We start from the raw sequence: 61586 nt of genomic DNA on the forward strand, positions 1-61586 counted from the left end.
GACGAAAATCCTCCAGCTGTACCTGTGCCACACTCTCTCCCTCGCTCCCTCTCTCTCCTTGCCTGGCTGTTACATTATTCAGGACGACAAATTGGCTCGATTTAGTTTTTAGTTAAAAGCAAATTATGACGCTCTAACGGCGGCGCAGTTAAGACCCGCGAAAAGCACTCGTGGGGTAAACAGGCAGCAAGAGGCAGTTTTCATTGCCTTTTTATGGCCCAGCGCCAAGCGAGCGCCCGCCAGGCCGATGTTAAAGTGAATGACGCTTTAATTGCCACAGCCTGCCACGTGATGGCCGTTGAGCAGCTGCCCGTCAAGCACCCCCTCGTGGTGTGTCAATCAGCTTACTGCAAAAGTCAAAAAGTGCCTTTTGCTCAATGGACGCATGACCGTAGGATCAAGGGTTAAGAACATACTTGGACGGCAAGAGCTCATTATTGGCTCCATTTTGCATTCAAGCTGCTTTCACCTGTTCTGCGCTGGCCTTCGATTGGGCTACAGCCGAGCGGATTGTAATCGCCTTTGACGGCAGCCAAAGTCCGTTATGCAGTGTCGAGTTATTGATGCCATCTAATAGGGAATTCAATCCAATTGCTGGCTGGGCCACCTAAGGTCAAGGTCGAGTTCAGTCCGTAACCTGTCTCTGCTCAGCTGAAAAGCTTTTTTTTATTTCACCAAAAATGGATCTTTAATGTAAAACATAAAGACTTGCTACAGGCGTTTAATTTTACTACAAATTTACGAGCTTTACTATTCTCACAAATCTGGAGGAGTGCTCAAGATAAGCTTACATTATATTTAATTTATTTTCCAATAGGATCCATACGCATATCTTCGATTTATTGTGTTGCATATACTACTTTAAAGCTTACATAAATAAGTATTTACTCTCCTTTTTTTTCTTAAATTTCCAAGTTTTATTTTTATGCTCTGATAACCTTAGTTAAATTCACGAAGTTGTTTTTTAGCTCCTTTCAATCCTTTGATTTAACGGCTGTCAGTCAGATTGTGAGTGTTTCTCCAGAGTATTTGCATTTTGTGTCCATTTAACATCATTTTGCTTGAGCACAGCTAAATATTAATTTGTGTTTGCATCAATGCATATATTTAAAAGCCTTGTATATTCAACATTGACTTGCAGTGTGCTGCTTACATGCTTAGTAGTTGCATTGGGGTAATATTGAAATTATTTGCTTGATATGGTCCAATAAGGGGAGCTCGAACATCTAAATACTCATCATAAGCAAAGCACACACCACATATTTGCCAGTGGCATTTGTCCGTAGTTATCCAGCAGTTTGTCAAATGTCCTAAAGTCGGCAGCGCTACGGGAGGGCTGACAGGCACATAAGCCCACACACAGGGACAGTTTGGCTTACTGTAAATATCAGGACATGACTTGCCCCAAAGTTAATGCCAAATTCATGCTGCTGCCAACACACAGCCCCTAGCCCCGCCCGTTTCATGTGAGTGTATGTGTGTCATGCATTTTAAAGGGACTGATAATCCTGAAGCTGATTTTGGATTTGTCATTAAACGCCCAGCGGGGCGACAACAATGAAGTCCACAGCTTGCAGCAGATAAGACACTGCCACAGCAACCGCCACTCAGTCGGTGCAACTGCCACTCAGAGCCAGTGCAACAGACGGCGGACGGGGACAGCTGCTAAACTGACAACAAAGCCAAAACTAATACCGTCGCTTGTCTCGCCAAACAGTCGCTTGTCCTGTCACTCTTTTCCCCGTCTCTTCCCTACCTCCCTCCCTCCCTCTCTTTCTCAATCTCTATCTCCATCTCTCCCTATTTCACTTTTGTAGAACATGTTGCGTGATTATCTGGCTATCGGGCTGATTTACATTTAACCTAGTTGGGTTTATATACTCTTGCAGAGGGTATTTTGATCATGTCACGAAAAGTGTGACGTTTGAGCAAACTTTTCCACACCCCATTTACACCCAGTTGATTTTTCGCAAACAGTTTAATCACATTTCAAATGACATTCTACCTAGATATTTGAAAATAAGCTCGATTCAATAAAAAACAAAACAAAATTTTCCATAATCATTAAAACATGTATTAATCCAATTTCCGCCCAAGCTGATGGATTGAACAAAACACGTGAAATACGTCTCAGGAGTATTTTTTGTATGAATTTTATAAATGAGTTTGTCTGAATCATAGAAATAACATTTTGTTTGTTAAAAGTAATTAAAATTAGGCAATTTAATTAATTAAAATTATACAGACACAAATCGTGAAAAATTTGTTTGGTTATGCAATTTGACTAATAAAATTTATAGCTTTAAAATCAAGTATCATAAGAGCTTTTAACCAAAACATAGACAAGAAAAAAACCAAAATCTTTACTAAATTATTGTAAAAAAACTTATTGAGAGTTATTGTCAATAGTTAGACTTCGATATTTATTTCGTTATTCAAAAGAATTACATGATATCCAGTGCATTGAGTATTCGGTGACTCGAAGCTGTTCTTCCATATCCTTGTTAGACTTTTCTGGACGCTTTGCTTCTTTTTACTGGGTTGATTTGCTGGGTGTGTCCAGTGTGGCGCGTTCCTCGGCAGTTGTGTTCCGCACCTCTCGTAAATCCATTTTGTGATATTTAATTGAATTATGGCGCCTTAGAGTAGTCCAGTTGTCTGGCTGTCTGGTCATCCCATTGCCCTGTTATTTGATTTACGAGCAGCCAAATGAGTTTTGTCGGCGCACTCACTGGATTAGGGCTAAGGATATGGCTTCGATTTACGAGAGTGGCCACGAGCCATAAAACTTCATTTTGGGGGCGTGCTTTATGCTTGGTAATTAATAATAATCATTGCCCGTTTGCCTTTGTCTTGCGTCTCTTTGCAGGACTCCAAGCTGCGCCAGATTGTGACGATGGGACCGCAGGACACGCTCGAAGAGAAAACCGTCACCATTTGCCATGGCTCTGATTTTGTCAACATGACATTTGTCAACTTCTGCTGCACACGACGGGACATTGCCCAGGTAAGCTGAAAGGGGTATGCCGGCCGGAAGGCGGAGGGGTGCCGGTGCTGGTCGTTCATTCCTGGCAATGCTCCAATGCCAACAGCTGCTCATTATGGCCAATTGACAACTTGACGACAATTGAAATGCGAGCATTGAAGGGGCATCAAAAGCTATTTGGGACCGAAAAAGTGGGTCACACAAACAGACACACACATACCTAAAAAATCATTTGGGAATTGGGAAGTGGGTCGCGCGCGCAAAATTGTTAATAAGCAGGCATATTCCGAATTCCAAATTCGTTTGCAATTCGAGACAGTTTCAAAATTAGCTAAGTTAAAAATATTATTATTTTTATTTAATTTCTTTTATTAGTTTACAATGTACAATATACAATGGTATGTTCTTAAACTATTTATATTATTATAAAAACTTTAAAAGAGAAACAGCAAAAATCATAAAATCATAGTTACCCCAACAATAAACAATGACGTTTTAAATAAAATGACAGTTTCTTTTATAATTTTGGGTTTATAAAACCCTCAATTATATAGAAATGTTGTGATTTGACACATGAATCGGTAAAGTTTTGTTATTGTGAAAGGGAAACTGGATCGTATATCTTTCATTGAACTAATTACTAAATATCTTCATATATTTATAATATTTGTTGGCTGGCTCGAGGTCCGGGTTTGTTAAAATAAACAGTGAAAACAATTTTATTTAATATTTTGCCAAAAATAAATATATAACAAAATATTAAATAAAATGATTTTCACTGTTTATTTTATTATTTATTTTAAATATGGAAAGGTTGCCAAAACCATCACTTAAAGTATTTATAAAACTACGTTATATTCAAATCAAATCAAAATTCTTAAACACTTCCATCTTAAATTCCTAAACATTTAAAATCTGTAGTGTATTTGATTTTGTATAATACATTCATAAAAACAAAACCAAATCGATTTTACAGTATAAGAAATTTGGAACAGGCCCCTAAATAATTCTCAGTCCAAGCACCTTAATCTATCCACCCAGACGCACACACACGCAGTGCTAGTCATTAGGATACGTTGGGACACACCTGTCGCCAGTTGCTGGGGCTATTTTTAGCCGTTTGTCGAATGCGCGTAAAAATATAAGTGACTGTCGAACACATTTTATTGATTTAACATAAGGGCTGGTGTGCCACGCCTTTACAATGTCTGACTGGACACAGTCCAAATACGTTTCAGAATCGAAGTCCCATATAAACCCACAATGCCCCGCCCCGCACACAGAGGTGACCTTGCTCTTGCTGGAGCTGCCAGCCTTCTGCTGGTCGGTCAAAATCAATGTTCTATATTTTATCACGGGCTCGTCTATCCGGGGCACAGTCAGAGCCGGACACGGACACGGACTCGGACCCGGACGACGGAGCTAGCAGCGCGGCATGTGCGTGCATTCATGTTATTGTTATTATTTTTGGCACGCGTCGCAAGCGCTCCTATAAACAACATCGAATGCCAAAATTTCATAAACTTTTTCGGAATTTCGGGGCACACAAATATAATCCGCACAAAATAAATAAACATGCAGCTTTTGGCATACATGTTGCGGTAACTGGAAGCGGAGGGCAGAGATGGCGTTTTGTTTAATTATTTGAAAAGCGTCTAACAAAGGCAATGCACATAAATGTGCTTTGTAGACATGTCTGCCAGGAAATGCAATTAGAATCATTCAACACATAAAGCAAACTATCCAATTGTGGAACTATACAAACTCAGTTCATAACCAATAACATGTTAGGCCAAAACTGAAAACATGTAAGCCAATAAATATAGTAAAAGGAACTTTAGAACATTATGGCCCGTTTCGATTCGAAAGATCAATCATTTTTACCAGATATATAAAACAAAATTTTCTAAGTGCTTCAAGTTGTTTTAAATTGATTTATTCAAAGTCGAAATTATCGACTTCTTACCATACATCAAATGCAAATCGCAGATAAAAAAAAAGCTGAAGCAAACCATTTTTCTTCCATAAATGATCTGAAATAAAATAATTATTTTTGGACATTTAATGTTGTCAATGCAAACTTTTAAAGAAATTTTTCATTACTTTGCATATGGAAAATATTATAATTTCGATAAACTATAATAATGAATATCAAAAATTGCATTTTTCTTTTTCTAGAACCCAGGTTCATTAATCGATTCTTAAGGCGAGTCAAATCGGTTCAAATCGTGAATGAACTAAAAGTACTAAAACTTTGTTTTTGCTTTGCAGCCAAATTTGTGAATTTGTATAATGCCCATCTTCTATACATTCTATCTGCTCTTTCCAAGTACGTCCGAACGCTGTCCTCTTTCCTAAAATAAATTCAATTATAAGCGTAAGGCACATCGAGAAACCTTTCATTGGCAATCTTTCACTTCTAACTGACTGAACTCCTTGAACTATTGAGCTCTCTTTTGAGTTTTATTGAATTCAATTGATTTATTTGCTTGGCTCATGTTACACTTCCATACACTACTCTGTATGCTGACCTTAGCCCGTTTGCTTGTATTGTGTTCTTCCAGATCTGGACGGATGGCCTCATCAAGCTGGCCTATAGCCTGTCCCAGCTGAATGGCTCGGCGATTATGTTCCTGCAGAAGGCGCACACAAAACTCTGTCTGCAGGTGGACAAAAGCGGACGCATCCCAGTGAAAAAGTAATTGCCACAGTAGCATAGCCCGTGCCTCAAAAACCTAAACCCCAAACCGGACCAGACCGTGACCCCGACCCTGACCCCGCCAAGGGCCAGGTTTGAGGTTGGGCTTGTGATTGGGGTTTTTGGCTTTTGTGCATTGTGTGTTGAAGTATTTGACAATATTTGCTAAGTGCTGCCTAGAAAATTGAAATTTACGCCAATTTCTTTTCACATTTTCCTCCTGCACTCGCTCCCCCCACCCCCTCGCCTCGCTGGCTCACTCTCCGTCTCTCCCGCAACAACTCAATGTGGGCGAAACGTGGCTCATGCATCACTGACGTCGACGACATCATCAAAAACACGAACCGCATTGTCTGGCTGGACAACGAACCCCCTTAACCCGCCTTTTCATCCTGGAACGTCGGTGCCGTCGTCTGTTGTCGTCCTGGTCGTGACCACTTTAGCATCATTAAACTTTTTGCGCAAAATAAAGAGGATCGGAAACGTGTCGAGAAGGCGCTGGACGTGACCGGCTTGCCATCGGGAAAGGTCGATAGCATATCGGTGTCGAAATTTCAATTTGAGGACTTTTATAATTTGTACAAATATCTGACGCAGCGCTCCGAGGTGGAGCGTCTCTTCGACAGCATGTGAGTACATTTAGCTAATCACTTGAATGGAGATTTGCAGCTAATCCCTGCTTATATTTATTGCAGCGTGGGTAACTCGAAGCGCAAATGCATGACCATAGCACAGCTGGTGGAGTTTCTCAACAAGACGCAACGCGATCCACGCCTCAACGAGATACTCTATCCTTATGCGAATAATGCACGCGCCAAGGAGCTCATACAGCAATACGAGCCCAACAAGTTCAATGCACAAAAGGGCCAGCTTAGTTTGGATGGCTTTTTGAGGTAAGACCCAACCACCTATCCCGCGCTCGGCCTACCACAAAACCCTTAAATGAGGCGCTGCACGTCCTTAGGCCCTGCGCCTGAGCCTGACAGCTTATCGTGTGCTCGGCAAACGCCTGTTAGAGTCACTTGACGGCACTCCAGGCCCCACAAGAGCGTACCGCTTGCATATGACGCGGGGGCCAAGACGTCATCTTCATCATCGTCACCATCATCATCATCAGCCAACCGCACACTTCACTGTTGCTGGGTCTCAGGCAGCAGCAAGCGCTAAGGACGCGTGGCCCCGTGTCCTTCACATATCACTTGCAACATATGCAAAAAATTCAACAACAATAACAAAATATATGCATGTTTGTTTGCGTGTTAAACCACTCGATTAATAGGTTTGAGAAAAAAATATAAATACGTTTTAAAAGCTTTAAGCAAAGTAATGGTATTTATGCAAGCCCTAAAAAATTTATAATAGCACATTACATAAACTAATAGCTTTATAAGCTCGTGCAACATTGAACAAATTAATTAATTCAATCTCACAAGAAAATTAAAGCTCATCCGTTAATCTCTTTGTATACTTTTTAAACTTTAACAACTAATTTCAGTGGTTACAGCTTCTTAAGCACATGAAAGATTTCGGTAATATCAACTGATATTATCACTAAGCCCATTAAAATATAATGCTTGACTTAAGCCTAACCCCACAAAAGCTTAACTCGGAATCTTTAATAATCTTAAATGATAGTCTTCTCGAAAACTCGATTAACATAAGTTCATAGTTTACAAAGTTTGGATTTTTAGTATCACAAATTTGTTCCTTCAAAAGCACAGTAAAGCTTTAAGCTAAAACAAACGTATTGATAACATACACAAAAGCTTGAGACTTGAAAGCTCAATAGAGAACAGTTGAAAGCACACAGAAAAGGACATAAGAGAGAGTTTATTTTGATTAATGATAGAGAGTTAATGAGAGTGATAATGAAATGAAACTGTGATAATGAAATAATTTAATTCTTACTCTCTCTCCGCTTACCATTAAAACTAGCAGCCAGGTGGCTTTTAGCTTTAATGAAATTGAAAGTGTAACTAACAATTCAACTTACACACTCTCTCGCTTGCTCCGTTTCCCATTTCTTTTTAGGTATCTCATGAGCGATGATAATCCCATAATGGCGCCCAACAAGCTTGATCTCTGCGATGATATGGACCAGCCGATGTCGCACTACTTCATCAACTCCTCGCACAATACCTACCTAACGGGCCATCAGCTGACTGGCAAATCGTCCGTGGAGATATACAGGCAGTGTCTGCTAGCCGGCTGCAGGTGAGTGATGAGGGGCACCATTTTGGGCGTTGTGGGAGCTTTTAATTACGCAATTAAATGGACATACACGTGCGTGCGTGTGTGTGTGTGTGTGTGTGTGTGTGGTCGTGGTCAGTTGCCTACATTTTGGATGCTGACCGTGACTTTGTTGCAATCCCCCGTTACATATGTATGTGTGTATTAGCCTTCACCCATACAATGTGTCAGGTGTGTGTGTGTGTGCCATTTTTGCCGCTGCGTTGCTTTTAAGTACAACGGAAATTGCATGCTCGCCATTTTTACTGCAGCCATCATCAACATGGCTGCCGCTGACGCCGCTGCTTCAGTCGCCGTCGCCGTCACCGTCGCCGTCACCGTCGCCGTCTGCGTAGCCATCACAGTCGCAGCTGCTGCTTGCGCTTGGCGTTGATGATACACACATCACAAAATTTATTGACGCAAAAGTTGTTGCAAGGACATGGCAAACGTTGATATACCCTCTCAGAGGGTATCATAATTTTGGCATGAAATGTGTAACGCATAGAAGGAGATATGTCCGACCCCATAGAGTATATATGTATATTCTTGATCAGAAGTCGACTGTATATAGCCATGTTCGTCTGAAAAACCGCTGCTAGATATTTTAAAGAAGCATGGAATCTATTGGTCAACAATTTTTTTTTGTTTTTTAAGATATCTTTGCTTTAACCAAATTGGGCAATCAAGATTTTCAATATTCTTTCAACATATCCGGAAAAACCCCCATTAAAAAGACTACTAAGTAGATTACATGGTTCCCATAGGGATAATCGGTTGCTAATAAAGAATCGGTATAAATCAATTCTAAGCCATGTATCTAAAAGTGTATTTGGGCTTCGGCGTGCCGCAGAACGCAACTCTTGTTACTGTTGCCGCTGCTGCGGCTGCTGCTTTGACTGATAAACACAATTTTTATGCGCCGCCATTTTGTGGATTTTCGCCAGTTAATTTTATCGCCTTTGATAATTTGTTATTGTTCTCTTTTGTGTGCAGATGCGTCGAGCTGGACTTTTGGAACGGACGCACCGAGGAGCCGGTCATTGTGCACGGCTACACGTTTGTGCCCGAAATCTTTGCCAAGGACGTGCTGGAGGCCATCGCGGAGAGCGCATTTAAAACATCCGAATTCCCTGTGATACTGAGCTTCGAGAATCACTGCAATCCCAGGCAACAGGTAAGTCGAGCGAGCGCAAGTAAAAAAGGATAACTGTGTAATGGAAAAGAGCTGTAAAAGTATTTCGCCCGCATTTCGACAGCTGTGCTGCCTGCCGGTCAAAAAGTAACTTGTCCTAAACTAACAGTTGCCGAAAGCCACCTCATATTCCCGTCTAGAGCTGGGCGCGAGCTAAAGCAATACGATAGAAGTAGAAAAGGGCTCGACTAAACACGACTGAGCACTACTCAACAGTATTTATACTAATTCAATCAGGACTTTAAAGTAGGTACCACAAATTGGCCTTATTCAAGTCCCAAGTCTACTCTGCACGACTTTAGCACGAGTTAACATAGCTTATCGCCATTAAGCACGAGTCTACAACACCTAACACGATAAAGCCCGACTTTAAATACGCCTAATTAAGGCCTGGCGGAACTCAACACGACTTAAACAATACAGAACGTGTCTTCTTTAAACTCAACACGAGTTAAAACACGACTCAACACGACTTTTTCGACGGAAACTTCACGCATTAACACGAAAACTATTTCTGATTTCGTGTATTTAGCTAAAATCAAAACACGCTCCTCTCTCTTACCGCTCGCTCGCATTAGGCAAACAATCCGTCAGAAGGCAAACCGAAAAACTTACACGTTCACGTGTGTATCCCAGCCTTCCCCAGCCAGCCCCGCACCTAAACAGCCCAGCTGCCGTGTGGTTGAGTAAATCTCAGAAGCTACTCGAGGGGTAATTGCCTGATGCTTCAGCTCCACGAGATAATAACAAAGGCAAACTTTTTTTAGGGCAGGGAAGAGAGGTGCACAGGCACAGGCAGAGGGACAGATGCAGACACAGGCATAGGCATCTGGTTAAAGTTTTACCATTAAAAGTAGTTATATAAACTAAATTTACCATGGGGAACAGGTAACTAACAGAGGGGCGAACCATGTGCTTGCCAATGTAAAAGTTAGCAAGCTAGTTACTCAGTCTGCTGCCTGCGGGCTGTTCATCAAATTTCAGTTAGCAGCCAGTTGGCAAAACTAACTGTATCCGTTTTGTTCATTTCCAGGCCAAGATTGCCAACTATTGCCGCGAAATCTTTGGCGATATGCTGCTGGATAAGCCGCTCGATTCGCATCCGCTGGAGCCCAATACGGATTTGCCGCCGCCATCGATGCTGCGGCGTAAGATCATTATCAAGAACAAGAAGAAGCATCATCATCATCATCACCATCATCACAAGAAGCCGACCTCGTCAATGGGCCAGGGCACACCTGGTGGCAGCAATAAACTAACAACGGCCAACTCAGGTGAGCCTTCTTCACAGTTTAGCTCTCTTTCAGGTGCCACACGGCGTATGCGTAATTTGATGTGCGTTTTTTTTTTGTTATTATATTGCGTTTGTCATGGCAGGCATTGTTGTTGTTATTGTTATTGTTGTTTATGTAACTATTATTATTATTATCCCTGCTGTTGCTGCTATATATGCTACAGCATTGAGCCAGTTGTTTGCCCCTCGCTGCCCTGCTGTATGCCACAGCCTGACGCCAGGCAAATGTAAATGAGCTCCACACACGCAGCTGTTGTTTGTTGTTCTTCAACTTTAAATACAAACTCAGGGCAGGATTAACTTGCATATCGAGTTTTTAACTAATTTCCTAAAGTACACACAATGGCATATTACATTTTCAAATTTCTGATTTAAATTTTGAAGGCCAATTTAATGAGTAGATAAACTATCTATGTATTTTACCCTAGAATCTTTATATTTGTGCAAAACAACGTTCAAAGCAAAGTTATATAAAACTCAAATTTTACTCATCATTTTCAAACGATCCTTTCTATATCAGATATATGCTTGACTTTTCTTATAGATTGATTACATTTTAGAAATCTTTCTGTTTTGTATACATAAATGTATAAGTAAAAGGATTTGTACAAAAATTTGATACTGAACCTATCGAAGCTTTCATATTTGATAATTTACCTTAATCTATATAATTTTAAAACGAAAATGGAAGCAATCTTTTAATTCAATCTGCCTGGCCACGAATATTTATCAAGCCCAAAGCATTCTCAAAAGAATGGCCAATTTTATTTAAATGTACTCTTTTCGATGTACTCTTTTCTTAACTTGTAATTAACTCCAAGGAATTTGGTAGAAAGATTTTATGGGACCGAAATCTCTTATCTGGCATACATAAATTTAGACAAGACCAATTTACCCCTTTTATCCACTTGCAATGGAAATTATGAGGTCATAAATTCCTCGATGCCTTCACATATTTTGTATCAATATCGATTGCCATTAGTTTAACTATAAGAGGATATTTTGCATGGAAATTAGTTTTGATTTTCAAATAGTTTTCTATAATGGCCAGAATTATGCATGTCGTTTAGTTCGAGAGTCGATTCTTTGGCTCAAATCAATATTCTTAGCTCCCGGCCATATGCTGAGGAGCTTGATGTGCCGCTTGCTGCCGTGTCGTGTGCAGTGCACTCATCTAAAGTTTTATTAGTATTTTGCATATAAAATGTATTTAGTTGTCTGGTTCGTGTCCTGGCTAATGGGCCACAGCCGGGTCTTTGGCTGTGTGCTGTGCGCTGCGAAGTCCTGCAGGATCCATTTGCATGCACAACTGCACAATTTACCCATGGCTGACATTCTATGCCATTTTGCGGCACTTTGCCCCTCGCAACAGTCAGTTGACATTTTGCTCATGAATTGCAAAAGCCAATTTATAAATGCAAATGACTTTTGCCACTGGCTGCAGTCGCAGTTGCCGCTGCAGTCCCAGCTGCCCGTCTACTGGGAGCCACTCTGCCAGCTCCCCCGTTTGAGGAGTGCTCCTTAGCTGAACAGTTTTATGACCATTGCCAGCGAATATGTCTGGCACTCATATTTGTATTTAATCCCAGCGCAACTGGCCAATTGGCGCAGCCAACGCCTCCGCTCAGTTGTCTCAGGGCCTCAATTTTCAACTTAATAAGCGTACCTAATGCGCTTCATTTATTTTATTATACACATATTGCAGTAAGGGGCAAACAATTTTTAAAACGCATTTCGCTTAACATGCTGCAAAATAATTCGCATGCCATATACCCTTTAATCATACAAATTGGCGAAAGGGGGGAATTCATTTGAGTTTAAGAAATGAGAATTTTTTTCTTGATCACATAATAAAACATTCCCTTAACTAAAATCTTAGCATCCAAACTAAATATATTAAATAATTGTTCTCCGTATAGAAAACTCGACAATTAAGTCTTTTTACAAGCATTTATATTTAGGTATGCGCCCCACTAGTAGATACACGACAATATGTCGCATTACATCGCCAACAGACCCTATTTTTAAAGATATCGGAACAAATCAGCTCAGCTTAACGATATATTAACAATGATAAATCGAAATAAATTGTTCAGCTTAATTATAATCTTTTGGTTAATAGGATAGTGCCAAAATATTGACGATAATCATAACGCTTTCTGTTGCCTTCTTTAAATATATCGGTAAAAATAGTTGATTTAATGGTTAATAGCAATATTTATTGTCTGGAAGATACCTATACGATAGCCACAACCTTTTATGCTTACAAGGACAATAGAAAAATACATTGAAATCCTTGGCAATTGTTATGTTTAAACAACTCTTTGCCATCGCCAAATGCTCGCTTGGGAAGTGACAAATGAGATGCTCAAGTCTTTATACTATCCTTCAACTCCAACAATAACAACAGTATTTGCAGGCTCTAATATATGGGATATTTAAAATTGAATTGTAGAGTATCATCAAGTCGGGCATACTTAAAGCATGCATTTTTATTGCTTTCTGGTGTTGCATAATATATCTCGTATTTATTCAATACATTTTTTACAGTTGATGCGGCTGCCAAGGCGGCAACGGCAGCGGCAGCAGCTGCCAATGCTCAACAAGTGGCTGCCGCAGCGCAGGACGAGGGAGGAGGAGCAGCAGCAGCAGGACGCACAATGACAGGCGCCGCAAATGGCGACATTGTCAGCGGAGCTGGCGGAGGACATGGGCCGCCATTGCAAGTAAGTTTATATGTTTATAAGTGTGTGTGGGCGGGCGGCTGTGTGTATGTGTAGGCGTGGTCATGGCATGCCTGTAATTGCATTTAATGGCAGCACACGCACACGTTCCTCTATTTGCGATGTTTGTTGCCTCTCGACTCCGCAGGACCCGGTTGATTTGTCCCACTGTTTGTTTGTCCCAACCCTTGACCCTGCCTCCTCCCACCGCCCGCCCTCTGCCCCCTGCTCCCCAACATTCCACGCCAGCCAAGGGTTTGCTGTGTGCGGAGGTATTTGGTTGTTGTTCTTGATGTTGATTGTCATCGTTGCTGTGTTTACGCTGTGAGTTTACATACGTCGTAATGACAACAACCACACACACATACACACACACACAAAACGACTCCCACACACACACACACACATGTGCGAAAGCTGAATAAACGCATGAATTGTAGAGCTGTTTGATGGCCAGTGACAGTCAACGAACCGTAAACCAGAAAAAGAGTTTCCCTCACAATTCCTGACCCTGTTCAAGATGAGCATCACGTTGCCAGCAAAAAACTCTTTTCAAACGAGTGCATCAACTTGTTGGGATTAAACTTTTATTGTTGATACAACATTTCTAAAAGAGCTTATCTCTTTGAAAAAATATATTTCTTTATGTAAAGGGCAATTTATTGGGTCTCAGCAGTTTTATGTGCCTGTATGTTAATTGTGTAACGAATTTTTTTTCGGATTAGCTTAGGACGTCTCTCAACACTTGAATTAATTTATATTTACTTTCTTATTTGTTCGTCTCATAGCTTGATACTTCATCAACATTTTATCGGAACAATCTTCCAAAATTGTATTTTATTCTATAGAATGAATCAACATGAATTCAATTTTTTCAAGCTTCTCTGTAAAATGTTTATCGACTTTTTACGACGACTCGCAGACTCAGACTCTGTCTGTACTAATCACATTATCTGTTTTTCTGAAAACTATTCGTTTCGAGTAGATAAATCGCTGTGGACTTCACAAGCTAAATTAGTTGTTTTATCTGGTTACAACCATTTACTAATTTTCCTGTTAAAGTTAGCAAGCAATTTAATAGGTTGTTAAAATTAGATTCAGATTTCCTACTTCTAACTAATCTGTTTTTCAAGTTAAAGCTTGCAGTTTATTTAAGTGCCAATAAAATATCAGTATAAAAGTAAATTGTACAGAAAAATAAAACCTCTTTAATTCTGGTAAGGCATTGTACAAATGGCACGGCCAAGCAATGTTTACCAGCTGCCAGAACTGTTTGAGAATTACAAAGAAATTCAAGAAAGTAGCAGTAGCCTATCTGGGCCATATAAAATGTGCTTAAACAGGTTGAGAATTGGAATATAATAAGCTTGCCTACAGCTTTGCATTCACTTTTTATTTGATTTATATTTATATATTATATAAGGGAGCTGCCAACTTAAAGTACTATCCAAATATGGTATAGCCTGAAGCTGTTGTCTATTACTCCTCGCAACTCGGGCAATATTCCCATTATTTCCAATAGGTTCAATTATTTATGTTTGTCCTTTCTGTTACTCTCGCGATAAACCCAAGACAATATGCCATCCGCTTTGTAATGGACTTCATATCCTTGCTGATTGCTTGGTTTAATGGCTCTGTGGCCCTCATGAGCTTTATGCATATTAATTTAATTGCACCGTTTGCTATTGGGGCACACATCATTATTCATGATTTTACGTGCGGGCGTGGGTGTTGTGGCCAGGTCACATTGTCGACCGGGCAACCCTGGCAACCGACCGCCAGTCAACAAGTTTGGGGACCACAATTTTGCAAATTTAAGCTAATGGCAGCGGATGTCAGCTCTTCCGGCCAAAAGCCCAAAACCGGCCAAGCACACACACACACAAACATATACCTCAGCACAGTTTGGGCAGCATTGTGCGCGTTGCATTTTGGGCTCATTAGCCGCACGAGTTGTGGTCGGAGGGCGGGGCGGGTGTGTAGCCAGTTGAGTTGTGTTAAGGGCAGCTTGTCACAGTTTGCTTTGAAAGCCAAATCGATTCAATACGATGCGAATCGAGACGGAAAATGTAAAATGCAAAAAGCTGAACAAACGAGCAGATAGCAGAGTGGGCGGGTGGTTCGCATATATAGATACTCTTGTGGCTCGGCTGTCGTTGTGAGCCTTGTGCAGTGCACAATACAATGTCGACTTGCATGCCCATTGTACGGAGTCCTGCTCCGGCCACTCATTCAGCTCCTTCCGCGGGAAACACAATCTGCGTCATTTTCTTGCCATTATGCGCTGCTCGCATTATCGACACACAACCCATCGACTACGCTATCCGTCGCTCCATCGCTCCATTGGTCCATTGGTCCATTGGTCTATGGGTCCATTGGTTCATGGGTCCATCTGTCCGCCTGTTTGGCTGTCGGATCTGTTGCAGCGATAACAACGCAACATTTTAAAAGCTTTCATATTGGCAGCTGCGCCGCGCAGCCTGAACCCCGCCCGTGACCTCCGCTTTGGAGAATGGCCATTCAATAATAAAAATTTACAACACGTCACATAATGTCTGACAATAATTTATGGCAACATATACATAGTATAACGATTACCCCCTACTCAATTATTTACATTTAATTGCAGTTTTTTTTATCTGTTTTATGAAAATGAAACTTTTAAGCCGTCCAATATGTCATTTTGTTGTTGTAGTATTTATGTCGACTTTTTTATTAATTTATTTTAATTATTCAAATTAAAAACTTTTTTGATAAAAACAGAAAGTTTTATTAAGTCAATTAAATTAATTTCATTCGGTATTTGCATAATTTGTGTATGCTAAAAAGTCGATGAGCTAATTCGAACTTTCAACAAACTTTTATTTTATTTCATCAATTTTTAAATTTAAAAACTATATCTTATATAACCAGAAAATTTCAAAAAGCTAATAAAAGTAATATTTTTTCAATTTTTGTATTTATTTTCAAATAAGTTTGTCCACATCTATAAGTTGATTCAAATATCAACAATAATTTAACTAATTAATTTTTAAAAACTTTAAAATCTCTTGAAAATGCATAAAGTATTATTTTTTCATTGATATAAGCCCGAATCACAGTAAATAAATCAATACAAACTTATTAGTACAAATCTAGAGAATTTTTTGAAATACTCAAAATACTTTGTTAACATTCTATAAATTGATAGATATTTCTTGAAAATCTAGGAATATTGAAAAAAGTTGAGAGAAAGGTTGGAGCCTGGAATTCCCATACATTTTTGTACCATGAAACGAGCACTTAACCTAACCAGTTGCCCAAAAGACAGCCCCACCATATTTATTTAGAAAATAGGCCACTTAGAAAATAGAATCGCAATCTAAGCCAAGCCTATCCGATCCAGAAGAAGTTGCTTCATTGTTTTATCCAAATAGATAAATTCCTTTTCCCATCCATTTCGCAGACATGATGAAATTGTTTCTTGTTCGTAAATCAGTTCTAGTTAATGCATATTATTTAAAGACCAGATCTAAAGAGCTCTATTTTATTTGACAGCAAATACGCCAGAGCTCGAAGGATAGTACCGGCTCCTCGGACTCGGACAGCTCCAGCGACGATGAATCCCTGCCCAATGCACCACCCAGTCTGCCCAGCGGCAATGAGCCGCCGCCGGAGAAGGCACAAAAGGAAACGGAGGCGGGCGCCGAGATCTCAGCGCTGGTCAACTACGTGCAGCCCATACACTTCAGCTCCTTTGAGAATGCGGAGAGTAAGTGCCAAGGACCCCCTAGCCCACCCCTCATTGCTAATGTCTCCGACCTTCGACTCTGCAGAGAAGAATCGCTGCTACGAGATGTCCTCGTTCGATGAGAAGCAGGCGACAACTTTGCTCAAGGAGCGACCCATTGAGTTTGTCAACTACAACAAGCATCAGCTGTCCCGGGTTTATCCGGCGGGCACACGTTTCGACAGCTCCAATTTTATGCCGCAACTGTTCTGGAATGCTGGCTGCCAGCTGGTGGCGCTGAACTTCCAGACCCTAGACCTGGCCATGCAACTGAATCTGGGCATCTTCGAGTACAACGCACGCTCGGGATATCTGCTGAAGCCGGAGTTTATGCGACGCTCGGATCGGCGACTCGATCCATTCGCCGAGAGCACCGTGGATGGCATCATTGCCGGCACCGTTTCGATCACCGTGCTCTCGGGCCAGTTCCTGACCGACAAGCGGGTCAACACTTTTGTCGAGGTGGACATGTACGGCCTGCCGGCGGACACGGTGCGCAAGAAGTTCCGCACCAAGACGGTGCGCGACAACGGCATGAATCCCGTCTACGAAGAAGATCCGTTCGTGTTCAAGAAGGTGGTGCTGCCGGAACTGGCCAGCATACGCATTGCGGCCTACGAGGAGGGCGGCAAGCTAATTGGCCATCGGGTGCTGCCCGTAATCGGTCTCTGTCCGGGCTATCGTCATGTCAATCTGCGCTCCGAGGTGGGCCAGCCCATTGCGCTGGCCTCGCTCTTTCTGTGCGTTGTCGTCAAGGACTATGTGCCCGACGATCTCTCCAATTTCGCCGAAGCACTGGCCAATCCCATCAAATACCAGAGTGAGCTGGAGAAGCGCGACATACAGCTCTCAGTGCTCACTGATGAAACGGACGCTCTGGCCAATGCCGACGAGGATCTGTCCAAGTCATGTAAGTGGTTGTAGTTGGGCCCAACTAGTTGGCTGAAGGACCCTTCTCCAAGGATATCGGTAGCATTCGAGTTGTGTTTTAATTTAATTTCTTTTCTTTCTACTTTTCTTTTGTATGTCATAAAACTTTCGGTTAAACTTTTGGATTTTGGATTTGGTTATACGCACACGCACCCACCAACAACCCCAACAAACAAAATACACCACCAACACCAACTCCTCAAAACACCACCACACAAAACGGTTGACGGACACACAAACTGCACCCCAAAACCCCCGCTACTCCACCGACCCACCAACCCGTTCCCTTTACTCGTTCGAACTCGCTCTCTCTTTCTCTCTCTCTCTCTCTCTCTCTCTCTCTCTCTCTCTCTCTTCCTTCTATCTCTCTCTCTCGCCTCGCCTCGATCTCTCTCTCTCTCTCGCTCTCTGCTCGATTGTCTCTGATCCTTCAGTCGTTTTCGTCCAAGTAGGTGGCCAAAAGAAGGAGCTGCGCCCGGTGGAATCGCTAGCCACCTCGCCGAAGCATCGGGCGAGCATTTCGATAATTGCCGCCACCAGCGTGGAGCTGCCCACGGATCGCAGCGATGGAGCACGCAACGATGACAGCGTCTCCATTATGGCATCGGGCATACAGCATCAGCACTCGCTGGACCAGTCGGTCAGCACGTCGATTAGGCAGGTGGAGTCGTCGCAGTTCGATGTGGACCCTTTGCTGGCCGAGCCGCTGGACAAGATACTCGAGCACAAGTCGGTGCGTGAGAAGCGGCTCGAGATGGAGAAGAAGCTCGAGTCGCTGCGCAAGAAGCACGACAAGGAGAAGCTCAAGATCGCTGGCCAGAAGCTCAGCCCCCTCGATGGAGGCAAGAAGCCGAAGTTCACCATAACCAACAAGCTAGTGAAGCGCCTGAGCAACAGGAGCCTGTAAGTGTCCGGCGGGCGACTGTGCTTTTCGGGGATGTGGTCACTGCCAGATGACGCCATTGAAATTAGTAATTGTCTCTCTCCCTACAGCGAGCCGGGCGTCGAGGTGCCGGCCTGCCCCCTCGACCTGGGCGACAGCAGCGAGGAGAGCGCCGGCGCCGGCGAAATCGGCGACGAGGCCGCCTCCAGCAGCCTGGATGGCACCCAGGAGTCGCGTCTGCGCTACGCCTGCCGCGAGTACACCACACAGTATCGGGAGCTGCAGGAGAAGTACCACGAGGCCATCTACACCGCCGCCGAGAAGGTGCTCAAGAACTCGCAGACCAGTCAAATGAAACAGCTAAAGGCCTCCCTGGACAAGGTCACCGGCGAGGTGATGCATCAGCTGCAGGAAGCGCGTCGCAACGAGGTCAAGAATCTCGCCACAGTGCACAGAGATCGCGACGAGCTGGTCAGGTAACTCGAAAAGACTCTCTCCCCAAAAAGTTCCTACTTATTGTGATATATACTCCCTTTCTCCCTCTCACAAAGAATGAAGCGCGAAGTGGCCAGCTCCGTCGTGGAGCGCGGCGTGGCGGAACGCGTGCGCCTCAAGCAGACCTTCGAAAAACGCACGGATGAACTGCAGAAGCAGCACGATGCGGTGCGCAATGCCCTCGCCGAGCATCGCTCCAAGGTGGGTGACGATCCTTTGTAAACCCTTGCAGATAAACCTGCCTCAGGAAACATCCTGAAGCTGACGAGCCCTTGATTTCTTTTTAGTTCGATCATTCCTATGTCAGCTATATAATATAGGGGTCAAATCCCATGAAACTGTTCCACATATATAAGAAGCGTGGTAAAACTTTTAAAGTTCATGATTGGTCAAGATATCTTAAGAAACCGAAAAGTTGTTCATACAATAACTTAGTTTTCGGTTTATCATTCCTATATAACAACTAGATGATATAGTCGATCGATCCAGCCGATTCCGGCATAGTTTATGTTATTAGCTCTCTAATCTTTTTATATAAAACTGACTGATTGGTGATCAACGCACTAAATTTTTACTGTAGCTACCTTATGTGATGAAGGTGCACGTTAAGAAAGGGAAATATCGCGAAAAACTGTTGTGTGAATGTTTTTGCTTACCCTCCGATCGGCTTCAAACTCATTTTCAAAGATCTTTGCGAGAAGACCGGGGTATACCAATTTGGCATTTAAATCTGGGAACATATGGACATAGGACAAAATTTCCCACCCCCCATAACTCGGTCAAAACTCAACCGATTTTTATGAGGTTTGGCGTTCTATTCACGGTTTGGCCTCTAGTTCAATTTGGCATTTAAATCTGGGAACATTATTTTTGGTCCAAATTCATGTGAAAAGGGTACCCCCAAATATCCTATATAGACATAGGACAAAATTTCCCACCCTTATAACTCGGTCAAAACTCAACCGATTTTCATAAGGTTTGGCTTTTTATTCACGGGTTGGCCTCGAGATCAATTTTGCATTTAAATCTGGGAACACTATTTTTGGTCCAAATTCATGTGAAAAGGGTACCCCCAAATATCCTATTTAGACATAGGACAAAATTTCCCACCACCATAGCTCGGTCAAAACTCAACCGATTTTCATAAGGTTTGGCTTTTTGTTCACGGTTTGACCTCTAGATCAATTTGGCATTTAAATCTGGGAACATTATTTTTGGTCCAAATTCATGTGAAAATGGTACCCTCAAATATCCTATATATAGTCATAGGTCAAAATTTGCCACCCCCATAACTCGGTCAAAACTCAAAAGATTTTCATAAGGTTTGGCTTTTTATTCACGGGTTGGCCTCGAGATCAATTTTGCATTTGAATCTGGGAACATTATTTTTGGTCCAAATTCATGTGAAAATGGTACCCTCAAATATCCTATATATAGTCATAGGTCAAAATTTGCCACCCCCATAACTCGGTCAAAACTCAAAAGATTTTCATAAGGTTTGGCTTTTTATTCACGGGTTGGCCTCGAGATCAATTTTGCATTTGAATCTGGGAACATTATTTTTGGTCCAAATTCATGTGAAAATGGTACCCTCAAATATCCTATATATAGTCATAGGTCAAAATTTGCCACCCCCATAACTCGGTCAAAACTCAAAAGATTTTCATAAGGTTTGGCTTTTTATTCACGGTTTGGCCTCTAGATCAATTTGCCATTTAAATCTGGGAACATTATTTTTGGTCCAAATTCATGTGAAAAGAGTACCCTCAAATATCCTATATGGACATAGGACAAAATTTCCCACCCCTATAACTCGGTCAAAACTCAACCGATTTTCAGAAGGTTTGGCGTTCTATTCACGGTTTGGCCTCTAGTTCAATTTGGCATTTAAATCTAGGAACATTATTTTTGGTCCAAATTCATGTGAAAAGAGTACCCTCAAATATCCTATATAGACATAGGACAAAATTTCCCACCCCTATAACTCGGTCAAAACTCAACCGAATTTCATAAGGTTTGGCTTTTTATTCACGGGTTGGCCTCGAGATCAATTTTGCGTTTGAATCTGGAAACATTATTTTTGGTCCAAATTCATGTGAAAATGGTACCCTCAAATATCCTATATATAGTCATAGGTCAAAATTTGCCACCCCCATAACTCGGTCAAAACTCAAAATATTTTCATAAGGTTTGGCTTTTTATTCACGGTTTGGCCTCTAGATCAATTTGCCATTTAAATCTGGGAACATTATTTTTGGTCCAAATTCATGTGAAAAGAGTACCCTCAAATATCCTATATGGACATAGGACAAAATTTCCCACCCCTATAACTCGGTCAAAACTCAACCGATTTTCATAAGGTTTGGCTTTTTATTCACGGGTTGGCCTCGAGATCAATTTTGCATTTGAATCTGGGAACATTATTTTTGGTCCAAATTCATGTGAAACGGTACCCCCAAATATCCTATTTAGACATAGGACAAAATTTCCCACCCCTATAACTCGGTCAAAACTCAACCGATTTTCATAAGGTTTGGCTTTTTATTCACGGGTTGGCCTCGAGATCAATTTTGCATTTGAATCTGGGAACATTATTTTTGGTCCAAATTCATGTAAAAATGGTACCCTCAAATATCCTATATATAGTCATAGGTCAAAATTTGCCACCCCCATAACTCGGTCAAAACTCAACCGATTTTCATAAGGTTTGGCGTTCTATTCACGGTTTGGCCTCTAGTTCAATTTGGCATTTAAATCTGGGAACATTATTTTTGGTCCAAATTCATGTGAAAAGAGTACCCTCAAATCTCTATATATAAAACTGTTTGTCCTGACTGACTGACTGACTGACTGACTGACTGACTGATTGGTGATCAACGCACAGCCCAAACCGTAAGAGCTAGGAAGCTGAAATTTTCACTGTAGCTACCTTATGTAATGTAGGTGCACGTTAAGACGGGGTTTCGGGAAATTCCACCCGCAAGTGTGGAAAAATCGCGAAAAACGTTTGTATGTAACTTTTTTGTTTACCATCGGATTGGCCTCAAACTTATTTTCAAAGATCTTTGTTCAAATTCATTTGAGGGGTGTTTCACACTTTTAGGAAAATCCATTCCTCCTTGGTGGAAATGGAGGTCAAAGATTAGGTGGGTGACGTTTCGCGCTCAAATTCATTTCCAGTGATCTATATGAATTCAAACTTCTTCGGGGGGAATGCGATTTAAAGATTTTTTGGGCGGCGTTTTAAGTTGTGTCCAATTTGCTTCAAACTTATTTTTAAAGCTCTTCATAAGAACTTAACAAGTACGTATTTCAGCGATTTGGAAAATTCCACCCGCAACAGTGGTAAATTGGCGGAAAACGGTTGTATGAAAGTTTTTTGTTTACCATCCGATCGGCCCCAAATTCATATTTAAAGATCTATTTTTAAATTCATTAAAGGGGTGTTTCACACTTTTTGAAAAATGCATTCCTCCTTGGTGGAAATAGAGGTCAAAGATTTGGTGGGTGACGTTTCGCACTCAAATTCATTTCCAGAGATCTATTAGAAAAATCATTTGATACGTGTTTCACACTTTTCGCAGAATTCAAACTTCTTCGGGGGGAATGCGATTTAAAGATTTTTTGGGCGAAGTTTTAAGTTGTGTCCGATTTGCTTCAAACTTATTTTCAAAGCTCTACATAAGAACTTAATAAATACGTATTTCAGCGATTTGGGAAATTCCACCCGCAACAGTGGTAAATTGGCGGAAAACGGTTGTATGAAAGTTTTTTGTTTACCATCCGATCGGCCCCAAACTTATTTTCAAAGATCTTTGTTCAAATTCATTTAAGGGGTGTTTCACACTTTTCGAAAAATCCGGTCCTCCTTGGTGCAAATGGGGGTCGAAGATTTGGTGGATGACGTTTTGTGTTCAAATTTATTTCCAAAGATCTATACGAAAAATCATTTGAGACGTGTTTCACACTTTTTGCAAAATCTAAACTCCTTCGGTGGAAAATGCATTTCAAAGATTTTTTTGGTGAGTTTTAAGAGTTTTCCGATTTGCATAAAAGTTGTTTGATTCCCGTCCGATCAGTTTTAAAATCATTTTCAAAGCTTTTTTGATTTTATAACATACGTGCCACGGGCAAGGCCGGGTTATACCCGCTAGTATCCTATATGGACATAGGACAAAATTTCCCACCCCTATAACTCGGTCAAAACTCAACCGATTTTCATAAGGTTTGGCGTTCTATTCACGGTTTGGCCTCTAGATCAATTTGGCATTTAAATCTGGGAACATTATTTTTGGTCCAAATTCATGTGAAAATGGTACCCTCAAATATCCTATATATAGTCATAGGTCAAAATTTGCCACCCCCATAACTCGGTCAAAACTCATCCGATTTTCATAAGGTTTGGCTTTTTGTTCACGGTTTGACCTTTAGATCAATTTGGCATTTAAATCTGGGAACATTATTTTTGGTCCAAATTCATGTGAAAAGGGTTCCCTTAAATATCCTATATAGAAATAGGTCAAAATTTCCCACCCCCATAACTCGGTCAAGACTCAACCGATTTTCATAAGGTTTGGCTTTTTGTTGACGGTTTAGCCTCTACCTCAAATTGGCATTTAAATCTGGGAACATTATTTTTGGTCCAAATTCATGTGAAAAGGGTACCCTCAAATATCCTATATAAAGTCATAGGTCAAAATTTACCAGCCCTATAACTCGGTCCAAGCTCAACCGATTTTCATAAGGTTTGGCTTTTTGTTCACGGTTTGGCCTCTAGATCAATTTGCCATTTAAATCTGGGAACATTATTTTTGGTCCAAATTCATGTGAAAAGGGTACCCTCAAATATCCTATATAGACATAGGACAAAATTTCCCACCCCTATAACTCGGTCAAAACTCAACCGATTTTCATAAGGTTTGGCTTTTTATTCACGGGTTGGCCTCGAGATCAATTTTGCATTTGAATCTGGGAACATTATTTTTGGTCCAAATTCATGTGAAAAGAGTACCCTCAAATATCCTATATGGACATAGGACAAAATTTCCCACCCCTATAACTCGGTCAAAACTCAACCGATTTTCATAAGATTTGGCTGTTTATTCACGGGTTCCCCTCTAGATCAATTTGCCATTTAAATCTAGGAACATTATTTTTGGTCCAAATTCATGTGAAAAGAGTACCCTCAAATATCCTATATGGACATAGGACAAAATTTCCCACCCCTATAACTCGGTCAAAACTCAACCGATTTTCATAAGGTTTGGCGTTCTATTCACGGTTTGGCCTCTAGTTCAATTTGGCATTTAAATCTGGGAACATTATTTTTGGTCCAAATTCATGTGAAAAGAGTACCCTCAAATATCCTATATGGACATAGGACAAAATTTCCCACCCCCCATAACTCGGTCAAAACTCAACCGAGTTTTATGAGGTTTGGCGTTCTATTCACGGTTTGGCCTCTAGTTCAATTTGGCATTTAAATCTGGGAACATTATTTTTGGTCCAAATTCATGTGAAAAGGGTACCCCCAAATATCCTATATAGACATAGGACAAAATTTCCCACCACCATAGCTCGGTCAAAACTCAACCGATTTTCATAAGGTTTAGCTTTTTGTTCACGGTTTGACCTCTAGATCAATTTGGCATTTAAATCTGGGATCATTATTTTTGGTCCAAATATATGTGAATGGTACCCTCAAATATCCTATATAAAGCCATAGGTCAAAATTTGTCACCCCCATAACTCGGTCAAAACTCAACCGATTTTTATGAGGTTTGGCCTTTTATTCACGGCTTGGCCTCTAGATCAATTTGGCATTTAAATCTGGGAACATTATTTTTGGTCCAAATTCATGTGAAAAGGGTACCCTCAAATATCCTATATAGACATTGCTGAAAGTTTCCCACCCCCATAACTCGGTCAAGACTCAACCGATTTTCATAAGGTTTGGCTTTTTGTTCACGGTTTAGCCTCTTCATCAAATTGGCATTTAAATCTGGGAACATTATTTTTGGTCCAAATTCATGTGAAAAGAGTACCCTCAAATATCCTATCTGGACATAGGACAAAATTTCCCACCCCTATAACTCGGTCAAGACTCAACCGATTTTCATAAGGTTTGGCTTTTTGTTCACGGTTTAGCCTCTACATCAAATTGGCATTTAAATCTGGGAACATTATTTTTGGTCCAAATTCATGTGAAAAGGGTACCCTCAAAAATCCTATATAGACATTGCTGAAAGTTTCCCACCCCCATAACTCGGTCAAGACTCATCCGATTTTCATAAGGTTTGGCTTTTTGTTCACGGTTTAGCCTCTACATCAAATTGGCATTTAAATCTGGGAACATTATTTTTGGTCCAAATTCATGTGAAAAGAGTACCCTCAAATATCCTATCTGGACATAGGACAAAATTTCCCACCCCTATAACTCGGTCAAGACTCAACCGATTTTCATAAGGTTTGGCTTTTTGTTCAAGGTTTGACCTTTAGATCAATTTGGCATTTAAATCTGGGAAAATTATTTTTGTTCCAAATTCATGTGCAGAGGGTACCCTCAAATATCTTATGTAGACACAGATCAAAATTACCCAACTTCAGAACGCGGTCAAATCTCATCCGATTTTCACGAGGCTTGGCACTTTCTATTTAAGTTATACGTTCCACGGTCACGGCCTGGGTATACGCGCTGGTACATATATATGTATATGTCTATGAATGTGTGATGCATATTTATGTGTATGTATGTGTGATGCATATATACATGTGTGTGTATGTATGCAATGTGAACGTTAGAGTTCGAATTAGTGTTCACCCAAAGCCCTAATCAACAAACTCGCAATGCTCGCATCTTGTGATTCTCAATTTTACATTCTATATTTTACAGCTTTACAATTTGACAATTAATATTAATTAGCAATAAAAAAGTAAAGATTCTATACAAATCTTATAAAAGTGAGCTAAAATGGAACAAGGTTTATAATAATAATATAATATTTTGTACGAAGGCATATAAGTATTATTTATGTTTGTGTGCTTGTGTGTATATGTATGTATGTGTGTGTGTTTGGGGGTGTGTGTGTGATAGTGCTTGCATACGTATATGTATTTCTGTATATATGTACGCATGCAAGCTTATTTGTCTCTGTGCTGAAAATTTAAATAAAACGAATTTCTGCCAAGTGCTGTCCTCCTCGATTCTCAAGAATTCAAGTAGGCTCTGCAGTTTTCCTTGCTTAGCTAGTAGTGTATTTTTGTTTGTGATTTTTTCGCTGTTTTTATTGTTTATTTTTTTGTTGTTTTTCTGCTGTTGTTGTTTTTTGTTTTTTTTGTTTTGTTGTGGTTGGTATATATACGTGTGTGCGTATACATGTATGTATGTATGTATGTATGTATGTATGTATGTATGTATGTATGTATGTATGTATGTATGTATGTATGTATGTATGTATGTATGTATGTATGTATGTATGTATGTATGTATGTATGTATGTATGTATGTAAGTATGTATGTATGTATGTATGTAAGTATGTATGTATGTATGTATGTATGTATTTATGTATGTATGTATGTATGTATGTATGTATGTATGTATGTATGTTATATGTATGTATGTATGTATGTATGTAGGTATGTATGTATGTATGTATACATGTATGTATGTATGTATGTATGTATGTATGTATGTATGTATGTATGCATGCACGTGTGAATGTATGTATGTATGCATGCACGTGTGTATGTATGCATGGTCTCTTATAGCAAACGCAGGCCAAGCTATATTTCCTCTGCAATCATCCAATTTTCACGAGGTTTGGCTTTTTGTTCATGGTTTGAGCTCTACATAATTTAGCATCTAATTCTGGCAACATTATTTTCCAACAAAATTCAAGTAATAATGGTATCCTCAAATATCCTTTATAGACATAGATCAAAATTTACCACCCCCATAGAATCAAGAATAGTTTACTTCCTCTCATGTGTCTCCCAAAATTAAAAAAACGCATATTTGAAGGTTTTGGTATTTACACACATTTGGATGCCATAAATATCCCTGAATATTTCATAGAGATCGGACGAGTTCATAATCTAAGATAACATTTATTTATTGTTCAAAATATCTTGCACATCTTTTGGCAGGCTCGTCAAATACTCGACAAGGACGCGGAATCTCGCAGCTGTGTCTCCAATAACGGCTTCCTGGTGCTCTTCCATGGACCGCACCATCATGGCTGCTCGGCGGGAACAGCTGTTACCAGCGGCTCCGCCCCACTCTCTGGCAATAATCTCACACTCAACTTGAACGCTGGTGCAGTGGGCAGCGGGGGGGCTGGCCTGGCCATATCGCCAGCCAAGTCGCACAATAGCATTACGGCGGAGATGAAGACGTAAAATGGGACAGGATCGAAAGATAGCACGTGTTATTATTTAGTTTTCAGTATTCGCGGCAGTTGTGTTAGGGAAAGAAAAGCAAAAAAACAAAAACAACAAGAAGTCTTCGTAGCGATTAGTCTTATAGATCTAAATAACTGTAACTGTAACTGTAATTATAACTGTAACTGTAACTGTAACTACGCGAAAAGGGGAAACGCGTTTTCTAACTGAACAAACTAGCTGTAGTACTCGCGGGCATATATGTATGTACATATGCCCATCTATTTGAATAGCACATGAACTATATGTCTATGTGTATGTAACTGTATGTTAACTGTAATAGTCGGTGTATTTATTGTGTATGTGAATGACTCATATGTTTATCTATAGATGATATGCTTACAATAATTCTATTCTATCTCTAGACCGAACCATACGGTTTCTTCCTATTCGAACTACGCTGAAACTCTGAGTGTCTAAACCTTTAAGCATAAACTATATAATTTATTTAACAAAAACAAAACCGTAGATGAAAAACAAATTTAGAAACAGATAGAAATTTATAACCTCACTTAACATTGAGGTTATGTGACGCAGTCAGAGAGAGAGAGAGAGAGTGTGAGAGTCTCTCTCTCTCTCTCGTCTGACGGGACGTCATGTGCTCCATTTCTACTATTTAATGTGGTTGTGTGTATTACTTTTTATATCAAATTTACTTTTACATTAATTATTTATATACAATATATATATATGCATATATTTTATTTGTTGAATGCTCTCGCACAAGAATGTGAAAAGAATCTCGCGCATTGTAGAACATAGTGAAGAAGAAGCACAAGGCTATGCCAACATTTTAGTCAATTTTCCTTTGGTTGGCTTCTTTTTTTCTAGGCATTATACAACTATTTATTTATGTTTGTTTTAGTCACTAAACTTACGATTTTTTTAATTTAATATCTACTCAAGGTTCTAATAAATATTCGCTGTCGAACTGCTTTTTATTTTAAGTCTTTTTTTTTTGTTATGTTCTCTTTAGATTTTTGGGCACAATCTCCAACCTGACACACATGTACACACGCGCACACACACACACACGCACACAGTCACACAGACGATGCACAGCCTACAACACCAAATACCAAAATGGCGTCCGCACAGTTTGAGCAGCACTGCGCCAAACTGTGCACGCTTTTAGCGACAATCAAAATAAAAAACCAAAAAAAAACAACAAAAACAAAAGAAAATGAAATATTAATGAAAACAATATAAGAAAAACTTTTAAGTGTTGATCAACGATCGATCTTGTGTTGTTACCGGACTTGATATGATTTTTAGGTAAACCCAAGCTGCCTTTAAACGAAATCCAAAATTTCAGCACTACAAATCGTACGTGCAGCCCACAAAACTCTTTACCGAATATATGTATGCATACATGTAATGAGAAGAAATCAAAACCAAACAAAAAAAATTAACGATTAAAAGAGATGAAAATCTTAAAGTTGAAAGAACATTTCACTGGACGGCAAAACCACCTTAGATGTTGTAATTTCCTATGCTAAAATACTTTCCAAAGCTACTCGAGTAGACAATTTGATGAATCCCAAGAACCCGCCCCCTTTCCGCCCAAATTGATGTTGTAATTCGTGTATGTATGTATGTATCTATGTATGTAGCATATAACACTTGTAAGCCCCCAAAAAAGAATTCTACAAATAGCGACAAGCAATACTCCAGTTCCCCCAAACCCGAAATCCGTGAATACTAGGTGAATACAATATATAAGTATGTGTGTATTTGTTTATTCTTTTAGCATAATAGTCATGTCTATGTGTCTATGTGTCTATGTGTCTATGTGTCTATATTGGTGTCTAAGATAAAAATCCATTCGTTCTGCGCACGTTACGTGTGTTTCCACGAAACTGCGTGGAACTGAAAGATTGGCTACGGAACTTTCTATATGTGTATGTTATATGTGTGTTACAATATAATTGGCCAACACAGATTCAAATCGTAGAACTCCAACTGGACTCGAGTTGGACATTATAAACTAAAAATTAATCAACTAAAATAGTTTTTGGTGTTGTACGTACATAATGTCCATAAGCATTAATTACTCTGTATCTGTGTGTTGTTGTCGTTGTTGTTGTTGTTGTTCTTGTTGTTCTTGTTTTTGATGTTGTTGTTAAAGTTAATGTTGCAGTTGCAGCGCGCTTTTCCGAAAGATTTTCATTTGCTTTTCACGCTCAAAAAAAAAAAAAACTGCATGCGCCCGCATTTTCCGTTCAAGCCAGGCTTTAGTCCACATTTGTTGTTGTGCGTTTCGTAAAATTAAGTTAGTAGAAAAACCAAATTGAATAAACATAATTATATACGAAAATGGAAAACAAAAAGCAAAAAAGGTGTTAAACACCACAAAGCAAAGAGAAGAAAATCAAGAAATTTAGGCCGCAAAAAGTAAATAAGAAGTAAAATGTTATTATTGAATATGGTTGGAAAATTCCCCCAGCGCAACAAACGAATTTGTTGTTGCACAAGTATTAAACACATAAATACACAAAAAGATAACTTAGCTAATTAAATGTTTGGACCAGATCGTAGCGTATTAAAGAGCGCGTCTCCCATATTGTTAACACCTGGAAACACTTACAGTTTTTAAACCGATCTCTAAATGTCAAGCAGAATTTAATAATGTTAAAATGCATATTACAATTTACAATTATGCACTAAAATACATTCAAGTTAATGAAAATAGCATTTAAATGCGAACTTAAATTATTGAAACGCCCTGTGCCTGTGTGAGTGCGTTACAGTTTGATGTGCATTGGTTAGCCTGGCAGTCAATTGCTGCCAAGGAATGATGAACAAAATGGCGACAACTCACTTTACTCATTGAGAGAGCGCTCAAGCAAAAGAGAGCGCGCTCAAACATAACTCATAACGTTTTTGAGTCTCTTTAAGTTTGTGAATTAACTTTATTTTAGTCTAATCTGCGAGCTAAACTTTTGTGAGCGCAAGTTCAGCTCTACGCTCAAAGACAAGGCGTAAATGCAAAAAGTGCAGTTAGCCGTTGGTGAGAGCAGTGAGAACGAGCAACGCGTTGCCAACTAGCTTATCAATGTTCAGTTGGCAGCGCGACGGCAGTTAAATTTTGAATTTAATATGCGATTTTGCGGAATGAACACAGGGCGAAATTAAATTTACAAACATAAATACGAATAACAAATAAAACAGCGTAATTTCAAAAACTAAATGTGCTGTCTAATGCTGTCAATGTCAATACAATACATACACATATTAACAGTGGAGTTCATTAGTTAAAAGACAACATAAAAAATATACAAGAAATGCATACTAAAAACTAAACCTAAATTTAAAAACAAATTAATCCACATTGTTGTCGTGATCTGCAGAAACCAAAATAAACGTTAAACATACAGAATTACCTTAAAAAGAAGAACTAACTTTATTTTTGATTCAATTGCTTGCTCTTTTCATTTTCTTTAAATATATGTATATACATAGAAAATGTGGCCATAAATCATAAACACGTCATAAAAAAAAAACCGATTGTAAAATGTTAACACATATAACTTCGTTTTGATATGTCTAAGGTCTTACAGACATTGGCTAATTTTGGAGCATTGGGACGTTGGTTATATGTAAAAAATATAGATATAATTAGCTATCGATAGTTAAAAAAATATAAACAAAGATTTCTAAGGCACCATACGGGAGGATACGGGCGGATAGGGGCGGCCAGAAGGCGGTCACAACATTTGCACAAATGCCAAGCTCAGCAACGAGCCGACGGCCATGCCCACGCTCAGGGAGGCGGCCATTATGGAGGCGGCCAGTTCCTTCTCATGCTGATCGACGCTTCTGCAAGGATATTGTCAATATTAACGTGTGACAAAAGGGGTTCTTAAATACGTCACCTTGGCGCCATGATGAGCAGTATGTTGGTCAGATAGCCGTTGGAGAGCGCAAAGGCTATGATCATGGCCATGAAGGTGAGGTCGTGCTGCACCAGCGTGGGCAGGAAGTGGTGCTCGCTGCTGTTCGAGCAGAGAAAGCAGGGCACAAACAGCACACGCACCACGGTCCAGAGCAGCGTCGTCTGCTCGTTCCTGGGACTCTCCAGCCAGCCGGCAATCAGGCGCCCAACGTAATCGCCGCAATTGAAGAACAAATAATTCACAACGGGCAGGTAGTAAACATCTGAAAGTGGGGAAGCTATTAGTAAGATGTACAAATATATGGCTAACAACTGATAATCTACAGTTTTGTCCGGGTCAGGTTTAAGCTTAAAATTTTCACTCATTTTTCAAACTACTTTCCGCGCCTAGTTGTGAATTTCTTAAGATTAATCGAATTGAATTCGATTCATTATAATGTTCCAGTCAGGGTTTGTATTTTCCAATTAATAGATCGTTAAATAAGTTATTTTTAAGCTGTTCGTATAACAATGACAAAATTTGTAAACACACTTTCACCCATTTCCACTCGTGTAAGTGGATTTGAAGAACTTTTAAAATGGAAGTAGGCCCGCTTTTTGCGAAAATTTTATTGTTAATCAGTCCATTTTTAGACTAGAAGAGTTTCTAATGAATTTTCCCAAATATCTTTAAAAATAAACTTCCACTTATTTCCCGACTGTGTGGGTGGATGTTCCACATTGTGATTATTCATTAAATTTGCTTGTAGGATGATATCGGATATTATTTAGAATTGAATCTAGATAAATATTTTCTAGCCAAGAGCGATGTGTACCAAAATGTTTTGATAACATCCATCTATGATTTATCACATAGATCTTTAAAAATGTGTGTTGAAGTTACTCTAATACAAGTTGTCTTATCAAAGACGACAAAGGCTAAACTGACTTCCGCTCATTTTCCAGTCTTGCAGCTGGACTTTGAAACTAGCGATTTCGTGAGTCAGTCTTCAGTCGGTCACGTAGTCAGCACATGCTGTTCCATATAACTATTTAGATAACAAGTAGGGCTCATACCACTCCACTCGGTGTGACTGGCGGAATGCTCCGATTGCATAAGCACCGTCACCGACGGATAAACGGAGAGTGTTGTCGCATACAGCAGGGCGAGGCAGACGGCCTGAATGTAGATTTTGCCCAACACTTGCTTGAGCATCGGCTCGAGGGGCACGCCCGACTCGTCGTTGCGGCTATGCGCGGGCAGGGCGCTAATCACTTTGAACTTATCGCCGCCCTCCAGATAATACTTAAAGTACGCCTGGCGCGCCATCACAGAGTAGCAGACGATGCAGAAGAAGATCAGCAGGGCGCCCATGATGAAGAACACAAAGGCGGTGGCTGAGGGGCCCGCATCGAAGGCGAGCACCAAAATGAACGCCAGGGCAGTGAGTATGCCGCCCAGCGCCTGGCCACTGACCACAGCTGTCATATACTCCGAGGGAAAGAGGCCAGCGACGCCGTACAGGGCGCCCGACATGGTCGCCGAGCTAACTGGAAGGAGTACGCACATATACATATATATTAATAGGCAGGCAGGCATCCCAGAGTGTCTACCCACTGTTCAGTATGACCACAATGATGAGCGTGATAAGAAAGAACTGCTCCTGCCACCGATCCGTGTCGACCTCAACGAAGCCCGTGGTGATGCCAAAGAGCACGAGTATCGTGCACAGCGTGCCCAGCATCTTGGCACGCAGCGACACATAATGTCCATAGACGGCGTTCAGCAGGAGGAACGTGGTGCCCGAAATGGTCGCGGTCAGGGCCAGGTCACAGGTGAAGCTCTTCTGGAGCGGCGTCAGCTCCTCCTCGGGATGTGTATCATTGAACGTTGTGTTGCGGAATTTGTATTTCCAATACTGCGAAAATAAATGCAGTTTAGTGAGTGACCGACTGGTTGATACCCTGTATGAATAGTTCTTTAATACGGTTGCTTTCACAAATCTTTTTCTCCCAAGTTTCCCATCATGAAAAGAAGAAGAAGGGGGTATACAAGAGTGTATACAATTAATATATATTCGTTTTCTATGTAGCTTAATTATCTGTGCGAAGTCTATATCTTTTCTTATCTTGGGGATATTCTCCAGAAATATCGATCGATGAAAATCGATATTTATCGATTTGGAACAGCGTTCACTCGATAACTGGGTTCATTCGCCTCTAAAATTAATGCTAATTAGCTAAATAATTTTAATTTATATGATGCGAACATATATTTGTATTTCGAGTCTTTGAATAGTATGCAAATAACAGTATAAATATTCTCATTCTAATAGTTTTGCTTATCGAACGAACTCTGCCTTTTTTTCTATACAACCCCCCGTTACCGTTAATTGTAATGAGTACAGGGTGCAACAAGTCCAAAGCAGGCAAACAACGATTGATCGTTTGGTGGGAGAGGGGCGCTAGGCGTGGGGGGCGTGCTGACTCAACCAAAATAGCGTAAACAAAGAGAAACTAAAGACGATAATAATAACAATAACAACAACAACAACGAGAACGAGAACAACCATTAAAAAGCTCAATGCCATAACGGAGATAAGACAACGTCTTAGACAGCGACGCAAATGTTGCGCTTGTAAATCGAACATAATGCGGGCTCAAGGGAGGGGCAATTTGGATGACAGGGACCTGCTCTTCCTCTCGTGGGCTACTTACATCTTCGGCGGTGACGAAAAAGTTCCAGGGCGTCATGGTGCCAATGCCGAGCAGGTAGAAGACGCAATAGGTTAACGCGGCGCCTGCACTGGGCGCATTCGTCAGCTGCACCACCTCGTCCCGCTCCCGTTCCCGTACGAGCAGGCAGCGTTCGTCATCGTCGACGTCGTACTGTGGCGAAAAGGCGGGCACAAAGCCAATGCCAGCGGGCGCGATGTGCTCGCTGCCCAGCATCTGTTCGTCCTGCTGCTCCTCCGCCTGCTGCTGCTGATCCTCACCCAGCAGCCGCTGCTGATCTCCGTCGCGTTGCATTTTGTGTTGCTCTTCGCACCCTGTTGTCGCTTCCCGTTCTTAATCTTTGCTACTTCATCAGCAGCCGTGTCTCTCACAATATGTAAATAATATATGTTTATAGGTGCATGTGTTTCAAATTTCACGCTTTCAAATGATTTTCGCTGAGTCGCACTTTTCCTCTTGCTGTCCTCTTCGCTCCCGTCGGTTCTTGTTGCACTGTCCGACGCATAAACAATAATAAATAACGTCCGAGTATAAGAAGAATATCGTAGGTTTTGTTCTGCTAAGAGTTGCATTTTCTCTTTAGTATTTTTGGTATTTTCATCGTTTGTCGCGCACAGCCACACTGTGTTAGGTAAGGTATGCAGCGCATGTACACAAGAGGCATTCCTTCTTTTCACGTGATTTTAATTATTATTAAATAATTTGAACTAATATTAAGAATGTTTACAATTAAAATATTAATATTTGTGTGCAACACATAATTGCGGTTTCCCCGATTTCTGGTAACATTTCTATTATAACTTTTATTTAACAATTTGATCAAAAAATATATAGCTTTAATATGTTAATAAATGTTTAGCTTTTATTGAATAAGAAGCACGTTATAGTTAAATACATATTTACAGATTAACCAAAATTAATTAGTTAATATTTTCTGTACGTTTGGTATCTATCCAGCCTTATAATAATTTTTTTTCAATATATATATAAGTCAAAATATTAATGAATGTCGGCGCAAACAATAACAAGCTTTAAGCAACAATATCTTTTAATATCATTACGACATGCCGCCGCAGGTTAACTGCATGCAGTGTATTACTGGGTCGACTTGCTGTCGTGCGCAACACAATCGTGTGTTTTGCTTTGGCTCTGAGAGTTTTTGTTTTGCTTGTGCCTCTCAGTTCGTTCAAAACGTGCAAACGAGACGGACGTTACTTTTTCGTGTCGATTTATTGTCGCCAACGCGTCGCCGTCGCTCGGAGTCGGAGCCCCACAGCCAGCAAACATTTGCTACAGATTAAAAGAGCTAAAAAAATAACGAACTGAAAAACAATAATTGAGTGTTATTTGCTTAGTTAATTGAAAATGCAATAAGCATAAATAAATTAAGTAAAAAATAAAACTAAACGAAGAAAGAAGTGAACAGAAAAACAAAAAACGGACGCAGCTTCCTTTCGGGAAAGGAAGTGTGTGTGTGTGTCTGTTGTGTGTGTTTTTGTTTGTTGTTATTGTGTTTGTAGCTGTTGTTTCGTATTAGGCAAGCAGCAAAACGTGATATGCAAACAACAATAACAACAACAACAACAAGACGGTTTCGCGTGTGTGCCTGACACAGCAACAAGAACAACAACAACACCAAAAACAGCAGCAGCAGCCGCCGAGACAATCGAAAATTGCGCGCCAAAAAGCAGAAGCGAAACAAAAGGATTTATAAAACATACACACACTAAAATACCAATACAGACGCAAGCAGCTGAGAGCATTCGATACAACAACAACAACAACAACAGCAGGAGCAGCAACAACAACAACAACATAGAGCAACGAAATCAAAACAGAAGCTGGCAAAGACGCAGTCTACAAAAATTCCAGTTTCATCTGACGACCGCTTAACTCACCACTGCACAAAAAGGACGCCCAGAAGGCGACGACACTTGAAGCATTTGGCTGTGTGGTGAGTTTCTTTTTGTTTTTTGTTTTTTTTGCTCGTTTTCTTTTTCGTTTTTTTTTTTAAGTGCAGTGTTTGATTTCTTTTTGAATGTCGGCGCAAACATTTGACGAAAGTGCAAAAGTCAAGGCTCCGCCGTGCCGATTATGTGACCTTTGCCAAGCATCGAGTGTGCACAGTCCTTGACAAGCCTGTCACTGGCTCTGTCTTCTCCCCCCCATCCCCCCTGTCCCTTGCAACGCACAGTGGTCACGTTTGTGCTAAAAAGTGAAGCAACTCCTTTCGATCTTTATCTTTATTGCTTAAAGTGGTTTTCAAATGCGCACAGCTAATGCAAACGGAGAAGAAGAGGAAGAACATTAGAAACACAATGCTGATTAATATACTGTGACGAAATCGCATGCATATGGATGACATATCCGCAACCCCAAGCAAATGAGTTACGTCAGGTAGAAGAAATTATCAGATAAGAGATTTATTTTTTTTTCTCGTTAAGCCTTTGTTCTCTAAGCTGCTGAATCGAATGGGGTTTGTAATTGAAACTTAACGAAGGGAGAGAGAGGGAGAGGCCTATGTGCTTCTCTTGGAGATTTACAAAATCTGCTTAGCTTAATTGCATTTGAAATTACGTGATTACTGATGAATTTGAAGCGAAAAAAATTTCCTTTTACGATAAGACAAGGCGAGGTCATCAAAAAAATACAAAAGTCACTTTATTTTTTCGTTTACTCAAAAATATTTCAAGTTTGTTACTTTATTTAATTAAATCATAAACAACAAAATATGTTTTAAATTGAGTAAATTGGTAGATTTATTTATCTGTTATGTCCATTATTTATCGCAGTCGCGAAGAGCAGAGTAGCCAGTTCTTAAAAATAGTGTGGATATATATAAGTATAAGTTTCACGTGGTGATTTATTACAAGCTTCAATAACGTATACTTCAGATATTACAATGACAATCATCTATATTAAGTAAAAAATTAAAGATTTGATGAAATACATTTCATAAAGAATCTCTTGCAATATTCGGGGATGAATTGAAAATTGTCACAAATGACCTTTGTGACCTCTAGTTGACTATATATAATCCAAAAAGACTTGACAGATTTTGCATAATAAGAAAAATAATACATGAATAATAAAATATGTGCACCGCAAATGATTTCATTTCAAATAATGTTTTAAAATAAATCCAAGCCATTTCGATGTACACCTTATCATGTACATGCCAGGCACAATATAAAAACCTTTACATTTATGACTCCAACTCTTTCCACTCCAATAATGTAACTGATAAGAGAACAGAGACACGCAGAAAAAATCCGCTTTACCAATAAAAAAACAAATTGGCCAAGCAATTATCATTTGGTGGCGATCTAACGACATTTTAGTTCACTGTGCCTTGGCCTGTGGCTCTTCATCTTCTGCTGTTGCTGCGTCCTGTGTCTGAGTGCATGTGTGTGCGTCTGTGTGTGTTGGGTGCGCCTGTGTTTGTGTGCCGGTAATCAAACGTCTAGACGGGGAGATGTTGTTGCAGCTTCTTTCGGTTCGCTCGAACCCCGCTTATCACCCGCCCCCCACTCCTCCCAAAACACGCACACAGTCACATTCAAACAGACATAACGCAACATGCTTGCACATAATCCCTTTTTATTGCGCTCTCGCCATGGAGGAGTCAAAAGACAAACAACCAAAAACCAAGTACACAGTAAAAGAGCGATAGAAAGAGAGGGAGCGAGAGAGAGCGAGTTTGAGTCCTGAAACCCGTTCTGTTCTGAGTGTGAATAATGGGCGTGGGAAACTCCACTCAACTGGCGTCGCCGTCGCAGTCGCCGCGCTCAATCATGATGAAAATAGCGCTCGTAAATTACAAAACCATGGTTTTATTTGTCAAAATTTGAAACTTATTTGAACAGGCGCCGAGCAAAGGGCAGCAAGTCGACAAACGGCAATCGGCCAGTTTCCCCAGTTCTCCAGTTACCAGGCGAGTTGTTAATTTTGTTATTTCGTATTTGCCTTTTACTGTTGTTTGTTTGTGTTGTTGTTGTTTCGGCTCTTTTTGCTTCGTGCTTGTGATTAGCATGCTAACCGCGCGCTCATTTCTTCGTATACAGACATATGTGTGTGCGTGTTTGTGCATGTGAGAGAGAGCCCTTTCGAAATCAGTCGGAGACGCACTGGAACGCACTCATATCAATATGAATTTTTGTCAATGAAATTCTAATTGGATTATATAATCGTATCAGAATTTATTTAGTGTTGTAAACCGTTGCTATGATTGATGGAGTGTGCGCCGGGCGCAATCAACCCCAAACGTTGTGTAACATGTCCGTTTGATCTGCTGTTTGATTGAGTACGCCCGCACATTCCGATCATCAATTTAATTGGGCATTACACGAAAATTATGTGCTTGTATTTGTACGTACTTTCCTTGACTGCTTCCGTCAATTTGTTTATCAGCCTTTGTAGCATAATACACTGGTTTATTGTGCAGATTCGCATTGTTATTTTTTAATCTTTGAACAGTTGTTGCGAGCACTACTAAAGCGCAATTGCCTTAAATGACGCACATGAGCTCGAGCTTAAGCTCCCGTTGTGCTTTTTCCGCTGCCAAAATGAGCAGTGTGTAGCAACAATAAGTAAATGAGCTAATTCGACGCCATTCCCACTCCCAATTGCGGTGCACGCTCGACACTCAACCCACTGGAAACGGTATTGGAATGGGAATTGGATTTGCGAAAAAAGCGCCAAGGCAAGGCCGCGACGGCCACCCAAAACAATGGGCACCAAAAGAATGAGAATGAGAATGAGCGCGAGCTTAATGAATGAATGAAGTACATAAAGCGAGTACCGTATGCAGCATGAGTTACTTTTCGGGTGCGTGGTGTGTGTGTGTGTATGTGTATGTGTGTGCGCGCGCTTTATTATATATAATTTTGTAGTTGTTTTTTAAAAGATGTCGATTAGCCGCATATGGGAATTTGTGAATGTGCCGTTGCCTTAAATGGTCATATTTTGATGTGTTATTTCAATTGCGTTTTGATTAGCCAGTTTTGAGCCTTGTGTGCTCTCTCTTTCTCTCTCTCACTCACTCTCAATCTAACCTCTGCAGTTGACCAAATGTGGCTGAGCAGCGGCTTGAGATTGTGATTCCGGCTTATGCAATTCATTATGGCCACAATTTGCCGCAGCTACAACAAAATGCAATTGAATCGTCGTTTGGTAATGAATGCCACACGGCAAGCCCCTTCTACCACCCCTCTCAACATGCCTAAGTTACTCAAAAACGAAAAAACTAAATAAAAGTGAAAACTTGTTTTGCTTTCTGCTGTTATTGTATACACAGGGTGTACATAGTTTATGGCTGCCGCTGTTGTTATTGTTTTATGTCTTGCATTTGACTTTGACTTTTCAACCGCTTGCCGTCATCATCATCTAATCATCATCATCATCAACATCATCAGCAGCAACACCAGCGACAGTGGTACAATGTGTTAACAACTGTAAATTGACTCACACATACACACACATACTTGCATATCCATTTATCACAGACAATTTGTTGGAGTCGCGCTTTTTCGGATCTGTTTTTGTACACTTTATCTGTGCGCCCGATCCATTGTTTTGGGTGGCAACCACTGTGCAATGACCAAGTCCAAAGCAACCACCAGCACCGAACCGACGTCGCGATGGCGCTTTCGATTTTTCTTGCCTTTGCAACCCCGCACGAAGTAGCAGCAACAACAAATAGAAGGAAAAAAAAAATAAATCCGTATTGAAGAAGGGGGCAAAGCGAACAAATAAGCAATACAGCTGTAAGTGCGCGACTGACGCTCTTTCGCGCTCTCTCTCTCTCTTTCTCAGTCTCTTCGACTTGTACCCCTTTTGGCACCCAGGCGAACCACAATGCCAGCGCCAAGAGAGCAAAACAACAACAAGAGCAGCGTGCGTGTGTGTGTGTGTGTCAAAAAGAAGTCTTATTGGATATATGTATTCAACATGCGCTTGCACATTTTGATGATTTCCTGTGAACATTTGGATATTTCAATGTAAAGCGACTTGTTGCATGCGAACATTTTCCATGCTACATGTGTATGGAACGCACTGTTGATGTACTGTTGTCTTCTCGCTGCTTCACTGTTAATGTTTTCTGATTATCATGTTAATGAGCTTCTTAATGAGTAACATATACATACACACAAATATACATATGTAAATACATACATATATGCATACATACAAGACATTCATTAATGAGCTTAGCAAATTCTAATGTTCTCTTGACAAAATCAAAACGAATGAGAGCATTTCGTAATACCGTTTGTTGGAACAATCAAGTTTTTGTTGTTTGTTTTTTTTGAACGGGAATTCCTTCCCAAGCGCACTTGAGCTTTAATGTTCTGTTATTTGCAGCACTTGGGGAGATTTTTGAATAAATCGCTTCGAATTTTTATAGTGTTTACTATTTCTGGTTTATTTTCAATTTCTTAAGTTCAACATTCACTGTTATAGTCAAGGAAATAAAAAGGGCGTTCTGTATCTATGAGTAAGTACTTATAAATATGAGGAAAAGTTTTAATCGAGGGATCAAATTGGAATTCCAGATTCCATCGGGAAGAAATAACGTATTATTGCACTTTTGTACAACAACAAAAATGCTTTGCCTGGAAATGGGATATATAATAATAAAAATCAAAATTATACCTACATAGTATATTGATTTATCTATGTACATCATATGATTCCTGTGCGTTGTCTTTCTATGGAAAATGTCCGCTTTAAGGATATGTAAAAAAAAAGGCCGGCTTAAAGAAAAGTTGGTCTAAGTTGTCCGTTCATTGGTAAATCCCTCCCAGTATATCTATAAGGTACTGCAAATCACGACAAGTAGCACTTTTCTATTGCTTTCTTATCTTCTAGTGGTTTTCTTATTTAACTGTGAGTAACTGTCTTCTTCTTTTCTGCTCAGCTATCGCCATACTATCTTCCTGGCGATAGGTATTAGTTTTCTTAGTGTTTGCAGGCAACAAATTTAGTTATATTTTAACTATTAAATTATGATATGTTTATGCATGGTGTGTATATATTTGTATGTACTTGCAACATTTTTTGCAAGCCCAACATCAATTAACGGCTTTGTCTGGCCAAAGTGAAAGGCCAAGTGGTCTCTTGTTTTAATTTTTCTTTCTTTTAATATTTTAATATGTAGAGTCTGTTGTTGTTGTAGCTTGAATGCGCATTTTGTTTAATTGTTTTGCTTGAATTGTTGCAATCTGTGTTTTATTGGTTAAGTGCTGCGATTTTTGAATGCGTCTCGTTCGGCTTACATAAAATGCCACACAATGTGTCTAGTATTTTGCATCCCTCTCTAACACACACACACGCACAGGCACAGGCACACACACCTGCCGCATATTTCTTGTTAAAAGCCGAACGTTGGTTTTTGAGTTTTGATTGGCTAATTTCAAGTTGTTTTTGTTGTGGTTTCGGTTAGAGCCGCCTTATGAAGGCCATTTGTTGTAATGCTCACTTACGCGCATTATGGCTCAAGATATTTCTTTCAAAGAGCCGCTGTGTGAAATATCTTGACGCTAACTTGTCGAGCGGCTGGGATTCGGCTGCAGGGGCAAGGGGCTTGCCGGAGTCTTTCAAATGTATCTAATGGCTATTATGTAATTGCATTGGCATACCATAAGGAAATCAAGTTGTATTTTTAATTGTAAGCCATAAATGATCACGTGCTATATATGCCAGGGCTGCCAGTCCCCCCAAAAAAAAAAAGAAATCGCTGGTTCAAACAAACTTTCCTCAGTTCGTAAAGCCCGTTTTTGTTTGGTTTAAGATCTGTTTTTTTCACGCAAAAGTTTAGTTCATAGTAAAACATAAATTATAAATCGGAATTTCAACCGATTCAGCTCATCTCCTATATCTTTAGAGGTAGTTCCCAATTAGATCAGCCATCGCATGTTTATGGAGAGTCGTAAAAATGTGTATTTTGTACTTGGCCAGAACCACTTTGAAGGAAACCAATCCCAAAACAGTAGCTGGCCAAACATTGTTAATGGCCAGTGAAAATTTAATGGCGTTAATTTGGCCATAAAGGTGATTTTTACAGTCCGTAGAACATAAAACGCTGCAGCGTTGGCTAATTGAGGCATTGAATGCATTTTTAATAAAGTAAATCTAGCAAATCAAAGTCTATAAAAGTGCTTACATTCACAGAATTTCATCATAATACTCGATCGTAATTCAGATAGACAAATGTGCATATATGTATTTATGTATATATATTTGCTCTTGAATCGCTTCGGCCTGCCACATGGCGATTGCGCCTCATGTATCTCTTGAAAAAAAGAACTCTATTAAATCCTCTTATCTGTCATTACGTCTACACATTTTATGTTTTACTATGGCCAACAAATATTTGCTTAAGATAAAAGAGTTCTAAATTTATGGGATTATCGTAACTTGAGATAATTTTCATAGGCAGCACATAAGAAGTATATATATATTTATTTATTCTTTTGTTTGAGCTCTCGAATATCCACACATGAAAATTTATTTAAAGCTTTTTTGTATTTTGGTCCGATTTTGATAAGCTGGCAAATTCTTAGAGTTCCCGCGATCGAGCGCACGTTCTTCGCCTGCCTCCCCTGATACGAAAATTGCTTGATTAGCTATTTTTGGTTGATTGGCTGGGTCTGGGGGGATTACGAAATTTCATTAAATTAACTATTCTGAGTTGCTCGAAAAATGCGAACGAAAAAGTGACTAAAACGCGTTCCTAATACCCTCTGCTGAAATCTTGTAGTAAGGGGTATTTAGGTTTTGGTTTACAGGGCTTATGTTTGAGAAGAAAATTAATTATAATACTGTGTTAAAAATACAATATAAAATGAAGAATAGCTTAAAGCTAATTGCACTTAACGTCCTTGGCAGCATCTTAAACTCGATAAGGGACTGAAAACTTACTATACTATTTTTTTTATCTATGTAATAGTTACATCAAGCATAGCTACAACAAAGTTCTATTACAGACAAACATACTTTTTATTATGCTATAGGACTTAAGATCTCAGCTTACTTTTCAGGAAGTCCAATCTACACAGTCAAAATAAATACTACTTATGTTGGCCGTTCCATGGTTTATTATCTGCAAAATTAGACAAGTTCTTTCAGATATCAAAAGACTTTTTACGTTTTCTGCTTCTAATGAGCATAGTTTTATTGACCGATAAGTTTTAGGTCTGTCTGGGTCTCAAAAGATTATAAGTTTCTCATAGTTGTAGATAAGCAAATTGTAAAACGTTTCAACAATCAGTCTTATCTGAATAGACAGCAGACTTTTATAAGAGTTTTAATTATTGTGCAATCTTAAATAATAACAATAATTGTATATGCCAATTGCTTTGGCGACTATCGATAGTTGTTACCGATTGTTTAACGGCGGGAAAATAAGAACTAATACCAGCTCTTGCGAAAATGTTACTAGAATATATTATAGAAAAGAAGACACTTAGTCAAAATAGCATTACGTAAGCTAAAATAAAACTTACTGATAGCTTTTTAAAATTATCGATAGTTTCGATAACTCGATAATCAGCGAATTTGCTGCTGCTTCTTCAAAGAGTGGAACATTTTTAAAGTTTTAAATAGTTAAAATAAAAGGGGTTCAATAATGGAAACTATCATTAATATTATTGGCAATCGGTAAACCATTTATAATTTGATTTAGGAATTCAATGCAGATCACAGATGAAAACTGTTTTTAGAGGATATCTACTAGTCGTACAACGTTTAGTTCGTACTTTACATAAAAGTTGTTTTATTATTTTTATTATTTTAGGAATTCAATGCATATGAAAGCTGTTGCTAGAGGGTATCTGCTAGTCGTACAACGCGTAGTTCGTAGTTTACATAAAAGTTGTTTTTGTTGCATTTAAACGTGCTGCCAGCCGCAATTTGTTTATCGAAAATGTTTATGCGCGCCGCCTTTTAGTTGTGCTTAGTGTGTGTTTTTGGTGGCTTGTTTATGGGGAATGCCGAGAACGCCGAGAACGCCACATGGGAGCCTCGGATAAGCCTCGTAATGCTCTGCTTTGTATAAACAAGCCATAGAATTTTCAGATCAGTTCGTGGAACGAGCATCGACGTGTGGAACCGTGAAAGGCGCAACCCCAACCCGGGCCAACGTTTAGCAAATTGTTTCTGGTTTTTTTTTCTTTCGGCGGACCGCAATTCACGGAAAAGGTCAGTGGGCTCGTAATATTAGCAGCTGGTCCAAAATTTAGTTACTTTTGGACTGGTAAAAACTCGGTTTGTTGCGTAATTTACAAATGTGTCCGGTTTTATTTACGATTATTTTCTTTTTGGTGGCACTTGTCGAGTGGCTGGCAAAAAACTGGCCACAAATTATACTGAAAATTGCCGCGAAACGCAACAAGACGACAAACGATGTCGGCGCGGAAAATTTCAAGTTGACTGAAAGACTGAATGAATGAACGAGTGTGCGAGTGCGAGTGTGAGTGCGAGTGAGTGTGTGGCAAACAGTGAAAGCCACTTTACGGCTGACTTACATTGTGAACTGTGTATTGTGAATGCGTTTTTGGAATGCGACTTCCTGTGGTGGCTGCTGCACATCTCCCACTGGGCGACAGTTGCACTCCCATTAGACCTCGGCCATCAGATATGGGAGACACCACATTCACAATGCCACGGGGCACAGCTAATTTCTCATTCGTCGTGAGTCAGCTGAGCGTCTAAATTGGGGGTCTCCCCCAGCTCCCTTCCTAATGGGCCACAAAATGAGCGCGCCAATAAATTCTGACACGCCACTAAAATTGAAAGAAACAAAATAAGAATATACTAAATTAGGCAGAGCTCTTCTTCGAATGGGTCACAGATTTAATACACTTATAAAAATAAAAATTAAATGCTTTTTTTTCTGAAGCTGCTTTGTGTTATTGTTATGTGAGTTTGTGTTTCTTTTGTCAAGTTTTGTAAAATATTCTGAAGACTGTTAAAGAATGCAAATTTTTTATAAACAAGATAACATATATTATATGTATATATATATATATATTTTATATATCTATGAGTATATCTATTCTTATAAATATTCTTATTATTATTGTACATTATTATAACATTCTACTCGCTCAACTAGCAGGGAATTCAAAACTGATTCAACTTCCTAGTTCAGTTGCCTTAATGCCTGGTCACTTAGGAAACCTTTCAACCCTAAAAATTATATATCTTCTATCAGTTTCCTCCAACTTTAGTTATATATGTTGTGGCCCATAATATGTTAAATGTCTGTTACAGAAAGTAATCAAATAAAAACCAATCCAGATATTAAAGTGTGTCCAGAAAATCGATCCCTACATAAGATATGTACAGCAAAATGATATGATATATGTAGCAAAAGGTTGCGACCTTTTTATATAAAGTTATTTATCAATTAATCAACTCAAGTTACTTTTACAGCAAGTTTGAAACGTAACATGTTGACTGTTGAAATTAAAATGCCCTCGGCAAAGGGTATGCTATAAGCACTCCATACAAGGTGTGCGACTGTTCGTGTGTGTGTGTGGGCGGGTCTCCTGGGGTCGAGGTCTTTAAAAAGTCGCGTGTGTCGGCTCGGCCCGTTTAATGTCAAGCAGACAAACAAGCCAATAACAATAACAATACCAATAACAAAATACAAATACAAATAATAAATACCTCTAAATGGCTATGACTAACACGCGCCTACAATGACGTCCCCGTAGGATAAGCAATTGGGGCGGACCAGGAATACTTTGGCTCTATTTAAAGTGATCGATAAAAACTCGCAATAATAACTGGGAATCGTCGCACAAGTGTGAAAATGGGCATGAGAATTGTGGTTCAAAGATTGCCTTTTGCAGTGATTAATTTGTTGCTAATTTATATAAGTATTATGCTTAAAAACGGATTCAAAAATGAGCTACAATAATTTAATTAGTATGCAATTGAATCGAGCTCTACTCAATTTAACTTTTATAGCCCCCTTTGACAAGCTGTGTGTAAATTATTTTGATACTTTTTCAAATAGTTTTGTAGGTTTCCAAATTTCGATTGATAACAATTTATATATTTTGAATAATGTCATGCCCCTTTGGAAACATCCCTGAACATATATATACATATATATATATATATGTATTCTTGATCAGGAAGATGACCTGAATAGGGCGCATTAAGTCAGTTTGAATAAAAAACGATAACTACAAATGCTAGAGGTTGAAATTTGTAAATATATATTCTTGATTACCAAACGCATCACAAGTTTATCATTGCTTCTTCAGTTTTGACAATGTAGATAAATATCGATTTAGAGACACGGTTTGTTAGACTTAACTCGAATATTATAAGAGTAAGATACATCAAACTTGATATGTAGACACAGAATAAGACTATTTCTCTTTTATATACATATACATATATATGTTATATATATTTTTTATTCACTTGTTAAATTTGATAACTTATTGATACAATGATATAAATAATATAATATATTTTACATATAAATATATGTATATTTGAATTTCAGTTCTATGTGTTGTAGCTGCAAACATAAGTTTTTATTTTTGAGAGAAATATTTATATATACATAGCTTGTTTATATTTTATTTTCCATATATCTATTTACAATAATTATTTTTTTTATTATAATTATAATTAATTCAAAATTTTTCAATAGTTTTTTGCTAATGCTAGACAATTATTAATACTTTTTCATTCTTTTGTTCAACAATTTAGCATATTTTGTTTTTCAACTTGCGCAAATATTTTGCAAATTTCTCTTGTTTCCTATTATTTATTTATTAGTTTCTTTTCTTTTTCTTGAAATAGGGCACAGCTCCATTAACATATGCGTTTGTTTTTATTGAATTAATTAACTTTATTTTTGTTTATTGGAATATCTTGAACATTATTCATACAATAACTGCTCGGAAATTGGAACAATTGTGGCTTTTTTTTATAATTTCAAAACCTCACAAAAATTGGGTCAAAGCAAACATTATTCTTGCAAAATAGGTAGCTCATTTACTTTTAAAATATTTACAAAAATTGCGTAAATATGTTTTATTTAAATTTTATACCGTAACGTTCTAATTAGCAAGCGTTCGCTGTATTAAAATATTTTTAAAAAATTTGCTTACATTAAAGATTGCTTAAAAATAAACAACAATTTTTATGGTCAAAAATTAAACAAAAGTTTCGCCTTGAAGTAAAATAAATAAAAATGTTTATTGATCAGTTCTGTGCTCTAAACAGGCGCAAATAATCGGACGCGCATAATTTCCAGACAGACGACCAATCTAGTGTCTATATAATATATATTTGTAGATATACATATATGTAATATATGTATATTCAAGTGTAACGCACCCCGTTCAGCTTTTGGCTAGACAGGGAACCGGGCTGCAACGCGTTGCCCCAGCTGATAACTGATAAGAGCTGCCAGCTACCCCCCTTTTGGAATGGGGAAAGAAACACTCCCCCTCCCTCCCTCCCTCCTTCGCTCCTTCAAAACACACACGCGGAGAGAGCAACAACAAAGCTTCTGTGTGATTTTGCCTGGCTTACAAATATTTGTCGGTCGTTGTTGGCGTTTTCTGCTATCCTGTTGAAAAATCAGGGAAATCTATTTATTGATGTTTTTCGCCAAGTGGCAAATGGCGGACAGGGCTGCCGACAACTGGCAGCCCTGGGCAACAGGCCTGACGTGGTGACGTCAACAGGAGGCGAGGTGAGGCGAGGCGAGGCGAGGCGCCGCGACCCCTACGACATCAAGGAGAGAGCTTTGAAGCTTTCGACACAAAGCTTTTGTTTTGTTCAAACAATGCCGTCTGCTCCTGTGCCGAGGACGTCATTGCTCCTGTTTGTGTCTCCTGTTGCTCCTGCGCGCCGTCAGCTTTGGCTGGTTGCTGTGCGCCTGTTGTTTTGAGGCGGAGTATTTGAGTTAGAGTTTGTTGAATGGCGCGCTTCGCTTTGCCCCACCGGGCCCCAACTAACCCCAGAGTGCTGCAACTCAAACTCAAACTCAAACGGTTTCCTCCCTCCCTCCAACGCCTGGAGAAGTGACTGGAGTGGAGTGCTGCTGGGGCTGTGCTGCGCTCTGCTGTGCTGTGCGGCTGGAGTCAAGACAAGAAGTTGAATGTCTTAGACGCTGCATCTTCTCGCCCGACCATTTGCCTCGCGCGGGCATTCGTGTGCGTGTTTTCCATGGCCCGCAAAGCGGCCATTTTCTCCATGGAGCCAATTAGCACCAGGCGAACAGCAAGCGCCCAGACGGCGTCTGCCATTTTTGGCGAGGGCTGGGCGGTGGATGTGAGGTTTTCCTGGGCTGACTGGCTGCTCCTATGCTTGCCCCTGAAACTGTGCGCACACACAGATACACACACACACACCCACACACAACTGGCTGCCAGAGAGCCAATCACGCCACACGCAGCTTCCGTCGAGCTTTGGCCTTGCCCACGTGAACAGCAGCTGCGACAACAAAATGTCTGCAGGTCAAGGCAACGCGATGCATGCCACATGAGCCAACTTTGCAGACTCCCAATGCACTCGCAAAAAAACTATAACAATAGAGTAGAAAAGGCTGACATTGAACAAGACAGATTTTTCATTTTTCAATTAATTTTATTAGATATTTTATTGCATATTTTATTCAGCTTCAGTTTATAAATGCGGTAAAAACTTCTAAGATTTGCATTAAAGTGGAAATATATTGTTGTTCTTATTGTAGTTTTAATATGGCAATAATGTCTTATTATTTTTTTACTCATTTCTCTTTTATATATTTATATATTCTATAAATATATTCATAAGGCATAATTTACGAACGATTTACAAGATTTAAATGCTCAGATTTCTTCATATAAAAATATTTGTACTTTTAAATGTATAAATTATTTTTATGTGATGCTTGTCATAGAGAATTGACGAGCTAAAAAAGAGTTCTATGGAAAATATGGAAAATTATTGAATATATTTGCCATAAAATAGGCTATGAAATTGTTAAATATAAATTTGTATAGATTCGAATAAGGTCTTTTTATGCATATTAAGCAAAGACATAACAAAGCTCGTATTTCAGATCAACTTCCTTAGTAGGCGCTAGGGTCTTGGCTGACAATCACAAGGAAGCGCCTCCATAGATTAGGTTGATATATTCATCAAACTATAAAAATTGATGAACTGCAAATTCTGGCGAAATTGCTCAGTGTATAAATGCTGCAAGCTGCACATGTGTGCTGCAAGGCTGCTAATTTGATTTTGGGCTTTTGTTGTAAGGGTTGGGTTTAAGGAGGGGTTGCGGCGGGTTGTGCTCGAACAAAAGCTTTCACTTTCGTTGCATGCAGCCAGGATGAAACAATGGATGCGTTTTTGCATGTTGCCCCAGCCGGTTGCTTTTGCCATTCGTGGCTCACAAATTTGGGTCAGTTGTCGCCCCATTGGCGCAACATTGCATAAGCCCGCGCTCTGCCACCCATTTCGGGTGTTGGTTCTCTCTCGTTCCCTCTCTTGCTCGTTGTGCTTTTTTGTCTCTGCTTGCTTTCTTTCTGATGTTGCAACAAATGAGGAAGCCTAAAATAGCAGAAACGCAGCCGCATTACGTGGGCTGTCGCCGCGCTGCACTCGTCGCCGTTAATCGATTGCAGGCATTTGCCACGCCGAGTCCGAGCCCGAGTCGGAGACCGAGTCCGGCTAGCTGGCCGGGCCAGTTTGAAGCCATAAGTCGCATTGATAAGAACACCAGCTGAAAGCGAAAGCGAAAGCGGCAGCAAACCGTGGGGCAAGTGAAAATACAAGTGGCAACTGTGTCTTAGTCTCACCTGTGAATGCAGCTGCCACCATCAGCAATTGGATGCAACATAGAACAACAGCAAGAGCAACAGAAATAATAAGATAACAGCTGATTTGCCATTGGCAATTGGCCAAGTTAAGTCAAACTCGGTCTAAAAGAGGAGAGGCAAAAACTCAGTAACAGTTGTCTTGGTGTGTTTTTTTTATATATCTAGGAAATCTTACAAATTTCCTTGTTAGTTTTTAATCCAAATTCAAGTGCTATTATCCTCTTGCTTATTACATACCTTGACTATATAGTTATACCTGTTTATAATAAATCAACAAACATGCAACGTCCGGTGCCGCACATCTCCTCGAGCATCATGAGCCGCATGTCGATCTTTGAAAGTGAGTCTAACAACAAAAATTCGATATCTCCTTGCCTTCTTTGTATGCCCCATTCTGAAGCTAAACAAATACATTTTTTAAGCACAACAAATTTTGTGCCTGCGTGTGTATATCTGTGTGTGTGCAGGTGAAATCTTGTATGTGTGTGTGTGTGTGTCTTAGCCTGGTCGTAAATAAACCGAAATGTCTTGCAAATGCATGGTAGAGCGTGTTGCAGATGCCTTTCAAGATATTGGCTATAGATCTTTTGTGCTCAGGGCAAAATACAAGTGTACTTCAAGCGGGAGAAATCTAATTTTAAAAGATCAACTCTTCGAGATACTCTGTGTAATTAAATATGGGTATTCAATTGACGTCTCACAAAGTTAACATAAAACTTGATTCTGTCGCCGCCTTATGGCTAATGCAACAGGCTAATACAAGAGAAATTTACATTTAAAGTAACATTTTCTTTGTTTTTACTCAGACGTAGTTACTTGACTTTTCAAGAAACAAGAACTTTGACATTAGTTGGAGTAAAAACCTAACGCAAGAAGTTTATGTCTTGTAATTTATAAAAACTTTTCTACTCGTGATTTCTGTTTGGCATTTCGTTTTATTTTTCATGATTATCTAATGCGCATCCAGTATTTTGTACTTTTCATTTTTCTTACAGCGATCTGGCAACTTGAAATTCGTAAGTTGGCTGCGTCAACAACTTTAATTGAAGGCTTCACAAGTTAAAATCTATATTTATTTGTTCTTCTAAATTTCAAGAATTTTCTAATAACAGCATTTACGGAATGAGCTGTACTCTCAAAATAACTAACAATTTAAAAAAGGTGGCAACGCTCGCGAAAATATCAAATCGATTAAATTCAATTGCAATTCATACGACTTTATTTTAAGAGCCTCATTAACTAACAAACTCGAGATAAGGTCTTTAAAATTGCAACTTTTGCCTGGGAAAAAGTTAAATATACTTGAGGGTTGCCAGACGTTTTTTTTTCGCAAGCTGTTAAGTTGGTTGTGCTTCACTAGTTTATAAATTGCAGTTTGGTCAACTTTCCGGTTTAATTCGAATACGAAAACGTGTTTTTGATTGCATTTTCGATTCATCGCATGCGGTTAATTAAATAAAATGCACAGAGCAGGCAGCAAGATTAAGACTTTTAATTGCTCACACTGTCAAGTGTTGTAAAATGCTTTATAAACGAAAAACCTAGCTAAAAAATTTGGGATATGGTAAGGTATTTTTGTTAACTTTATTTAATATATGAAATGCTTAACATAGTTTAAATTATTTATATTATTATAAATACTTATAACATTTATTATTATAACATTGTTGAAAAACGTCGGATTCTATAGTACTGTGAACGCATTTTTTTCTTAGAAATTACTTTTAAAAAAAGTTAATACTGCTGAAAAATAATACTAGTTAAAATATTTATAACATTGTCAGTACTGAAAAACCTCAGCTTGATATTGTGCTCCAGACAATTCTTGTGAGTTTGCTTGAACTCATTTGCAGTGCTGGAAAATGTGAAAAGTTCAAACAGTTCACCAATTCGTTCAGCTTAAAAGACAGCTGCAGTTGCTTTCAATTGAGAAATGTCAGTTAATTGTGTCGGCTAATAACGAGACAACTTCAGTGAAGCCATCAACAAAGGGTCTGCCTGCTTAAAGCAGCCAATTGAGCAGCTGAAAGTTCGAATTGACATACACGCACATGCATACATATATGCACATACATATATACATATATGTATATATATTTGGTGCAGCCATCAATCAAACCATTTCCTAAAAGTCGCTGCACACAATTACAACAAATTATCACTAATTTAACAATAGGTTTTAAATTTGTTCAAAATGTTGGCCTTTGTTTGGCAGATTATTATTATTTTTTCTTTTTTGGAAAATGGCCATGAATCAGGCGAGCTAACCTTTAACCTTTCAGCTCTTGATAACCAGCAGCTGCGGAATTATGAAATATGCTGCAGTCTTTAACATATTGTCATGTGACCCAATCGAAAATTGTATGCAAATCTCAATTGATTGATTGATTTGCCGTTTGACATGTTTACCATTTCCAGAAAGAAGAAAAGGCTATCTTCGACACACCGCAGAATTTATACCCTATCAAAGACATTTGGATTGGAAATATTTTAATACGAAAGTTTTATTTGCGATCGATTTAGTAGTCGCTGTTGATCAGGAATATATATGTATTAAAAACATTGGCTTAGTCGCTACTATTGAGGAATTTATATATATACTTCATAGGGAGGGAGAATTAAGACCTTCCAAGCATGTGGCTCAGCCTCTACTAATCAGGAATATATATACCTTATAATATCCTTCCACACATGTGGCTTAGTCGCTACAGATCAGGTATATATGTATATACCATATAGGGACAGAGAATTAATAACCTATCAAACGTGTGGCTTAGAAATGCTTTGATACGAAAGTTTCTTTTTCGACCGACTGATCAGGAATATGTATCCTATATAGGCCCTGGTTTCCTGAGAAGTGTCACATCTGAATACCCGCTGCAAGCGTATAAAAATTCCGTGGGTTCAACAAGCTGAGGGAGGGCCTCACACCAGTTGGAGGCGGTTGCAATGCAATGCACTGCACTGCCAGACAGAGACTATAAATGGTTTTCACTGTGCCACAGTTGGGCATGCAGACATGGACGACTCCGAATGCGATTACGATGACGATGTCGATGTCGATGACGATTACGCGCTGCAGTCTAACAAGTTTTCACTTGCGCAATTCGCGCAATTTCAGGCCCAGTCCAAAGCCCGGTTGCAGACCCGCTGCCTTATTGGAAGAACCCATGGGTGTACTCATTAGAGTTGTGCGTGTGTGTGTGTGTTGGTGTGAAATTAAGGCAAATGAAATAACAGTCGAGTCTTTATAAGGGTGTCGTCCCCTCCCATGCCAAACAACTAATTATATGCAATTTGTTTTCATCGAGTTGCTCCATGTCCGATTCGACCCACAATGTCCCAGACAACTGCAAGCGGCGACTTCTTGTTGTGCCTCTCTCTCTCTTCAAATATCTCCCTCTCTTTCTCTGTGTGTATTTAATTTATCATATGAAAACTTGTAATATTATCAAGCAAACAAGCAGCGCACTCGCATTGTTTTTAGGTGTCTGAATGAAAGTTTTTTTTTGAGCTGTTTGTCTTGGAACAAGTTTATGGCCATGGAAAATTTGTGTTTATTTCGTATGACCCGCAATGCAAGAAAGTTAATAGAACTAAGCGCGTTTCAAGTTAAACTAGGCATGACATTCGAGTACAGTTAGCCCCAACTCATATATCAGACTCCGCGACATATAGCATAATTGAAAACTTTACGCTTCCAGTCATATGCATAGAGGTTAATGATGAAAAACTATGTTCCAACATTTTCCAGTTGCAGCAATCAATGCAAACGCTTTGTTTTGCCCTTAAGCCCTAGGTCTTTCAGTTTATGATAAACATTTGACTAAGCCCCAACGAACTTGGCAAACTAAAGAGCTAGACTCGGAAAATTTGGTGTGTGGAGTGGCGAGTGGTAAAGAGTTTGATAGCTGATTCACTTTCTTAGGCTATGAATAGAGTTCTTTATGGAACTCGGAGATTTGAAAAGTTAGAGAGACAGCAAATTTAATATGTGAATGCCTCAACTGTGCCCAGTCAACTATCTCAATAGAGTTCAGAAATTTCGAGGAACTCTGCTATATTTTTTCCAGTTGCCTCTTTCCACTTTTTTAGGTTCTTTGCTGCTTTAAGCTACTTCGCACCTCATTGAACTAAGAAGCTATAAGAGTTAAATTAAGCACATTTGGTATGCGGATGCCTTGTTCGGTTATATTCATACTCTGATAAGGTTTAGCATTGAACTCTGCAATTATAAGTACCTCAGCTAGAATATTGGGTATATAGGTTCAGCTCTAATATAATATAATAATATTAGACAGGAAAGTTGCTCATATGAAAAAATAGCACTCCGTTTTCTCGAAATTCCTCACCAAACTATTAAATTGAAACACTGTAAATGTTTTCTCATATATATAAATATTTATATAGAAATATGATGGGCCGATGCCAACAGTTCCGTTGAACTCAGACACTTAAAAAGCTAGGGCCATTAAATTTGGTATGCAAAATTCTTGTATATGTTTGTATTTCCCCCCTTCCCCGCTTGCCGCAGACTATTTAGCATATTTTTGCAGAGTATACGAAAAATATTTGTTCATATGCCACCAGACATTATTTTAAATGGTTTCCGCATTGATTTCACGCTCTTTATTAGTTAAAGTTTTGTATTCATTGTTGGTTGGTAAAAGATTGTAAAACATTTAGAACAAATTGCAGATACGCATAAATTTGAACGACTTTCACATCTCGCGATTGTCTCATCAGCGATTCTCAACGGCAGTTTGTCCCCTTATCAACACCTATTAATCTAGTTTAAGTTCTGGTTCTGGGCTTAAACCAAAGTTTTTATTTTTTTGTATATATATATTTTATACTATTTTTTTGCTCCAGAAATGTGCGCCCAAATGTGGGTTATTATGACGGGGGGTGAACAAAGCAGTTTTGCGGCCAAAGAAAGAATCTTGAAATTGACGACTTGTCGGTCGGCTTTGCTCGGCCATTGCCTTTGGCTTTAAGCTGATTGCTGTTGGTGTTGTTTTTTGTAACAGATAGGCAGTTTTTGTTGTTGTAGTTGTTTTTTTTTTGTGTAACAACAAATTGACAATGACATGAATGCAAAGAAATATTTAACCTTAATAAACGGGCGACAGTCAAGACAGTCAAGTCGAGGCAGACATCGGCCAAGACATTTTCCGCTCTTTTGTTGTGTGGCTCGTATTTTATAAGAGCTTCTCCTTGTTGTTGTTTTTGTTGTTGTTCTTGCTGCTGCTGCTGCTGCTGCTGCTGCTGCTGTTGTGCATTGTTTGATTTATGGAACGAAGGCCAAGTGCCAATTAAACTTAGTAACTGGCCAGATTATTTTTCAATTCTTGTAGAAAGTTCAACAAGTCAGCGACATTTATATTGATCAACGGTTTTTTTTTTTTTTTACAGATACGGCAGCGCGAACGCATTGCTTGGCTGAGAACGTAACTGGCACCATGATGTCCATGTCCAGTTCGCCGCCAGCGACGCCCACGGGTGTCCAGACCGATGCCGAGGGTCTCATATTGCCAAAGAAGCTGATCAATCCCTGCATTGAGAATACCGATCGCAAGGAGCTGCATCGCGAGCTCAAGTTCAATGCGCGCATGTGAGTACAAACTGAAATTTGATTTGCTTAACAAGATCCTTTGACCAATTCCCATCTGATTGTTGCAGTGGCAAGAGTGTGCTCAACCAGAAGACGGAACTGCAGCGCGCCTACGAGAAGCAAAAGGAGCGTCATGCGGCGGCGGCGGCGGCGGCGGCAATCGAACAGCATTCGCCCGAAGCGGAGCTGGCCGGTCTCCAGGGCGAGCTGGGACGCGTGATCATGGAGCGTGCCCAGAAGCATGGCGCGGCGGCACAGAAACAGAATGCCGAGGATGCCGAGGAGCGGCAATATGTCAATCCCGAGTATCTAAATGTGCGCGCCAAGCTGCGCACGGCGCATGCGCCCAACTAAAACAATTAAAAGCAAAAAAACAAATCTGTAATCTTTGAAAATCTAATCTTTAGTTGTGACCCAACCAAATTTCTGTTTAATTAACTCGAAAGTTTTATGTGTGTGTTACCCATCAAATAGTTCTTTTTATTTAACTCGAAGAACGATAAGGTTAATATTTTGATATTGATATTATTAATTGATAGTTAATAAGTACTAAGTTGATGTCTAGTTTATCTTTTGTTCTATGTTAATGACGAAAGCTTATGATAATTATTATTATTATGGTTATTATGATTTCTGCTGTGCGTGTATAAAAAATGTATAAAGTTTTAGTTGTTTAAAGCATTTCTTCTTCCAATAACAAAAAAGGTCTTACGAATTGGCTGAATGAGTGTCTGTAAGTTGTACGTTTAGGTATTAGTCATAGGATGCGATCGATATTGATATGATAAACAGGGCAGTCGAGGATTTTAGTATCGTAAGCTGAACGATTGTTTCGATGTGAAACCAGAGAGTTATAATACTTACTATATAGTATGTATGTATGTGTATATGAACTATTTTATGTCAAGCGACGTTTTCAAATGAAATTGTTGCAGTTGCAAAGAAAAATTGATAAACAAACAAAAACAAAAAAAAAAAAAGTACTATATATACAATATATATCTATATACACAAATTTAGTTTTCTGGTATTAATAAATTTTATTGTAGCTAAACGTTAAGCAAAATGTTTTTTCTCATTATGTTTTTCTAAATATTTTATAAACTAAACTATTTATTTTTTGTTTCATCCTTTTCGAAGATTTTTTGAGATCTTTTTTGAGACACGAGTCGATATTCGTTCCTGGTAAAGAAAGTTGTGCTTAATTTCATATAATAGGCAGGAACTCACTCTCACTTACCGTGACTCGCTTGGGCTCTTCTTCTTGGCTGGTAAGAATCTCCCTTACCTCTGCAATTTTTCGATGAAACACGGGCACTTGGCTCTTGCAAAAAGCTAGATCATCTTTGACTTTGATCAACTTGTTGCGTGTCAAATTAATCTCGTTGTCGACTAGCTCCATACTCTCCTCGTATGCCTGCTCGGTCTCAGCGATGCGTCCCTTGTAATTGTTGATCTCCAAATCATAGGCCAGGTTTGTGGTATCGCAAAGGTAGCGAACTTCCGTGAGATTCTCTTTGAAATAGTTCAACTGGTCTGAGATCTCCTGTCAGAAAAAAGAAAATTCATTGAAATGATTGGATAAAAAGATCATCTTTTTGGAATAAATCTGAACTAAATTAAAGTTCTGTTGAACTTTTCAAAGTAATTATCAATAGATGCCTTAATCTTAATAGCGAATTGTTTGTAGAATTCCCTTAATATTTGAGATATTAATTTGTGGCATTTTATTGGGACAGTTACTTTGAATATCAGGTTACATAATAAAATTGATTTCACATTCACATTTTATCAGAATATATATTAAATTATTAGGACACATAGGATATATAATTAATAACATTTAATATAAATATTAAATGTATATAAACTAATTGTAAAGTGTAATCAAGGCCAGAGAGCTAACATTTTCACAGGTTTTGAGTATACGTCCACGTAAACAGACGGAAATTAAGTGGAAATAAGTGATTTAAAAATAATAATTAGGCCCAACTTAGCCTCCAGTGCTACATAATTGTTTCATTAGGGTCTATAGCAATCGTAAAATATTCGAAATATTATAAAATTAAAAATGTTACCTTATTGCGAAATTCATCATGCAAGTTGGACTGCTCCATTATTGATTGCGCCCAGTTTATCTTGTAGCGTGCCTCGATTGGTGCCAAACCTAGCGGCATTAAAAGGATTAATATCAGATCTAAGAGTCAAGTATAATCAACTATCTAAACGTGTGCTTACAATCCATGTAATGGATTTTCGCTTGTCCGCCCGGATTGCCAAAACGTGATGTCTGCTGCATAGCCTTTGTTAGTTGATTATGATGCGCCTCAGCTTCCCTCTGGGAACTCGACAACAGCTCCATAACATCCACTTGGGCATCTCTGTAAAAACGAATGGTTGAGGTTTGCTTTAGATCCCGACTAGTGTATTATAGCATATAAATTTGAGTTTCTTGGAATTTCTTCGTGTAATAATTACAGATAGTTTATCATTCCAATTTGCTATATCCGTATTTTCTTAAGGATCAATGCGTGTCAACTGGTTAACTTACTTTATAACTAACATGGACCTGCTGCAGATGTTGCGCTTGGCCTTAAAATCCTCATACACAGCATCAATGAGCCGTATGACTTCCTTGAGATCCATGCGAAACTTGAAGCAGTCCATTTGACCCTTCAGCTCCAATTCAATGGTGTCCAGGTATACCGTATTGCGTATATTGAAGCGCATGAAATAGTCCTTGAGGGACCAGCTGAACATGCGAATGGAACGATCGACATTCGACTTTAACCTCCACATCTCACGCACCACGGCCATCCGGTTCTTGAGCTCCGTCAGCTGAAAGAGCACGGCCACAAAGCCGATGGCCTTGGCTATGCTGCCGTAGCGTTCCGTTAGCATCTTGTTTAGGACCGATGTGGGCAATTTGTCGTCTTGCAATACGGGTTTTATGGATAGCCTTGCTTGCCTGCTTGGGATTATGGCGGCGCGATGTTTTACAAATTCGTCCACGATCCTCGCCTCGACACCGCTTCCAACTTGTTTGGACAATATGCTATCATCGGACGTTATGGACGCTTCCTCCATAAATTCGACCGAGCCATATGAAATGGGCTCTTGCGGCGGGAGCAACTCCCTGAGGAACGCATCGCGACACTGATCGGGTGGTTGCGGTGGCAGGGGATATAGTCTATCCAGCCGTTCCTCGTCGGTTAGCGTGTGTTTCCTAGTTCGACGAACTGACATGGTACTTAATATGCTAAAAAAGAGTTCTTGTATATTTTGAATGGATTCGATGGATTTGTTTGTTGTGTTGATGTTGATGTTGCCTTCTGTCTGACATTCGGCTTGCTATGATATTTCCTACACATTCTAATAATCCGCAGGATATCTACAGAGTCCACGGGATATATATAGAACGAGAAAGAAACGCTACTTTCCACTTACCGGCTTACAATATATTTGCATATTTTCTATATTTCTATAGTTATCAAATCATATGTTATTGGTCCTACTAATTGGGGGCCTTTATATTCGGGAATTTAATTATCAGAGCCTTGTTTTATGCGGCATCTATATCCGCTCGATGTCCCGATCATTCGTTTAAGTATATACTCGAAAGCTAAAGGATTTTTTCAAAAAATGCTGGGATGTAAAACACAGTCAATATTATAGTCGGTAAGGAGGAACATTAATTCCCGATGATCCCAAAACTTCATGACACTTCCCAAATATCCCAAAGTTCCCAAAAAATGCACAAAAGGATTTCTCTCTTGACTTCATTTCAAAGATTTGCATTTGTTTCTATTGAGCGATGGTGAGAAAAGATCATTATTTGGCACATGCGGGACGAAGCTCCTTCGATATAATAACATTTCAGGGATTAGATTGCTTAGACCCGCGCCCATCTCTAATCTGTACGATCTCAGGAACTATTAAAGCTAGGTTCTTTAGGTTTTTACCAAACTGGTTCTTGAAAATTTAATGTATTTGAATTTCTGTAGATCTACTTTCGATTGTAAAATTGGGCATATTTATTGAAAGAATTATAAGCGATAGTTTATAATATTCGAACTAGATTTGCTTCTACAACAACCTTTCAGAACTCAGAAATATATTTCAGATTGTATGTACAGTATGCATGTGGCTGTGTCGAGCCTCTTGGATAAGTGAATTATCAATTTGAGTATTTTCTGAAGATAAGAGATAAGTGTTTCAGTGTCGGATCGTAGCAAGCTTGGCGGACAATTTGAAAAACGTTTGGGTATTTCCATTTAGTTCGTTTACAAGCGTACAATGTATAGACCGTGTTTAAAATCTAAAGTATTTGAAAATCCAAATCCATTTATGTGGTGCAGCAAGGAAGGCAGCGGCGCCAACTTTTCGGCATCCAATTCCATTGGCGATTGGTCAATTCCAGACTGCAAGGAGGCTGCGGACGGCGATCAGGTAACCACAGCGCGAACCCCATGACAGCTAACGCCTAGCCTAACTGCCACCAGGCTCCCCCAACAGCCATTGTCATCGTTGAGCCCCGCCAGATGCGCATTGCAACCACCAACACCACCAACACCACCAGCTCCACCACCACCACGACCATGACCACCATGACCAGCAGCAGCAGCAGCAGCGGCAGCAGCAGCAGCAGCAGTAGCAGCAGCAGTAGCAGCAGTAGCAGTAGTAGCGCTGGTAGCGATGCTATTGGCTCCAGCATCTCGAATGGGCACACGCCCGAATGGTTCATGCTGCCGCAGGCCGTGGATGTGAACAACGATGTGATGCGTCTGGTGAGCAGCCTCTCGACGGTGGTCCAAATACTGACCAGAATGACCAATGCAGCGGCCCAGGAGCTGCGCCAGCATCCCGAACGCGAGGAGGGCTTCCAGGGATTGCGCCTGCTGCTCAACTATGCCGATCAGATGTATACCACACTGTTGCAGGTAGGTCGAAACGTCTTGAGAGGAGACAGAGAAAGACAGATAATAATTGTGCTCCGATTTGTAGCCGCAGCCGTTTTCGTCGGAGCGGCCAGCATCGCCGAACAGGAGTGTCACCGCCCAGCCCTATAGTCTGTTCCATCATTTGTTTGAGCCCATGCTGGGCAACCAGGAGCGAGAGGAAGAGGTGTCGGCGCGACAATTGCAGCCGGCGGCGGGGCGTTCGTTTCCGTATCGCGTTGTGGCTGTGGCGGCCAGTGCTGCAGTTGCTGCACCTGGCCAGGAATCAAACGGGTCGATTGCACCCACATCAGAGTTTGGCGCGAATGTGAATCAAATTCGAAATTGACATGGCGACACAGACGCACTGCATCGATGCGGCTTAAATTGTTTGTGAATATAATAATTGCTGCATGCCTGCATCCAACAAAAATATACATGAGAACAGCATGAGACCTCCACTCGTTTTCCCCTATTAAACAAAAACAAAAACAAAAACCAAAAAGCCCTGTGCTCAATTCCACAAAGACAAACTACACTGTATGTGCCCCACTCAGACGGCATTCTTGTTGGCTCTCACTGTACGGACAGAAGCTAACAGTACAAGTGCAGAGACATGTAAATTACGACCCGTGCCTGGTGTCAGTCAATGTTAACATTACAATAGCCGCGCGCAGCGCATTCAACGGTAATTGAAGCATACTCACAGCAAAGACAAACAAAATACACACAGGCACAGAAACACACACACACACGCACGCACACAGCGGCAGTACTCCCACGCAGCCAGAGGCGCTCTCTCACTCTCAGCAGGCAAATAAGAGCGCGCTCGCTCTCGCTGCGATTGCTGCTGGCTGCTCATGTGCTGCTGTGACGTAGGCGCCCGCTTGTGTTGGCACCGTTCACACACACACACACACGCGCACGGGAACACACATGTA

At 39.7% G+C, this 61586-nt stretch overlaps 5 protein-coding genes and 1 long non-coding RNA gene across 12 annotated transcripts; 3 read left to right on the top strand and 3 right to left on the bottom strand.

The window, feature by feature from the left end:
* Window positions 1-2848: 2848 nt before the first annotated feature.
* LOC135428811 (1-phosphatidylinositol 4,5-bisphosphate phosphodiesterase classes I and II) lies at window positions 2849-28341 on the top strand. Of its 4 annotated transcripts, none has more exons than XM_064682915.1 (14): window positions 2849-3007; window positions 5551-5684; window positions 6128-6313; window positions 6380-6577; window positions 7716-7898; window positions 8910-9090; window positions 10142-10382; window positions 12953-13128; window positions 16663-16876; window positions 16941-17804; window positions 18259-18727; window positions 18797-19183; window positions 19259-19403; window positions 27349-28341. In XM_064682915.1, exons 1-14 carry the CDS (start codon window positions 2897-2899, stop codon window positions 27598-27600), a joined length of 3741 nt encoding a protein of 1246 aa, XP_064538985.1. In that variant the 5' UTR covers window positions 2849-2896; the 3' UTR covers window positions 27601-28341. The 4 variants fall into 4 exon arrangements, with proteins under 4 accessions (XP_064538985.1, XP_064538987.1, XP_064538986.1 ...); XM_064682917.1 differs by having other exon boundaries at window positions 18818-19183; XM_064682916.1 differs by having other exon boundaries at window positions 18277-18727.
* Window positions 28342-31245: 2904 nt separating this feature from the next.
* Window positions 31246-34561, bottom strand: LOC135428813 (equilibrative nucleoside transporter 1-like). Its single transcript, XM_064682920.1, has 5 exons — window positions 34235-34561; window positions 33135-33435; window positions 32594-33067; window positions 31518-31800; window positions 31246-31461 (listed from the first exon to the last, which is right to left on the bottom strand). Exons 1-5 carry the CDS (start codon window positions 34544-34546, stop codon window positions 31350-31352), a joined length of 1482 nt encoding a protein of 493 aa, XP_064538990.1. The 5' UTR covers window positions 34547-34561; the 3' UTR covers window positions 31246-31349.
* Window positions 34562-35858: 1297 nt separating this feature from the next.
* On the top strand, window positions 35859-56179 carry LOC135428824 (protein FAM107B). Of its 3 annotated transcripts, none has more exons than XM_064682934.1 (3): window positions 35859-36206; window positions 55510-55708; window positions 55777-56179. In XM_064682934.1, exons 2-3 carry the CDS (start codon window positions 55557-55559, stop codon window positions 56060-56062), a joined length of 438 nt encoding a protein of 145 aa, XP_064539004.1. In that variant the 5' UTR covers window positions 35859-36206; window positions 55510-55556; the 3' UTR covers window positions 56063-56179. The 3 variants fall into 3 exon arrangements, with proteins under 3 accessions (XP_064539004.1, XP_064539005.1, XP_064539003.1); XM_064682935.1 differs by lacking the exon at window positions 35859-36206 and adding an exon at window positions 38063-38186; XM_064682933.1 differs by lacking the exon at window positions 35859-36206 and adding an exon at window positions 50189-50434.
* Window positions 38066-38876, bottom strand: LOC135428826 (uncharacterized). Its single transcript, XR_010436331.1, has 2 exons — window positions 38629-38876; window positions 38066-38422 (listed from the first exon to the last, which is right to left on the bottom strand). It is a non-coding gene; the product is annotated as an uncharacterized LOC135428826 (long non-coding RNA).
* A 654-nt stretch (window positions 56180-56833) lies between the features above and the next one.
* Window positions 56834-58954, bottom strand: LOC135428819 (uncharacterized). Its single transcript, XM_064682927.1, has 5 exons — window positions 58260-58954; window positions 57947-58089; window positions 57787-57875; window positions 56949-57254; window positions 56834-56890 (listed from the first exon to the last, which is right to left on the bottom strand). The coding sequence occupies exons 1-5, from the start codon at window positions 58952-58954 to the stop codon at window positions 56834-56836; spliced, it is 1290 nt and encodes a 429-aa protein (XP_064538997.1).
* Window positions 58955-59872: 918 nt separating this feature from the next.
* Window positions 59873-61100, top strand: LOC135428823 (protein AF-9-like). Of its 2 annotated transcripts, none has more exons than XM_064682931.1 (3): window positions 59873-60157; window positions 60211-60648; window positions 60713-61100. In XM_064682931.1, the coding sequence occupies exons 1-3, from the start codon at window positions 60005-60007 to the stop codon at window positions 60992-60994; spliced, it is 873 nt and encodes a 290-aa protein (XP_064539001.1). In that variant the 5' UTR covers window positions 59873-60004; the 3' UTR covers window positions 60995-61100. The 2 variants fall into 2 exon arrangements, with proteins under 2 accessions (XP_064539001.1, XP_064539002.1); XM_064682932.1 differs by having other exon boundaries at window positions 59875-60157; window positions 60224-60648.
* The last annotated feature ends 486 nt before the right edge of the window (window positions 61101-61586 follow it).

The sequence above is a fragment of the Drosophila montana genome, unplaced genomic scaffold, assembly GCF_035044405.1.
Source record: "Drosophila montana isolate Dmon_TW-CO22-7 unplaced genomic scaffold, ASM3504440v1 contig_2577_1, whole genome shotgun sequence".
Taxonomy (NCBI): domain Eukaryota; kingdom Metazoa; phylum Arthropoda; class Insecta; order Diptera; family Drosophilidae; genus Drosophila; species Drosophila montana.

Coding starts and splice junctions, on each gene's coding strand:
- LOC135428824 (XM_064682933.1), top strand. CDS start 50,374: ATGCAACGTCCGGTGCCGCACATCTCCTCGAGCATCATGAGCCGCATG. Junction 50,435..55,509: donor CCGCATGTCGATCTTTGAAA/GTGAGTCTAACA, acceptor TTTTTTTTACAG/ATACGGCAGCGCGAACGCAT. Junction 55,709..55,776: donor CTCAAGTTCAATGCGCGCAT/GTGAGTACAAAC, acceptor TGATTGTTGCAG/TGGCAAGAGTGTGCTCAACC.
- LOC135428823 (XM_064682931.1), top strand. CDS start 60,005: ATGTATAGACCGTGTTTAAAATCTAAAGTATTTGAAAATCCAAATCCA. Junction 60,158..60,210: donor AGGCTGCGGACGGCGATCAG/GTAACCACAGCG, acceptor AACTGCCACCAG/GCTCCCCCAACAGCCATTGT. Junction 60,649..60,712: donor TGTATACCACACTGTTGCAG/GTAGGTCGAAAC, acceptor TCCGATTTGTAG/CCGCAGCCGTTTTCGTCGGA.
- LOC135428813 (XM_064682920.1), bottom strand. CDS start 34,546: ATGCAACGCGACGGAGATCAGCAGCGGCTGCTGGGTGAGGATCAGCAG. Junction 31,801..32,593: donor CAGTCACACCGAGTGGAGTG/GTATGAGCCCTA, acceptor CCCCACTTTCAG/ATGTTTACTACCTGCCCGTT. Junction 31,462..31,517: donor CTGCTCATCATGGCGCCAAG/GTGACGTATTTA, acceptor ATATCCTTGCAG/AAGCGTCGATCAGCATGAGA.
- LOC135428811 (XM_064682915.1), top strand. CDS start 2,897: ATGGGACCGCAGGACACGCTCGAAGAGAAAACCGTCACCATTTGCCAT. Junction 3,008..5,550: donor CACGACGGGACATTGCCCAG/GTAAGCTGAAAG, acceptor GTGTTCTTCCAG/ATCTGGACGGATGGCCTCAT. Junction 6,578..7,715: donor AGTTTGGATGGCTTTTTGAG/GTAAGACCCAAC, acceptor ATTTCTTTTTAG/GTATCTCATGAGCGATGATA.
- LOC135428819 (XM_064682927.1), bottom strand. CDS start 58,954: ATGTCAGTTCGTCGAACTAGGAAACACACGCTAACCGACGAGGAACGG. Junction 58,090..58,259: donor AGGTCCATGTTAGTTATAAA/GTAAGTTAACCA, acceptor TCGTTTTTACAG/AGATGCCCAAGTGGATGTTA. Junction 56,891..56,948: donor AAGAGCCCAAGCGAGTCACG/GTAAGTGAGAGT, acceptor TTTCTTTACCAG/GAACGAATATCGACTCGTGT.